The sequence below is a fragment of the Cheilinus undulatus genome, linkage group 13, assembly GCF_018320785.1.
Source record: "Cheilinus undulatus linkage group 13, ASM1832078v1, whole genome shotgun sequence".
Lineage (NCBI taxonomy): Eukaryota > Metazoa > Chordata > Actinopteri > Labriformes > Labridae > Cheilinus > Cheilinus undulatus.
This window is the reverse complement of record NC_054877.1, coordinates 2,086,274-2,147,221: the sequence shown is the minus strand read 5'-3', so window position 1 is coordinate 2,147,221 and position 60,948 is coordinate 2,086,274. Positions and strand designations below refer to the sequence as shown.

Sequence of the window (60,948 nt, the reverse complement as noted above, 5' to 3'; positions counted from 1 at the left end):
TTTTTTGTTAATGTTTTTTTATTCTAATTAACTTAGAAATGTTGCATTGAACTAAATTTGAAGAATTCTGTTTTTTCAAATGTGACTTTTATTTACCTCATAAGGAATTACATTTACAGCTACCATCTTTGTTATGAGCTTGGTAAAATGAGATTTTAATCCTCCATATTTGTTTCATTCATCTACTATCATTTCTGTTGAAGTCTTATAAACAGTCAGGTTCTATGTTGTCATCTTTTTACTGCTTTGTTATTTGTTCATCTAGTTTTGACCTTGTTTTTATTTCAGATATTTCCACCTGCATGGCTTGTGTAAAATGTGTCCATCAGGTAAAGTTTATTATGACTGTTATTTTGATTATTAAAGGACTATTCCATATCAGCCTGTAGGGTTCAGTTCTCCCTAAATTATCCAGCATGAACAAGCCTCAGGTTCAGGTTAGGGTTTGTTCCATTTCAACATTTACAAGCAAATTCCCCAAAATATCCATCTCCAAAACCTGACTTACATTCCTTGGACATTTTTTAAAGCATTCCATAAAAATCACCCCAAAATGTCTTCAGGTATTACCTGAAAGGTTTTCCATGAAATGTTATCATACAGCCTTAACATTCCAATAAACCTTCCTCCCAAATTCCATTTAAATTCCTGAAAAATTTCAAGCAAATTCCCCCTAAAATTTCTCAGCAAATTCCCACATTCCCACCATCTAAAACAATTCTATGAAAGTTCTGGAAAATTCAAAAGGACCCTCCCAACAATCATTTGCAGGATGATAGCAGAAATTCCTGTTTGGATATTTTTAGGAATTTGTTTGAAATTTTTGGGGATATGTTGGCATATTTTTTTAAATCTTTTTTGGAAGTTTGTGTAAATTTGCTTGATATTTTTTCTCTGGGTATTTATGGACATTTGTTTGGAAATTTTGAGGCCATTTCATAGAACTTTGTGACATTTTAATTTTTAGCTAATGGGGGAGGGTTCGTTGAATTTTTAAAGAATTTTTATGCAACTTTCTGGGATGTTTTTTGGATGTTTCTGTCACTTTCATGGAATTTTGGGGGACAGATTTGTTCATTTTTTTGGAATTTGCTTGAAAATTTTCAGAAATTTACACAGAATTTATAATAAGTTGAATTATGATCAAGTTTCACTGAAACATTTTGGGACTACTTGAAGAAATTTTTAGGGAAAAATTCTTTAAAATATATTGAAGATTTTTTTTGAGAGAAAATGTATGTTATTTCTTTGAAATATTCTGGAATATGTGTGGAGTTTGGATGGGAACATTTCCAAGAAATTCCTGTCCAAAGACAAGGCTGATGTTTTAACTTATAAGGTTCTACTGATCCAAAATAAGTGTGAGAAACTAAAAATGCATTCTGTCCACAGCTCCTCATTGATGAATTGAATTGTAAAACTTTAAAATCAGGTTTGTCCTTGAACCTTTTCCAGTATTCATGTTTTTACCACAGGTAGAACGGGAACATCATCACAGCTTCATCATCACACATGCAGACTTCCAAAAATCAATCCTGAGAGAGCTGCTTCAAAGTTGCTTTTGTTTATGACCAAAATAAAAAGATGAATGAAAAACAAAAGTTCATTTGATAGGGTTTCTGAATACAAATCATTCACAGCTATCTAAGCCTGCGCTCAATGACAGTTTGCGCTGTGACCCATCTTCCTGGCTGTGCGTCAGCTGCTCATTCTAATAGGCCAGCGCCCTCACCACCTGCGGTGGGCGCCCACAAAATGAAAGAAAAAAATGAACAATGTCAAATGAAAGCATGTCAATAAAAACTCAAATGTGGCTCCTACAACAATGTTGGCTCAATTGTACGCTGTATGAAACATTTTTGAAGCGTGTTATTGTTCACAGAGAAAGCCGCTGTGTGTGGCACTATTTTACAATGTGAGCTTCGGCTACAGGCTACGTGCTCTTCCACCTCAGAGTATCTGATCAGCTGTTTGTGTCTGTGGGCTTGGTTAGACCAAACAAGAAGTATGGAAGCTAAAACAAGACTAAAATGGACTTGATCATATCAAAATGACTGCTGAGCAGTTAAACAGTGACATATACACCAATGCAAGTTCAACTAGTGAAAAGAATTACTGACAAGCTTTGAATCAAATCAATCAGGTTAATCAGAGCTGATAAATCATCTAGTGTGTAGTCTGACTAAGCTTTGGATTCAGACATCAGAGTTTGAGCTACAGAGACACTGAGGAACCTGAACATAACCAAAACCTAAACCCAGGATAGAGCGGTTCAGTGAATGTGGTGTTGAAGGTGTGGAGGTGGATCAGTCTGTCAGAGGAGACTCTGTAGAAGGACAGAGAGCCAGCAGGATGGTCCAGATACACCCCTACTCTACCAGAGGATGAAGAGGAGGAGGAGATGTTTGTTACTATGTCATTGTGAAGGACACGGTAACGACCATCAGAGCAGATCAGACTCCAGGACTGATCATTATGTCCAAACACACTGTCTCCTCTCCGTCTGATTCCTCTGTAACTCACTGATACATAAACCCCTCCTCTCCACTCGACCTCCCAGTAACAGCGACCAGTCAGACCAGTCCGACACAGCAGCTGAGGACAGTCAAATCTGTCTGGATGATCAGGATATGGCTGATCCTCCTCCACACGTGTCACCGTCCTGTTGTTGTCAGACAGTTTGAGTCTTCTGTTCACTGTGTTTGTGTCCACTTCCAGCTCACAGGCGTCTGATGGAGAGAAGGAGACACAACACAGCTGACGGTTATCATCTGATCATTCCTAAACAAGGTTACTGACAGAGTCAAACTAACATTTCATATTCAGCCCTGAATCCTGTTTATCAGCCCTGAAATTCTACTTCCTGTTTCTATTTGAATGTGAACAGACCACAGTGAGCTGCAGCTCCACAATCACAGACAGACACCAAACAGTTCAAAGTTCAGACATTTCTATGGCTTTGACTTTAGATTCATGTGTTTCATTTCAGCTCCTGTGTCCACTGTGTGGTGTTATATTCCATCCACCAATACTCAGTAGCACACATGATGGTGCTGTATGTGGATAATGATCAACAGGATGAGATAGAAGTGTCTGAAATGAGATTCCTCAGGAGGGAGTCTGGGCTCAGCCTTAGAGAGGGGGAGGAGGTCAGAGTAGAGCTGCTGATCTTCACATCTAAAGGAGTCAGCTGATCAGGATCCCCCTGGCCTCCTCCCTGTGGAGGTCTTCAAGGCTCGTCCAACTGGGAGATCAGATCAGATCAACTTTACTGTCCCACAGAGTGAGAAGTGAGTCTGGGGCTCTTCACCCATGCTGCAGCCAGAAGACAACATTCAACAACACAGACATGAGACAGAAAAACCTCAGGGCAGACCCAGAACTCTCTGGAGGGATTATATATCCCATCTGGTCTGGGAACGCCTCAGGATCCCCCAGGAGGAGCTGAAAATGTGGCTAGGGAGAGGGATGAGTGGAGACTGGATCGGCCTGCTGCCACTGTGAGCCGACCCCCGATAAAGCTGCCACAAACATCAAGATTTTAAAATACCGGTACACAACGGTACCCATTTTTGGTACTTTTGAGTGTGAATAATATGCAATAATAAATGTTATATAATCTCAAAACTTCTGAATTTTCAATATCAAAACACTATTAAAAATCAGTGTTTAAAACAAGTGTCAAAAAAAAATTTATTACTCCAACATGAAAACATAAACTACAATAATTACCCAGTTTTTCTTTATATTGCATATATAATAAAAATATAAAAACCCAGCCCACTACCTCTTATTCCTCTGATTTCCCCTCTTGGAAAAATGTATGTTACGGTCCATGGAGGGCGAATATGTTTAAAACAAACGAACAATAGAGGATGGAGTCAAAATAACTCAATAAATAAATAAAATGTATAAAATTTTGCCAATGAAAGTATCACAAATTAAAGTAAACAAACTACTTCCTCTACCATGAACTATATGTACTGCACATCTTCTTTCCTCATGCAGTTCTTTTTCCAACAAACTAAGATGTCATCTTTCCCTGGTAAGAGCAGAGTCTGCTCCTCACTTATCAATCAATCATGTGACCATCCATGGTCACATGCATTACATTATATTTGTATTTACAGTGCATCTGGAAAGTATTCACAACGCTTCACTTTTTCCACATTTTGTTATGTTACAGCCTCATTCCAAAATGGAATAAATTATTTTTTTTTCTCAAAATTCTACACACAACACCCCATAATGACAACGTGAAAAAAGTTTTTTTGAAATTTTTGCAAATTTATTAAAAATCAGAAACTAAGACACCACAAAAACATAAGTATTCACAACCTTAGCCATGAAGCTCAAAATTGAGCTCAGGTGGAGACACTGATTATCCTTGGGATGTTCCTACGGCTTAATTAGAGTCCACCTGTGGTAAATTCAGTTGACTGGACACCATTTGGAAAGGCACACACCTGTCTGTATAAGGTCCCACAGGTGACAATGCATGTCAGAGCACAAACCAAATGAAGTCAAAGGAATTGTCTGTAGACCTCCGACACAGGATTGTCTCGAGGCACAAATCTGGGGAAGGGTACAGAAAAATTTCTGCTGCTTTGAAGGTCCCAATGCGCACAGTGGCCACCATTCTGTAAATGGAAGAAGTTCAGAACCACCAGGACTCTTCCTAGAGCTGGACCCCCTTCTAAACTGAGTGATCGGGGGAGAAGGGCCTTCATCATGGAGGTGACCAAGAACCCGATGGTCACTCCGTCAGGGCTCCAGCGGTCCTCTATGGAGAGAGGAGAACCATCCAGAAGGTCAACCATCTCTGCAGCAATCCACCAATCAGGCCTGCAGAGTGGCCAGACAGAAGACACTCCTTAGTAAAAGGCACATGGCAGCCCACCTGGAGTTTGCCAAAAGGCACCTGAAGGACTCTCAGACCATGAGAAACAAAATTCTCTGGTCTGACGAGACAAAGATTGAACTCTTTGGCATGAATGCAAGGCGTCATGTTTGGGGGAAACCAGGCACTGCTCATCACCTGGCCAATACCATCCCTACAGTGAAGCATGGTGGTGACAGCATCATGCTGTGGGGATGTTTTTCAGCAACAGGAACTGGGAGACTAGTCAGGATTGAGGGAAAGATAAATGTGGCAATGTACAGAGACATCCTGAGAGGCATCTGGCTGCAGCCCTCGGGCAAACCTCTACGCTGGGGCGTTTGGTTGGACACCTCTATGCTGGGGCGAAACCTCTATGCTGGGGCGAAACCTCTACGCGTATATATGACGTATATTGCCCGAGCCGGCGGACCTCTCCGCTGGGGCGTGATGTATATTGCCCAAGCTGGCAGACCTCTCTGCTGGGGCGTGACGTATATCGCCTGAGCCGGTGGACCTCTACGCTGGGGCTAACGTATATTACCCACGACGAAATTTCAGCTCTATCCGCTTGCCGACAGGCTGACCCTAAACCTAACCAGTCGGATTTTAATGCCTACACCTAACCAGTCGGATTTAAACGCCTAAACTGAACCAGTCGGGGTTTAATAGCGTACGGGGCTATGCTAATGTGTCATAAGCACAGCGTTGTAGTCATGCTAACAACAGCTAGGTCATGCTAACAACAGCTAACACGCTGCACGTCCAAGCGTAGGCTTGGGCAATGACATCACGCCCCAGCATAGAGGTTTCACCCCATCGTAGAGGTCTCCAGCTGAACACACACTGGTAAAGCATGTGAGACTTCCAAAGGAGAATGGGGCTCACACCTTAAGATTTTTGGTCAAGAAGACTAGCATATGAACTGTGGCTGGTTTCAGAAGAGACCTCTGACATGTAACTACATTGCCCCCAGCTCTAAATAGCCTCTCTAAGGCTGTACTTGTGGCAGGGATGTGCAAGTACCTCCGGGCTAAACAGCTGATCACAGGGAGGTTCAACTCGTTTAGCTTCCACCATGTGAGGGGATTGCTTTCACCATCTACCAGTGGACCATGCAAGTAGCTGTTTAATTCAGCCTCAATTCTCTCTTCATCAGAAATGCTGGTCTGCTCAGCAGCTGGTTTCCTTTCTCTGCTTCTTAGATGCACTCTGGACCTTTTCTCAAGATTCAGATGATGTTTCAGAGGTAGCACAGTCACTTGGCATGGCAGGGAGGGTTTGTGCCTCTCTGACAACTTTGGCCTTGATGACCTAGATTTCTTCTTGACCTAAATGCTGGGTGCGGAAGCATGGATCAAGAAACAATGCCATGTTGATCAGCTCCTCAACCTCTGAGTCATTGTATTTGGTGTTCATGTAGTCCAGTACTGAACTTTTAATTGCCTTGGTAAGTTCTGTGTCTTCATCTTTCCTCTGCAATAGCTCACTGCTGAATAGCTGAGGAGTAGGTTTCGAGCAAGACAATGTGAAATAATTTTCAGCAGAGAGGGTATCTGTGAAATCAAGGAGAGGACCAAGAGCTTTTCTGACTGAATCAAGAACATCAATGTCCTGCCAACTAAGCATCAGATGCCTAGTAGACCTTTCAGCAGCCAAGACTTGTGTGATAGCCTTTTCTTGTTCAAGTACTCGCTGAATCATCCTGTCTTGATCCCCATCATGTTGGAGATTCTGTCACCAGTTTATGCTGAGGAAGCCCAAGTTCCTCTTGAGCTTCTTTGAGTGCCCGCTGCTTTTTCCAGCTGTGTGAGAAGGCACTGACAACCTTCTTACAAACTCCCACAGCTTTGTCAATCCTGGCATCCCTCATGCTTCTCTCTGCAAAACAATGACAAAACAATGAAAGTTTAGTTAAAATTTATCTAAAATACACACAGTATAATATACTATGGAAAACAATATGTTTTATATATGTCTGTATCCTGAGTACATACACTGCCTGGCCAAAAAAAAAAAAAGTTGCCACCTGGATTGAACTAAGCAAATAGGTACGAGCCTCCTATTGGATAATTACTGCATGGGCGATTATCTTTCAGCTGGCAACAAGTTATTTAACCCCAGCTGATGCAATGACCAACTTCTCATTTCTTAAACAACCATGTCGAAAGACACATCCTGTGGTCATGGAAAAGATGTTCATCTGTTTAAGAAGGGTCAAATTATTGGCATGCAAAAAAGGCTTCAGTTTGCTAGGGAGCATAAAGATTGGACTCTGGAGGAATGGAAGAAGGTCATGTGGTGTGATGAGTCCAGATTTACCCTGTTCCAGAGTGATGGGGGCATCAGGGTAAGAAGAGAGGCAAGGTGAACTGATGCACCCATCATGCCTAGTGCCTCCTCTACAAATCTGTGGGGGCAGTGCTATGATCTGGGGTTGCTGCAGTCGGTCAGGTCTAGGTTCAGCAACATTATGTGCCCAAAGAATGAGGTCAGCCGATTACCTGAATATACTGAATGACCAGGTTATTCCATCAATGGATTTTTTCTTCCCTAATGGCATGGGCATATTCCAAGATGACAATGCCAGGATTCATCAGGCTAAATCTGTGAAAGAGTGGTTCAGGGAGCATGAGACATCATTTTAAAACATGGATTGGCCACCACAGAGTCCAGACCTTAACCCCGTTGAGAATCTTTGGGATGTGCTGGAGAAGGCTTTGCGCAGTGGTCAGACTCTCCCATCATCAGTACAAGATCTTGGTGAAAAAATTAATGCAACACTGGATGGAAATAAATCTTGTGACATTGCAGAAGCTTATCGAAACAATGCCACCGCAAATACATGCTGTAATCAAAGCTAAAGGCGGTCCAACAAAATATTAGAGTGTGTGACCTTTTTTTTTTTTTTTTTTTTTTTTTTTAACAGTATTTCGGTTCAAAATGAGTTATTACCAGGAAAAAAAGCTAAGTAATCTAACATTAACATTAAAGATTATGCAAATGAAATGAATGTTTGCTTAGTGTGCATGCATAAAATACCTTAAGAGAGAAAGAGTAAGCTTACCAGTAGCGATGTGTAGGGTATGGCCAAAGCAAGACAGTCTTGCGCTGCTTTGACAACATTAGCTCCACTGTCTGTTGTAAGGCACACTTGTTTATCCTCGTCCAAATCCCACTCCTGGAGAAACTGTTTCAATCCACATACGATATTTTCGCCCGTGTGGTCATCGGGAAAAAAAAAAAAACTTGTCTGTAGGCAACAGCTGTTTAAACTCCAGTCACTCGTAATATAGTGGGCTGTGAGACTAATGTATGGCTCTGCTGCTCGGCTACTCCACATGTCTGTAGTCAAGGCATAAAATTCCATTGTACTCAGATCTGCTTGTAATCGTTCACGACACTCTTCATACATCGCTGGCAGGGCTGTTTTGGAAAAATACTTCCCCAAAGGCATGTTCTATCTAGCGTCCATTTTGTGGATCATCTGCATGAATCCCTGCTTCTCGACGGTTTGGAGTGGCAACATGTCTTTTGCCAGGCAAAATGCCACTGCCTCCGTCAACTCCTTCCATCATTTACTTTGCTTATCATATGGCATGCAGTGTGAAAATGCGTCCACAACTCTCGTCTGAGTTGGAACTATCTTAGCTTTACTAGACGTGGCTGCCGCGGCTCCTCCTGCATTGTCTGGCTTTTCTCATACTCCGGTGTGTGTGTTTGAGGTGGTGAAATAAATTGGATGCGTTGCCATCCTTTGCAAGCAAAGTTTTTTGGTAAAATTTGCATATTACCGTTGTCTGCTCCATGCCTGATTTCCTGTAACCAAACCATTTCCAGATAATGGAGGTAGCTCCTCGTTTCGCAACAAAATCATCCTCCATTTCACCTCCGCCTTCTGCCATGTTTGTTATGCTTCTGCATGTGAGTTACGAGTGTATTGCAGTTGATGACATATGTGTGCGCGACGGAGACACATACGTCATCAACCATAGTTTATCGTTAATTATCATTAAATGCTGTTTTCTCATCGTGGAAAGTTTTTTTTCACTGTATATCGTAAACGATAGGATATCGTATTGCTAGTAGATATCCACATGATAAACAGGCAAATCACAATGTTTAAAGCGAGAATTCGGTATGAGAAAGAGAGAGGGAAGGAAGCAAGCGAGCAGGAAACAGTGGGAGCTGTTGGCCATGCTTGTTTTGTTGATTAAGTTTGGTGTTCACGTGCGTGCAAAGCTGCATTCGTGTCCAGCATGGAAAATTGAGTACTCTTCCACTCTCTTGCAGTCACAAGGATGCATTTAGGTACCAAAACATGGTACCATTTGATTTCACGTGAATCGGTACTCGGTAGTACCAAAAGAATTCGGTCGGTGCCAATAAAAGCACCGAATTCGGTACCCATCCCTGGTGTAGGATGCTTTTAAGTCAATTCCTCTTCCTCCGCTTGGCTCCACGGACTATAACTGCGTGCATCTGCTGCCTACATATAAGGATGTTTTTAGGAGGGAAAGGACATTAAAGTCTGCTGAACTAAATGACTACAGAACAATTGCCCTTACCTCATACATTATGAAAACTCTGGAGCGGCTGATTCTACGTCTACTGAGGCTTGAGGTCAAAGACAAACCCGATTGCCTGCAGTTTGCATACAAAGATCACATTGGAGTGGATGATGCCATCCTCTTCATGCTTCACCGTGCCCTGTCTCATCTGGAGGAACCTGGAGTTTATGTGAGGATCATGTTCTTTGATTTTTCAAACGCATTCAACTCCATCCAACCTACCATACTCAAAAACAAGCTCATGGAGATGGGAGTGGATCCTTCCTGTGTTTCTTGGATCACAGATTACCTGACAGGAAGGCCACAGTTTGTCAGGCTGGGGAACTGTGTTTCTGGGACATTAATGAGCAGTACAGGGGCTCCACAAGGGACAGTCCTGGCTCCATCCCTGTTCACACTGTATACATCAGACTTCAAATACAGCACTGAGTCCTGCCACATCCAGAAATACTCAAATGACACAGCTATCGTGGCATGTATCAGAAATGGACAAGAAGCCGAATACAGGGATCTGATAAGTGCCTTCAGTGACTGGAGTCACAAAAACTGCCTGCTACTCAACAATTCAAAGACAAAGGAAATGATCATAGATTTCCACAGATCCAAACTCCCTCTTCAACCAGTGAACACTTGTGGCGTGGACATAGAGGTGGTGACATCGAATAAATATTTAGGTGTACACCTGAATAATAAATTGGACTGGTCTAAAAACATAGACTACATCTACAAAAAGGGGCAGAGCCACCTCTTTTGCCTGAGAATACTTTGATCAATAGACATCTGCAGTAAGATGTTGCAGATGTTCTGTTTAATGCAAGTGTTCTGAGGTGGAGAGACACACAGTGAAGAAGATGGAGGCCATTCTGGGAGCCATGGATTATCCACTTCATATCACCTTAAATGACCAAAAAAAAAACAACGGCTCCTCTCTCTTTGCTGCAGGATGAAACAGATATAGAAGATCTTTTATACCATCAGCAATCAGACTTTGTAATTCTACTAAACAGATGACTACATGAGACTCCAGACAAATGAATTTTCCTTTGGGGATGAATAAAGTTATTATTGTATTGTGTTTCATTATTTCTTGTATAGTTCCAGTGTGTTTAGTAACTCTTTTTCCCTGCCTGTTTGAGTTTCCCTCCTTGTGTTGTGTACTTTGTATTAAGGTTTTCAGAGTTTGTACTTTTTGGGTATTGAGTTTGTTTTTTTTCCTCTGCGTTGGCATTGTTCCAGGTCCCCTTTGTTTCATGTTTAGTCTGACTCCCTGTGTTTGTATTTGTTTCCTTGCTCCCCTTTATTTTGTAGTTGCCTTCCTTGTGTTTGATTTCAGTTTTTCTTCCTGCCTCAGTTTCTCTCCACTGTAATTACCCTCACTAGTTTCACCTGAGTCTCGTTACCCACACTTGTCTCTCCTTGTGCATCGCTCACTGTGTATTTAGGTCTTTTGTTTCTCCCTGTACTTTGTCAGCTCATCAGATGTCATCGTCCTCCATCCTCCAATGTCATCTGTGTGTTTCTCCTCTGTGTTTCTTCAAGAGATTCTCCAGTGTGGTTAAGTTAGTTTTTGAATTCTGCAGGTTTAGTTTTTAAGTAAGTCCTTTTCTTTGTTTGATAAAATCCTTTTTTTGAGTTTTTACCTGTATTTGGGTCCTCAATTTTGAGTTTTTCTAGAACAAACCTTACACGCTAGCTGATGTTGCTTAGCCTTGCTGGGCAGCCCCCCCCTTGGGGTGGCCCACAGCCCACTCTGGGAGCCACTGCATTATTTTATATGTATAAATATTAAAGAGAAAAAATTAAAATGACTGATTGACCGATATGATGGAAATGTTAAGACCCTGTCCGTCAAAATGACACACAGCAAAAGTCTAATCCAGCCTCAGAGGGACTGAGCCGTAGTGTTTCCTCTCCTCAGAACTCTAAAACTGTTTCTGTTTGATGAATGTCAGTGATTGTGAACGTGGACGTTCATACTCTCAGACCCAGAGACTGAGATGGATTCAGACACAGCCTCAATCATTGTTGCTTCAGATCCTTACCTGATTCAGGAGTCAAATTCATCATTGTGTTCTCACAAATCAAAAACTCAGACACTCACACTTCTTTAGACCTGGTTTCAGTCTGTGCCGTCCACCATGGTCCAGCCTGGAGGAAGAAACAGAGCCAGTTTACACATCAGGGATGGGTCAGGATAGATTCAAACACTTTCATTCTTCATCTGTCTTCATTTTCCTTTAGTTTTTCTGCTTGTTATGCAGGACTATCACCAGATGGTGGCAGTAGCACATCTGAGAGCTGTTTGATAACCATCATAAAAATCACCAAAGCAGAAGAGGGCCACTTCATTTGCAGTCAGTGATTTTCCTCCAAATTCATATCCCTCTCTTATACAATAGGCCTGTACTCAAAAATCAATAATCTCTCTCTCTCCAGTTTCCTACTGTATCCATCCACTATCCTATCAAAATAAAGGCATAAAGCCCTTGTATAGCTGAAGTGCTGAGAGCCAACTTTAGTAGCTAGTAACAGTCTGTCTCTCTGTGTCTTTCTGTCTGTACCTCAGTGTCTCCAGTCTGCAGTGTGGATCCTTCTGTAGAGCAGACAGTAGTTTCTCTCCTCCTTCTCCTGGATGATTGTAGCTCAGGTCTAGCTTTGTCAGACAGGAGGAGCTCAGAGCTGAGGCCAGAGAAGAACAGCCTTCCTCTGTGACCAAACAGCCAGACAGACTACAGACACAGAGACAAACAGAGACTCATAAAAAAGGCTGGAACTGAGGCCTTACAGTCCCAGAATCCAGGCCTGCTCATGGTACTTTGAGTCTTCAACACCCGTCCTAAGATCAGATCAACTTCAGTGTTCCACAGAGTGAGACATTTGTCTTTGGCTCTTCACCCACACTGCAGCCAGAATGAAAAACACTTCAACATAAGACACTGAGTATCAATAAATAACCCCACCCTAAAATCAACAAATAAAAGAGGTGTATAAAAGGCAGGATCTTCTAAATGCTGATGAATGAAATGTGCCACAGCTATGATGGCATTATCTGTTCCTCTGTTGTTCCTGTATGCAAACTGAAAAGGATCTAAAAACCACCTGACCTCCTCTTTCACCAGATTCATCACAATTTACTCAAAACACTTCATTACAACTGAAGTAAGAGCTGCTGGGCCAAAGTCATGATTCTCTTTACAGCTTGGTTTTTAGGAACAGGAATAATAACAGAGCGCTTCCACATAGAAGGAACAGAATGTGTGTCCAGAGATTTCTGCTAGATGGGGCACCAGGCCTCTGCAGATTCTTTACTGCAGGATTTACATAAACGGCCAGAGATGCCGTCTGGTCCTGGTGCCTTATCAGGACAGATGAGTGAAAAAAGTCTCTCCACAACATGCTGGTCAACAGTCACTAGAGTTCAGTGCAGCTAAAATGTCCAAAGCTTCTTTTTGTTCCTGTGAGAAGTCTCTAGTTTCAAACCTGCAGTAAAAATCATTTCACTCATTTGCCCTTTCTCCCTCATTGAACACATTAATACTGCTCTTAGCAGGGGACATGGTCCTCATCTTTTTCATTGAGTCCCACAGGTTTCTGGACTTCCTACACCTTTCTAGTTGGGAGACTTTGACTCAGTTGTCATTGTTGTTGCACTAACCTGAGAGAGTCCAGTCTGCAGTGTGGACTCTCCAGTCCAGAAGACAGCAGCGTCACTCCTGAATCCTGCAGGTCGTTGTTACTCAGGTCCAGATCTCTGAGACTGGAGGAGCTGAGGACTGAGGACAGAGCTCCACAGCTTCTCTCTGAGAGGTTACAGACACTCAGCCTGTAAAAGACTTTAGGTTAGTCAAACAAGAACTCACAAAGGTCTTGATCAATTAGATAGAAGTTGTGGCATCCAGACCTGAGAAACTCCAACTTAGACCGTGGATCGATAAGTCTACAACAAAGTTGCTCAATTCCTAAATCCTGCAGGTCGTTGTTACTCAGGTCCAGATCTCTGAGACTGGAGGAGCTGAGGACTGAGGACAGAGCTCCACAGCTTCTCTCTGAGAGGTTACAGCCACTCAGTCTAGAACAGAAACAGAGGTAGAAATAAGTTGATGTTTCTAAATACAGACTACTTTTATCAGTGCAGTTGTGAGTTCGCCTACAGAGCTTTGTTGGAGGCTTTGACCACTGGCAGCAGCCTCAGAAGAGCCTCCTCTGAAGCAGAGTATTTCTTCAGGTCAAACACATCCAGGTCTTTTTCTGATGACAGTAAGATGAAGACCAGAGCTGACCACTCAGCAGGAGACAGATTTTTTCTGGAGAGACGTCCTGATCTCAGGGACTGTTGGATCTGCTCCACTAGAGAACGATCCTTCAGTTCATTCAGACAGTGGAACAGATTGATGCTCTTCTCTGCAGACAGATCCTCATTGATCTTTGTCTTGATGTACTGGACTGTTTCCTGACTGGTCTCTGAGTCACTTCCTGTTTGTGTCAGCAGACCTCGTAGGAGATTCTGATTGGTGGTCAGTGACAGACCCAGGAGGAAGCGGAGGAACAAGTCCAGGTGTCCATTTGGGCTCAGTAAGGCCTGGTCCACAGCACTCTGGTAGAGCTGTGTCATTGTAGATCTGGATGCTGTTTGTTCTTCTTCCATCAGATTGACTCCAGAGTTGATGAAGGTCTGATGGACATGAAGAGCAGCCAGAAACTCCTGAACACTCAGATGGATGAAGCAGAACACCGTGTCCTGGTACAGTCCTCTCTCCTCTCTGAAGACCTGTGTGAACACTCCTGAGTACACCGAGGCTGCTCTCATATCCATGCCACACTCTGTCAGGTCTGTTTCATAGAAGATCAGGTTCCCTTTCTGCAGCTGCTCAAAAGCCAGTTTTCCCAGAGACTCCATCATCTTCCTGCTGTCTGGACTCCAATGTGGATCTGTCTCAGCTCCTCCATCATACTTGATGCTCTTCACTTTGGACTGAACCACCAGGAAGTAGATGAACATCTCAGTCAGGGTCTTGGGCAGCCGTCCTCCCTCTCTGGTCTTCAGCAGATCCTCCAGAACTGTAGCAGTGATCCAGCAGAAGACCGGGATGTGGCACATGATGTGGAGGCTTCGGGATGTCTTGATGTGGGAGATGATCCTGCTGGCCTGCTCCTCATCTCTGAATCTCTTCCTGAAGTACTCCTCCTTCTGAGGGTCAGTGAACCCTCTGACCTCTGTCACCATGTCAACACACCCAGGAGGGATCTGATTGGCTGCTGCAGGTCGTGTGGTTATCCAGAGGCGAGCAGATGGAAGCAGGTTCCCCCTGATGAGGTTTGTCAGCAGCACATCCACTGAGGTGGACTTTGTGACATCAGTTAGGATTTGAGTTTTGTTGAAGTCCAGAGGAAGTCGACACTCGTCCAGACCGTCAAAGATGAACGCCACCTGGAAGTCTTCAAACCTGCAGAGTCCTGCTTCTTTGGTTTCAGTAAAGAAGTGATGAAGGAGCTCCACCAAGCTGAACTTTTTCTCTTTCAGCACATTCAGCTCTCTGAAAGTGAATGGAAATGTGAACTGGATGTCCTGGTTGGCTTTGCCTTCAGCCCAGTCCAGACTGAACTTCTGGGTTAAGACTGTTTTCCCAATGCCAGCCATGCCCTTCGTCATCACTCTTCTGATTGGTTCATCTCTTCCAGGTGGAGCTTTAAAGATGTCTTCTTGTCTGATGCTTGTTTCTGCTCTGTGTGCTTTCCTGGATGTTGTTTCCATCTGTCTGACCTCGTGTTCATAGTTGACCTCTCCAGTCCCTCCCTCGGTGATGTAGAGCTCTGTGTAGATCTGATTCAGAAGGGTTGGGTTTCCTGCTTTAGCCATCCCCTCAAACACACACTGGAACTTCTCCTTCAGGTTAGACTTGAGTTTATGTTGGCAAACTGAAGCAGAAATTCCTGAAAGAACAAGCAACAAATGATGTGAATGAGCTGATCCTGCAAAAAGCTGTAATCTAAAAGAGAGGCTGTGCAGTTCTTCTTCCTCCATCAGTTTCATCCAAAAATCTCATCAGATGTTCAGTGGGTATGTGCAGAATATTAAAGCAGAGTGTGGAAATGTAAACCTCCTCTTCATCTCTCCATCATCTTAAATCTACGTTTCCTTTTTACTTTGAAAAACTTACTGTTCCTCAGACAGTCAGCCAGCTCGTACTGCTTCATTCTCCTCAGGAAGTTCTCTGTGATCTTCACAAAAGCCTCTCTGCTGCTCCTCTGCTCTTCATCTTCACCAACCAACACCTCCTCATCCTCACTGTGACGTTCTGGGTTCTCCTGACTCAGAGCCTTCTGAAATCTCTTCAGTTCCTTCTTCACAAAGGTGATAATGTTCTCCTCCAGCAGCTGGAACACAAAGACAATCTGAATGTTTAGAGGACAGCCTGTGTTTGATCAGACAGACTGAAAAACAGTTTACCATGATATCTAGATAGATGTGCTCCACTGGAAATGATGATGTACACACCATAAATATGGAGTCCAGCTCTGTTTGATGCTGCTTGGACTGATCATTGAAGAACTCTGATGTTTCCAGCTGACCTCTGGAGAAAAAATATCAGCTTTTAGGACATTTAATGACAGAGTTTGAGAGCTCAACAAAATGGCACAGGGTAAATGTAGGAGCTTTAAATGATAATCACACATTTACTCTGGTATGAACGTAGGCTTATTGAAAGAGATCAGATCCTCAATAACTGACCCCCTAACACCTCTTACTCAAACCCCATTGGCTCAAAGGAGGTCTCCAAAGTCTTGGCAGTCTGCTGTGGTGGCCCCTCTACTCAAAGATGGAGACCCTCCTCTAGTTGTCAACCTCAGGCTACTTTACAGAACTACAACTACCCCCTGGAAGAACTTGGAGGTGCTGACCCTCATCCTGTCCTTTTCACACTTGGCTTTGAACCGGTCTAACAGAGGACCCTGGCTGAGGACACCAACAAAACCACATCATCTGCAGAAAGTAGATTCTGGGTCCTCAAACCAGAATGTGTCTGACTTAAGAAAAAGGGATCCATGATCCTGATCTGTAGGGATGAGAACCAAAATCTGGTACCAACCTGGCACCACTTTCAAAAGGTCTGGAACCTAACAGGATGAACCAGAACACAGATTTCCAAATGAAAGGCACTAAAATACCTTATGGAATTAACATACAGGGTTTTTCCTGGTTCAGACTGAGGCAGAGGTGGTACCATTCTGATCATGGACACTCTGACCTTTCTAGAAGGTTCTGGGGGCGTGCTCCCCAGGGAGAAAAAGTTGTACATTTTAAAGTTGATAACATCAATCTAGTGAACTTTGAGAGCAACATTAAGAGGTTAAATCTATAAAAATGTTTCTCTATAAATTATTTTTTGCTCTTGTAGGACTTAAACCAGTTCTAGTTTCCAACAGTTTCATGGTCTGACCTCCTGATTTAGATTTTGGATGATAGCAGTTTTAGTCCTTAAAAACTGTTATTAACATCAAAAAGCTTTTCACCCTTTTTTCTAATGGATGTTTTATTTTATGTTAATAATAAAACACTGACTGCCAACTTTTCATTTAAAAAGAAATCTACAAAAAAAAAAAAAAAAAATGGTCCTGTGGGTCATGTGACCTAGCATTGGTGTGATGACAAAGTGGGAGAGGTGTGTTCATGCCAGGCACACAGACATGACTTTCAGTTTAACTTGTAGCAACAAAAATCTCACTCTAATTTGATCTGAGATTTTACATTCATGCCCAGTCCTTTTATTTTAGATTCCTGGGACATTTTAAATTCGAGCAGAATTTTATTTCCTCTCGTTATGTGTAATCCTCCGTGTCTGGAGAGTGAGTGGCCACGCTCCACAGCTGATACGACGGTGAGAAAGTGACCTGCAGCAGCTCAGACAGACGGGGCAGGCTCCTGGCATACGCAATACAGGTGGTCGTCATGTTTCAGAGGAGCGTTGCTTCAATTCAAGTTATTTTTTAAATAAAGGCATGTATGCTGCAGCTAGACCATGTTAAAAACAAGTACAGTCATGGATGATAGTATTGGCACCCCTGGAATATTTTCCAAAAATACACCAATCCTCCCAGAAATTGTTGCAATTACAAATTGCAATTTTGGTATACACATGTTTATCTCCTCTATGTGCATTGGAGCAACACAAGAAGCAGAAGAGAAAAGCCAAAATTGACATAATTTTACACAAAACTCAAGGATGGGCCAGACAAAATGATTGTCCCCCTTCTTAAACTGTGGGTAAATCATTTTATTTCCAGCATGTGATGCTCATTTAAACTCAGCTGTGGCAGTAACAGGTGCTGCAATCTAGAAATCAAACCTGAAGCCAGTTAGAAAGTCTAAAAGTTGACTCAGCCTTTGTGTTGTGTGTCTGTGTGTGTCACACCAAGCATGGAGAAGAGAAAGAAGAGCCCAGAATTGTCTGAGGACTTAAGAAGCAAAACTGTGGAAAAACATGAACAATCTCAAGGTTTCAAGACCATCTCCAGAGATCTAGAAATTCCTTTGTCCACTGTGCGTAACATAATCAAGAAGTTTATAACCATGGAGCTGTGGCTAATCTCCCTGGACGTGGACTGAAGAGAAAAACTGACAAAAGAATGCAACACAGGATAGTTGGAATGGTGGATAAACATCCTCAGTTGACTTCCACACAGGCTGTCCTGCAGACTCAGGGTGCAACGACTTGTCCACGAGAACGTTTTGGAGTTGTTGGATTGTGTATTTGATGAGTTTGAGGGAAAGCCAGGATACCGTAAGACTCCATAGAGCTGACAGAGCAGCTCGTATCTCAGCCCCGCCGATCTAAAAATGGCTTGGACAGACAACTAAACGTAACGAACCTATTACGAAGACTATAGGAATTATGGCATAGGGCGAATTTGCCAAAATGTTGAATTATCCCTTTAAAATGATCCAGGTCCTCATGCAGGACCTCTGCTCAGTTCAGTTGTGATTACATTCTTCTGGCGGCTAAACTAAACTGTGTCCAGTGATTTTTTTCTCTCTGTACCAGAACTGTGCCTGGAACTTTTTTACAGAATTACCTAAAGGTGTTTTGTGTATCATTGATGGTAAAATTCATTTTTAATTTTCTACTTACAGCTACAGTGTGTAATATTTCACCAAGTGGCATTTCATAAAGCAAATGTGATAAAACAGGAACATAATATTCATATTTAGGCCCATCTAATGTTTTATAATCTGAATTTATACAATTATTTTAGTTTTTATAAACTTAGATTCTGCATGTGTCTACAGTACCACAGAAGGGAGCAAATAACAGATAAGCATCTTTTTAGCACCACTGGTTTCCATGGTTACCATCAGAGAAGTGAGCATTACAATCTAGAATCTGTTGTTGTTAATGATCCTAATTTTACAGACTGCACCTTTAAGCACATTTCAGAGCATGCACTTTTTACTTTTACTAGAATAAAGGAGTTGAATCAGTACGTGTACTTTTACCAGTCTTTTTCACACAAGTATCTGGACTTCTACTGAAGGACAGAATGTGAGGACTAAATAAATAACTGACGTACTGATAAACTTTACCGTGTCTGATCAAAGAGTCTGAGACTAAATGTACGTTTTAACACTGCTCATTCATTGCTGCTCCACTACATTATGTCATTAAACTGTAATTGTCATTCAAACATTTCAACAACTCTGGGTCAAAAACTGCTTACCTTCAGGTGGAACACCTGTCCAGACAAAGATCTGTTCCTGTTTATAGAAACTAGCCCTCATTGGCTCATAAAACTGTCTTATATAAGACCACATTACATAATTAATTTCTCAATCAATGAAAGAATTATTTGGTTTTCATAAGACCCTCTAAGTTCACTGCCTGTGGGCCCCTTGGACTCACCACAATGATAACATGTCAACATAACTGTCAGTTTATTTCAGCATTTCTTACCTTCCATCTGCAGATTGTCTGAAGTTTAGAAAGTCATCTTTGGACCGGTCACTCTTCATGGACACACAGCTGGGTTCAGGAGAGTCTGGACTCTGCTCCTCCATCCTGATACTGAAAAACAACAAGATATGTTTACATATAGATGATATGTTTATATAGTGATGATAAGCTGATGTTAGCTGTTGTTCAGTAGTTAAGCTGATATGAAACAGTGATGATGATGGTAATGATGATGATGATGATTGAAGAGGAATACCCTGTTTGATCAGCAGTGGATCATAAGTGACCTTTTGCCAAGCCCTCTCTAGAATAGCCACTATCCAATCCAATGCAGGATTACTAAGTAAGTAAAATTTATTTGATATAGCATCTTTCTTAGAACAAGGCACAAAGTGCTTTACAAAAAAAAATATAGAACAGCAAAAATACATACAAACAGCAAGAAGAAAAGACAGAATTAGTGCAAACATACAAAATTACAACAATTGATCAAAAGCCAGCTCAAAAAGATGCGTTTTCAGCTGCTTTTTAAGAATCTCAATTGAAGCAACAGAGCATAAGTTAAAGGGGAGAGAGTTCCAAAGGGTCGGAGCCACAACCTCAAAGGCTTGATCTCCTTTGGTTTTAAATCTGGCCAGAGGGATGACAAGAAGACCCTGATCTGTGGATCTGAGGGTTCTGCTGGGGATGTAGGGATGGAGCAGGTCAGCTATATATTCAGGTGCTTGATTGTGAAGGGCTTTATAAACAAAAACAAGGGTCTTAAAGTGAATTCTGAATTTCACTGGAAGCCAGTATAAAGAAAATAAGATGGGGGGTTATGTGGGTTGATCTGCTGGACCTGGTTAATAGTCTAGCAGCAGCATTCTGTAACAACTGTAGACTGTCAAGTGAGGATTTATTGAGGCAGGTAAAGAGGGAATTACAGTAATCTAGAGATGAAAGCATGAATTAACATTTCTAACTCGGTGTGTGAGACAAAAGATTTTAGTTTAGCTATATTGCTTAAATGAAAGAACATGAACGGGACAGTGATTTGATATGTTGATCAAAAAACATTGATTGGTCAAAAATTACTCCAAGATTTTTCAGATTTGCTTTGACTGAGGAAGAAGGGGTCCAATACAACTGAAGTACCTTGGATGCAATGCTGTCCGGGGCAATGACAATGATCTCTGTTTTTTCTGTGTTGATCTGAAGGAAATTATTATCTATCCAGTCCTTAATAGCAGATAGACAGTTGAGCAGTTCATTAACCTTATACATCATCAGGCTTAAAATAAATTCACAGCTGAATATCATCAGCATAAAGATGATAATATATTCCCTGAAATTTGCTAATTACATGACCTAATGGTAACATATACACAGAAAATAAAATGGGGCCCAGGACAGAACCTTGAGGCAAACCACAGGACAGACTACAAGATTCAGAAAGGTAGGGGGCAACTGACACTGAAAAAGACCTCTCTGAAAGGTAACTGGAGAACCAGTCAAGTGTACATCCAGTCACACCCACCCACTGTCTCAGTCTGCCAATCAGGATGCTGTGATCCACAGTGTCGAATGCAGAGCTCAGGTCTAGGAGCACTAAGATGGACCATTCCCCTGCATCAGAGGCCATCATGATGTCATTAGTGACTCTGAGTAGAGCTGACTCTGTCGAGTGCTTCTGACGAAAACCAGATTGAAATTTGTCAAAGATGTTGTGTGCACTTAAAAGGAATTGATCTGATTGGCAACCACTTTCTCTAAAATTTTAGAAATAAAAGGCAATTTAGAAATCGGGTGGTAGTTTTGAGTGACAGTGGGATCCAGGTTAGCTTTCTTAAGAAGGGGCTGTACAATGGCAGATTTAAAACACAGTGGCACATAACCAGAATCCAGAGAGCTATTCACAATGGCAACTAGACAAGGACCTATAGAGATTAAACATTTTTGAGCAGTGAGGTTGGCAGGATATCCACTGAGCAAGAAGAAGTATTCAGACCGTTCACTATGTCAGATAAGTCTTGTAGGGAGATAGGAGAGAAACTGTCAAGTGATGACGGCTGACATGGAGAATCAGTAAGCAGAGTGAGTGGAGCTGAAGAGGGGGTGATGCTGGCTCTTACATCTCTGATCTTATTTACAAAAAAGGACAAGAAATTATTGCAGTCTTTGATGGAAAATATGGGTACATCTGGAGAAGCAGGAGTTGTAATTTTGCTGATAGTGTCAAATAGGACCTTCGGGTTATTTTTACACTTAGCTCTCGAATTTGCAAAGTACAATGTTCTTGCATCTTTTATCATCATATTGTATTTGGCTATGAGGTCTTTATAGTGGAGATGATGAACATTAAATTTGGTAGCCTTCCAATGCCTCTCCACTCCCCGACAAGTATGTCGGAAACAACGAATACTATCATTCATCCAGGGAGATGTTTGTACAGAGGGGACTAGTCTTGTTCTCATTGGGGCCACTTCATCTAAAATAGAGGTGCAATGTCAGTTAAAAGATTTTACAAGATTTTCAGCATCTGTATGAGAGGACAAAACTATATTTGTGTTGAAAGCTGCAGAAAACTTTTCTGCTGAGAGCTGATTAAGGACACAAGAAAATCTTTAATTTTTAGAGACCAGTGGATCTACCTCAAAGGACAGGTTAAAAAGGACAGAAACTTGGTCAGAGACATGCAGCTCCTCTGAGCAAACAGAATCAATGTTTAAGACTAATGTTAAAAAAAAACAAGGTCCAATGTGTGACCTTTAATGTGTGTGGGGCCAGTTACATGTTGGACAAAGATTCTCTAATGTTGATAAAATCAGCTAACCTTGCACAGCAGATGGATAAACCCATTTCCTTGTTTTTCACTGGCGAATCCATCTTGTTAAGCACCCGTCTGAACCGTTTAGGCCCGGTTAGCCAGCAACAGGACCAATCAGCAAAGAGGGGCAGTACTTTCGGCAGTGTTGTTACGCAAACAAGCAACATTAAGAGCTGGTGCAGTTATGGAGGAAGAGATTAGCCTGGATGCTGCTAAAGCACCAGTTTTATCAGAACTTGATGACATGTCTTCATGAAAAGAAGAACAAAGATCAGCAGTGAGTTGTTTTCTTTTCAAAAACGACAAAAGTCGAGTACTAACATGTCTATAGTCGCCATGTTTTGCGTTAATCCTTGGTAGCAGCGCAAGCTGCTAGATAGCTGCTACGTCACATGTTTTGTTGCTCTGTTTGGCCCGTGGAGATGTGACAGACAGAATGTTCATCCAATCACACTCCAAGTTTTTTTCAAATCCTCTGCCTTTTCTTAAACGTTTCCTATTGAAGCTTTCCCAGATGGATGTGTGAAACACATCCATCTGGCGTGTCAGGTTAAAAATCAGCAGCAAAGCTGCTAGAATTGTCATCGACATGAATATTAAAATCACCCATCATAATGACTTTATCAAAACCAATAATAGAGGATGAGAAATTGTTCAAATCAGTAATGAAGCAGGGATTAAAACCAGGTGGATGGTAAATTAAAATACAGTAAAGTGGATTTGAAAGGCCTATCTTTGTAATCTGAAGTTCAAAGAAGGAAAAACAGCTGCGCTCACTCTGAGACCATAAAAACAGCTCCTAAAAATCATTGCTAGTCCTCCTCCCCGGCTGGAGGACCTTGGAGTGCAAATGAAATTACAGCTAGGACGACACAGTTCAATGAAAGCTGGTTCATCTGGTTTTTGCCAGTTTTCAGTCAAAAACATGAAATCCAAGCCTTCAGAGGAGAAATAATCATTTAAGATGAATGACTTGTTTGCAATGGACCGAGCGTTCAACAAGGACATCCTCATGGGCACGGATACCCGGCTCTCAGCAGCTGTAGCAGGTATTTTGAGGGTGCTTTGTCATGTATAGCTGGATGCCTCATACAGTTTGAATGTGATGACAGTTTTAATTTGGTGAGCTGAAGGTGATGGATGTGTGTGTGGCCAGTAGGGGGGGCTGTCAGCTAGGGCAGTGGACTGAGATGACTCCAGAGGGGCAGAGTTATGTGAGAATTAGTGTGTGTGTGTTTTGCAGCAGGTAAACAGTCAATCATGTGTAGACGTCTACAGTGAGTGCTGGATGTTGGCAGCCAGCATCTGGGAGCCATGAATATTTGGATGGATCCCATCCCTCTTAAAAATGGACCATCTTTCCAAAAACAAATTGAAATTACTTATAAAGCCAACAGTGTGCACTTTACAGGCAGATTGGAGCCCATTATGAAGGCTGAGGAGTCTGCTGAAACGGCCCATCCCGCAGCCAACAGTGTGTATGGGGCCAGAAATGAAGACTGATTTTCCACAGTCCTGGAGAAACCCAAGGAGACTTTAAAAGTCTGATTTAGTCACCTCAGACTGTTGAAGGGCCGTGTCATTTGCTCCAACATGGGCTATAACCCCTGTAACTGAAGGCAGAAGTGAAGGCAGCAAGTCTTGAAGCTTTCTAGGATGTCGTTAACCTTAGCTCCAGGAAAACATTAAAAAATCACACGTTCCTCGTTATGGAATCGCCGACTATCAGTGTCGAGGGTGAGAAAAGTGGCTGAGGGGTTGTGGGGTTTGATGTGCTCAGCGGGAGCGCAGAAGCAGGTAGTGGTGACAAACTTTTTTTCCTCATGATCACCAACAACAATCCATGGCTCCTTGTGTGATGGAGTAGAGCTCACCGGAGCTTTTGGTTTAGCCCTGAGGTGGAAGCAGGTACAGTCGCAGCAGGAGCGGCTTCAGCTGCGGTCAGAGAAGAAGAACTGGCGTCCACTGGCGTAGCAGAATAGGGAGCTGTGTCGTCCACCCCATCAGTGCTGGTGGTGGTTGATGAAGGGCCAAAGAGAATTGTGTCCATTTGTTTCTCAGCTTCCTGAATTTTGTAGAAGTTGGATATTCTCTTTTCCAAGTCGGACACTTTCCTGCTGAGATTAGAGCAGTTCATGCAGCGTGGCGAGGAAATGAGTAGAACCATGGTGAACACTTCAGAGTTTGTTTGTAAAAACACTTAAAAGAGGTTGAGATCGGTTTAAAAAGTAAAGTGTCTTTAAAAAATTAAAAGACACATTAAAAACTTTTTTAAAACGCAAGGAGCGTGCTGCTCTGTGCTGACGTGGCGTTACTCTGATGAATAACGCCAGGAGTCTATTTTCAGACGCAACTGTAACCACTGTTCATTTAAAACTATAAAATCAAACCCTCCTGGATTATTTCTATGATGATGGAGAGATGATGATGATGAAAGACAACAGTGACATGGTCATCATATCTATAGTTTTTATTTCATCATTTCTTACCTTCCATCTGCAGATTGTTTGAAGTTAATAAAGCCACCTTTAGACCAGTCACTCTTCATGGACACACAGCTGGGTTCAGGAGAGTCTGGACTCTGCTCCTCCATCCTGATACTGAAAAACAACAAGATATGTTTAATTTTTAATATGTTTATTTAGAGAGGATATGTTTATGTGACATATAACTCTTCAGTCGTTGAGTTTGCACCATCTGACATATGTAACTTATTTCACATTAAATGGCTAATTACTCAGACACATTGTATCTTTTTATGAAACAAATACTTTTAAAATAACATGAAGAATTTTATGGTAAAATACATTTTTATCAATTTTACAATCGTTGTACCACCTGACAGTGAAAGTGTACCTGCCCACCTGTGACTGAAAAATATTTTTATCTTTACTTAAAAAGGATCTACAAACCATTTCCCTCTGCCATGAGTGTCAGCTGGAGTTAAATCAGTGATAAATTATAGCATAATCTGTTTAATCACTTCATTTTAAACTATAGTCCCATGATTACAGTTGATCCACGCTGACATTTAAGAACTTGCTGAAATAAAAAGAAACATTTCAATCAAATGTATGTATTTCAATTACAAAATCATGCCAGAGTATTCTAACTTCAATTTCTCACAGTTAAAATGTCATTTTTAACAGTGTCAGTAATCTGTTTATTTATTTAGACTGTTGCTCCAACTGACATTTTTGGGATTGAGATGCTAAGATAAGCAATTGATTTTATAAGTCCAATAAACTGAAAATATTAGATTTATTTTATAAAAGACTTAGTGCTAAATATTAGAGTTGAGGACATGACTTTGATAGGCAGAATTTTATAGAAAAATACGTTTAAAGTCCACTTTCAGTACTTTTGTTGTGGTGTTATTAGTGCTTTACTTTCATTTTATGGAACTTTTTATAGTTGTGTCAAACTTTTCGGCTCTCTAACATTGTGACTGCTTGTTGAGGATAGGCTAAATAAGCATGTTTTCTGAGAACAGACTCTACATTTTTATAAATTCTGAGTTATGATCATTTTAATCATGGATGGAACTCCCACCGTCATAGACTTCAGTTTATCGTCAGCTGTGACTGCTCCTCTTACATATGACGCCCGCGTGACACAGGCGGTACCAACGTGGTCATATGTGTGTACGAGCAGGACCTCCCACAGAACTGGCTGGACCCCTGATAAACCCAGAGAATGGACCCTGATAAACCCAGAGAATGGACCCTGATAAACCCAGAGAATGGACCCTGATAAACCCAGAGAATGGACCCTGATAAACCCAGAGAATGGACCCTGATAAACCCAGAGAATGGACCCTGATAAACCCACAGAATGGACCCTGATAGACCCAGAGAATGGACCCTGATAAACCCAGAGAATGGACCCTGATAGACCCAGAGAATGGACCCTGATAAACCCAGAGAATGGACCCTGATAGACCCAGAGAATGGTCCCTGATAAACCCACAGAATGGACCCTGATAAACCCAGAGAATGGACCCTGATAGACCCAGAGAATGGACCCTGATAAACCCAGAGAATGGACCCTGATAGACCCAGAGAATGGACCCTGATAAACCCAGAGAATGGACCCTGATAAACCCAGAGAATGGACCCTGATAGACCCAGAGAATAGACCCTGATAAACAGAGAGAATGGTCCCTGATAGACCCAGAGAATGGACCCTGATAAACCCAGAGAATGGACCCTGATAAACCCAGAGAATGGTCCCTGATAGACCCAGAGAATGGACCCTGATAGACCCAGAGAATGGACCCTGATAAACCCAGAGAATGGACCCTGATAAACCCAGAGAATGGACCCTGATAAACCCACAGAATGGACCCTGATAGACCCAGAGAATGGACCCTGATAAACCCAGAGAATGGACCCTGATAGACCCAGAGAATGGACCCTGATAAACCCAGAGAATGGACCCTGATAGACCCAGAGAATGGTCCCTGATAAACCCACAGAATGGACCCTGATAAACCCAGAGAATGGACCCTGATAGACCCAGAGAATGGACCCTGATAAACCCAGAGAATGGACCCTGATAGACCCAGAGAATGGACCCTGATAAACCCAGAGAATGGACCCTGATAAACCCACAGAATGGACCCTGATAGACCCAGAGAATGGACCCTGATAAACCCAGAGAATGGACCCTGATAAACCCACAGAATGGACCCTGATAGACCCAGAGAATGGACCCTGATAAACCCAGAGAATGGACCCTGATAAACCCAGAGAATGGACCCTGATAGACCCAGAGAATAGACCCTGATAAACAGAGAGAATGGTCCCTGATAGACCCAGAGAATGGACCCTGATAAACCACAACTTGTTTCATCTTTTGCCTTTTTGTGCTGCCTTTTGCTATTTGCACCCATTTGTGTTCCTTTTTGTTAAAATTTGCCACTTTTTGCTGATTTTTGAACATTTTTTCTACTTTTTGCCAATTTGTGCAACATATTTTTGTAATTTTTCTCCTATTTTAACCCCTCTAAAGAGTTATTCATTCTTGCCCCTTTTTGTCCATTTTGCCTCCTTTAGTTCTGCTCTGAGTTTAATGTGAATGTATTTTGGTTCTGGTCTAGAAAGTTCCTGCTGGTCTTTGGTTTTTCTCCTGTCTCTTCTGTTTCTCTCCAGGCTGTGGCTCGGGGGCGTGGCTGACTGACTTTCTGGCTGAGTGCAGCGGCACACCTGATGTCACTCACCTCTCCAGAAAGACCGGTTCAGCCTCCACTACTCTGCTGGGTTCAGGAGAGTCTGGACTCTGCTCCTCCATCCTGATACTGAAAAATAACAGGAAATGTTTACATATAGATAATATGTTTATATAGTGATGATAAGTTGATGTTAGCTGTTGTTCAGTAGTTAAGCTGCTATGAAACAGTGATGATGATGATGATGATGATGATGATTGAGGAGGAATACCCTGTTTCATCAGCTGGATCATAAGTGATGCTTTGCTAAGCCCCTCCCTAGAATAGCCACTATCCAATCCAATGCAGGATTTGTCATGATCCAGGTTCTGATTTGTTATGTTTCTGAGATTCTCTAGTGTTTTCCTGTGTTTATTCTGTATAGTTCAGTTTAGTTTTTGGTCCCCCGTGTTTTCCTTGTTCTGTGATTTCCATGTTTTTAGTTTTACATTGTACTTAGGTTTTCTAGTTTGTATATTTCTGGTGTTTAGTTCTTAGGTGTTTCTTGTAGTCCTTGTGTTTCTGTGTATTTTGTGCCTTATGTTAGTTCATGCTCATGTTTAGTTACTCCTTGTATTTCATGTCTAGTTTTACTCCTCGTGTTTCATGTTTAGTAATTCTCTGCTTCATGTTAGTTTTACATTCCCTGTGTTTCATGTTTAGTTTTACTCCCTGTGTTTCTTGTGTAGTTTATTCCCTGTGCTTCTTGTTTAGTTGTTGCATGTTTTAGATTTACTCCCTGTGTTTCATGTTCAGTCTTCCTCCCTGTGTTTTAGTTTCCCTCCTTGTGTTTGGTTCTTTGTATCCTCCTGTGTTTCCTTTGTTCAGCTTCTAGTGTTTAGTTTTGTCATTCAGTCCTCGTGTGCTTCTTGTGTTAGGTTCCATGTTTCCTGTTTTACTTTGTAGTTTGCCTTCCCTTGTGTGTGATTCTAGTTTTGCATCCTGCCTCAGTTTCCCTCCACTGTGATTACCTTCACCAGTTTCACCTGTGTCTGATTGTCCACACCTGTCCTCCGTTGTTAATCACTCCCTGTGCATTTAAGCTCTGTGTCTCTCTGTGTCTGTGTCGGTTCATTGTTGATGTCTTCCCTGTTGTTACTCCTCGTGCTTCCTCGTGCTCCGAGTGGATTTTGTTTTGTTTCGTTTCATGGACTTTGATTTTGATTCCTGGTTTTTTGTTCGAGTAAGTTCTTTTGTTTCATTAAATCAGTCTTTTGTGTTATCTGCATTTGTGTCCTCCCTTTTGAGTTTTTCCTGAAACCTGACAGGATTAGTAGGAGTCTATTTTCAGACGCGTGCTCAGCTCTAATGAAATATCCATGTCCACTGTTCTTCATGTATGTCAGTCTTTTTATTTAGATCACTTCAATTTGAACACAGTCAATAATAACAATGTTCCACCTCATCCAAGCTCAGAATAATAAACATCAAATGTCCATTTCATTGAGGTTACTCAGGTTCACATGGTTCAAAAACTCCATGTTTTCATTCATGGACCTGAATGCAGTTTCCTGTCTTTATACTCACTATGAGCTAGAGCTCCATCTACTGTTCAAAGTCAGAAATACACTCAAATTATTTCAACACACTGTGGCTCCAACACTTCTCAGTGACCATGTTAGTCCTCATAAACTGATGAACTCAACTGTAACCACTGTTCATTTAAAACTATAAAATCAAACCCTCCTGGATTATTTCTATGATGATGGAGAGATGATGATGAATGAGAGACAACAGTGACGTGGTCATCATATCTATAGTTTTTATTTCATCATTTCTTACCTTCCATCTGCAGATTGTTTGAAGTTAATAAAGCCACCTTTAGACCGGTCACTCTTCATGGACACACAGCTGGGTTCAGGAGAGTCTGGGCTCTGCTCCTCCATCCTGATACTGAAAAACAACAAGATATGTTTAATTATTAATATGTGTATATAGAGATGATATGTTTATGGGTCAGTGACATATAACTCTTCATTCATTGAGGTTGCACCATCTGACACATGCAACTAATTTCAAATTAAATAGTTAAGTACTCAGACATGTTATCTTCTTATTGATGATGATGGCAGCAGAAATGAAGCTTTTCAGACGGAGGTTAAAATAAGGGTTTTTCTCTGGACGCCAGTGTGAGAAACACTGAGCTGTAAACCATGTAGGGGAGAGTGGGGTGAGTTGTGCCAGTTTTTACTCAAAGTGACTTTAAAGTGAGGCCATGACAGTAATGCCTCCAACTTAAGTATGTACATATATTTCAGGATGTGGTGCATCTCTGGGAACAATAACTTTGGATCTGAAATAAACTGTTTAAGAAATATAGCTTTCAGAAAAAAGGTGGTCTCGTGGCACAAGTTGCCCCCAGTGCGGGTTAAGTTGTGCCTTTGGGGAGAATACGTTGGGGTAAATTGTGCCAGTGATTACTGAAGATTATTGAAGTAAAACAGAACATTTTAATGTCATAAACTATAATGCTGTGTAAAAGCAAGACAAATTCAATACAAAATTACTCATTTAGGGTTTATTTAGGTATATCACCCTATTTAACTGATGGCATAAGTCATATTTTCTAGTTTTTGAGAAAACACACAAAAAAACTTAAATACACAATATTGATATTTGTGAATCATTTCAGGCAAAAAAGCTTTGGCAATAGATTCCTGTTGACATACAGTCTGTCCGTTATGCAACATATATGAATAAAGTCATTTAGGCCAATTCTGAACATCTCATTGTGACTTAGTACATTTAAAAACTGAATTAACTGCTCTTTAATAACAGTGTGAACTCAAAACTGAAATCAGTGTTAGCTAAATTAAACAAATGGCAGGTAAATCAAACACTGATGAGGCCCATCTCCTCACTCCTCCAGCTGTTTTTGGCCCTTCTTTGTTGGGTACTAGGTGTGTAGGTCTTGGTGTGTGGTTGTGTGGATTTGTTAGGGTAGGTGTGTCGGTGTGTGTCTGGGTGTGAGGGTCTGGGTGAGAGGGTGTGTGGGTTAGGGTCTAGGTCTGGGATTTATGTGTCTGGGTGTGTTGGTCTGCATGTGTGGGTCTGGATTTGTGGGTATTTGGGTCTGGTTGTGTGGGTGTCGGGGTTTGGGTGTGTCTGTGGGTCTGGGTTTATGGGTGTGCCACGGGCACAACTTAACCCAGACTCTTTGGCACAAATCACCCCAGTCTCACTATTTTGAAAAACTAGCATGATCCAGCAGTTTAGAGCTAACATCATGCTAACTGTATAGACTCACTGTGTAGCCTACTAAAGCACTAAAACATGTGAAATGTTTTCAAACTTGTCTATAATTGTTCACACACAACAATCAAAAAACCTTGATCATAGAAATTTTACTTTGAAAGGCAAAAATCAGTTTTTTGAGCTGAAATGTGCTTACCTCTCATGCCATGTGTCTGTCTTTTATGCAGGATGAGTAAAATGGATGGCTCTTCAAAAATATGTGGTCACATGACCAATTTCTTCTCTGGTTTTCTATAAACAATGGGTGGCACTACTTCCCCTCTGGCACAAATCCCCCCACTCTACCCTAATGCTACTACGTGGGTATCAGAGAGATGGTGTAGAGCCATGAAGAAAGGCTTCTTTAATGTGTAATCTTTGGTAAACGTCGAGGAATTAAAGGAAAGCGCAAAAAGGAGAGTGGATGTTCAGTACAATACAGGTAAATTTTCTAAAGTCAGATTTAGTAGCCAACAAACATAATAAATAAACAGAGTTTTGGAAAAAGAGATAACTCTTTTGTCATTTTCAACAAACTCTTGTGCACACTTTTACATGATTCAGATAGAAATCATGTAGAATAAAATGATCGAACAGAAACCATGTTTTTGCTGAAGTATAGGCTGGATGATTATGATCTCTTCAAGTCTTTCTAGATAAAAAACACGACCTTATCCACTCTCTAAAATGTTGGCAATCATGAACCTCTCTCAGGATTTGGTTTCTACTTTATCTTGGATCTTATACATAGAAAATATTATGAGGCGTTTAGACTAAGACTTTAGTCTGGTCTCCTGGTTCACATGTTGGCATATAAAGACCACCAGAAGGCCTATGCAGCCGCCCTCAAAGAAGCCCGGTCCAACTACTACTCCAACATCATCAGCAAGAGTCCTGGAAACTCCAAACAGCTTTTCTCCACTATAAACCATCCCCTCAACCCTCACGAATAAACCCACTCAGATTCCACAGCAGAACAGTGCAACAGGTTCCTCACATCCTTCAAGGATAAGATCAATTCCATCCGGTCTCAGCTCTCCAGCTCTCCTGTCCCATTTCTGCCTTCTGCTGACACTCAACCTGCCTCCTTCAGCACCTTTTCCACCGTTACACAGAGTGAAGTTGAAGGCTTCATTAAAAAGATGAAGCCTTCCACCTGCTCCCTGGATCCCTTCCCTACAGCACTCATCAAATCAAACCTGTCTGCCATAAGCCCCTTTATTACACATATAATAAACCATTCGTTACAGTCTGGCCATGTCCCCTCTTCACTCAAAACTGCAGTCATCAAACCCCTTCTAAAAAAACCCAACCTCGACCCTGGGATCCTCTCCAACTACCGGCCCATCTCACATCTTCCGTTCTTGTCCAAAGTGCTGGAAAAAGTTGTAGCCACTCAATTACAAGACCATCTGAAACTCCACTCACTGTATGAGAAATTTCAATCTGGTTTCTGCACTGCCCACAGCACAGAGACTGCATTGGTGAGTCATCAACGACCTTCTCGTGTCTGCTGACTCTGGTTCCCCCTCACTGCTCATCCTCCTTGACCTTACTGCGGCATTTGACACTGTTGACCACCACATCCTCCTAAACCGCCTCCACTCAGACAGTGGTCTCTGCCATAATACTCTTACCTGGTTCACCTCATATCTCACCAACAGAACTGAGTACGTCAGCCTGGGATGTGCCAGGTCCAAAACTGCCTCCGTCATCTGTGGTGTCCCTCAAGGCTCTGTCCTAGGACCCCTACTATTCATCCTCTACATGCTGCCACTGGGTCGTGTCATCAGCCGGCATGGAATATCATTCCATTGCTATGCTGATGACACTCAGCTATACCTGAGGACTGACCCTAACCCCTCCTCTACTCCAGCCTCTCCATCACCACCTACATCCTCCTCACCCCCTCTCCCCTCCCTCTCCAACTGCCTGGAGGAAATAAAGGCGTGGATGACTTGAAACTTCCTCCAGCTGAACAGCTCAAAAACTGAAGCCATTCTCATCGGCACCCCCCATCAGGTCCAATCTTCCTCCATAACCACCATCTCCTTATCCCCCTCTCAAACACAGTAACCAACCTCAGTGTAAAGCTCGACCCACATCTCACTTTTGGAAATCACATCAAATATCTGTACAAAACCTGCTTCCTCCATCTTAAGAACATTTCCAGGCTCTGCCCTTCCCTGACTTTTGCTGATGCTGAGAAACTCATTCATGCCTTTGTTTCCTCCAGGCTTGACTACTCTGCAATAGCCTGCTCATTGGAATACCCCAAAAAAACCTTCAAAAAATTCAATTCATCCAGAACAGTGCTGCCCGCATTCTCATGAAAATCCACAAACATGAACACATCACCCCCATTCTTCAGAACCTCCACTGGCTCCCAATAACCTCCAGAATCCACTATCAGATTGCTCTCCTCACCCACCTCTGCATCCATGGCAACGCCCCAGTCTACCTCAAAGACCTCCTCACCCCGCACACATCCTCTCGACACCTCCGGTCCCACGGCTCCAATCCTCAGGCTCTGGACTCTTTCAAAAAAGGTCTTAAGACTTTTCTGTTCACACAGGCCTTTCCAAACTGCTTTTAATGCTGTTTTTACTCTTTCTGATCTTATTGATTTGGTGTTTTTATGTCCTTTTGATTTTTAGCGTACTCTGTAGCACTTTGAGATTTTCCTTAATGAAAAGTGCATTATAAATAAAATGTGTTATTATTATTATTATTGTCTGACCTATTCGACTCCAATAATGTGGAAACAGATCACTTGAGAATGTTAATTTAGCCACTTCATTTTTAGTGAAAACAACAGTGTAAAACACACCACAATATAGAAATAAATCTTTTAAAGTTCAAAGATTTCTGGGGGAGGACGCCCCACACAAGTCTGAATAAAATCCTTCATGCCTGGCTGGTACCTGTGGGTGTGGTTTACTTTTTAGTAGTTTTTAGTTCATGGAAGGATAAAAATAAATAAAGGTGCTGAGTGAAGGACAGCTGTAAAGAAAAGATGAGGAAAGGACGGTAAAACCCCTCACAGCTGAAGAAGAAGATTCTAGAGAAGAGGAGAGCTGATGAAGAGGAGGGAGAGAAACAACAGACGTCAGGAAAAAAGGGAAGGACATGTGTGATGAGGAGAATTATTAAGAAAAGGCTGAGGATGCATTCAGATTTGAGGAATCATGAAACATGAAGTGAAAGAAAATGTAAAAAACAGGAGAATTGGGAGGTAGAGAAGAGGAAGTGAAAGAGAGGCAGTTACAGAAAAGATAGCAGAGAGTTGATGAGACTAAGATACATGTAAAACTTGATCTTTAATGGTAATATCATGGTCATAAATCTAAAAGCTCATTGTTTTTCTATTTTCCTCTTTCAGTGGAGCAAACTTCCATCCAGGAGTAAAAGAGTGGAGCAGAGAGAGAAAGGGAGAGAATGAAAGAAGATTAGAGGAGGAAGAGAGAGCAGAAAACAGAGAGAGTCAGAAAGGAACAGATCACATAGTACCTATAGATGAGGACAGTTTTTAGATTCTGTTATTCTATTTACCTTTGGAAAAAAAACAAACATACATAATTAGGTTACAGGTACAGACTCAACACTTTAAAATCATAAACACTGTTTCTAAGAGGAACTTTAAGTTCTCCTAAATAAAACATGTGCATTCAATGAATACAAATGGCTTCAAATCAGTTAAAAGTGTCTGTAAAGCAGGAAAAATCTCTCGGGGAGAATGCCCCTGGACCCTCTTGGGCTAAGCCCCTAATGTTGGCAAGGTCTAGCTCCGCCCCTGAGGAAAACTAACGTCAGACTCTAAATCCATACCTGGTCTTCCTCTGTCCCCCAGAGCTCTGTCAGACCGAGCTACCGTCCCACACACATGAAGAAGTGCTGTCGCTGATCTGGATTAGTCTGGTTTCCATTAGAACTTTTCTGAGTAGACCTGATGACTGCTCACTCACTTTGAGATGTTTCTGCATTAAAACAGAAGTAACTTCAGAGTGGGAAGTGCTGTGCACATCTGATGCTGCATTCATGGGTAGTCAGATATTAGAGATTTACTCCTAGAAATGTCCGATGTGTCCCAACTTCTCTTTGAATTCAAAGCTGTCAGCTGGGGAGGTAAGGTGTTTTTTAATTTCCTCCTCTGTGGATCTATCCATGAGCATCTGGACAGTACAGGGACTACAGTCCTCAATGGACTCGGGACCAGGATCCAGTCATGAGTCTGGATCTGTTTGGAGCATCTCTCTCTCCAGCTGTCCTATCACAATGTCACATGATCAAATCCTTTCCTTCATCCGACAAACAGTCCTGAACCTTGATGCCAAACACCTCTGATAAACGTTTTATAACATCTTTCCAGAATTTCTGAATTGTTGTACATTCCCATAAACAGTGAAGAAGGGTACCTTTCTCATCAAAACATGTATTACAGTATCTGGAATGTTAGCAGACACGTGATGAAGTTTGACCGGAGTTAAGTATGTCCTCATCAACCATTTATATTGCAGTAATATGAACCTTGTATTTATCGTCTGCTTTTGGGCCTTTAAACATGCTTCTCTCCATGTTTCCTCATTAATGTCTTCTTGGATATCAACTTTCCATGCATTCAATCTATCCATGGCCGAATGTTCAGTGTTAGACATCCATAAATTATAATACTTAGAGAGGTAATATTTAAAGAAATGTTTTTGATGAATTTGGTATTTCTCACTTAATTGCTCAAAAGTAAGCAAAATTCCATCCTGATGAAGATCTTTTATTTTCTGAATGCCTTTTATACTCCAAGACTTTAATCCTCCATCTTTTTTCCCTGGTGTAAACGGCTCATTACCCCAAATAGAAGTGAACTGAGACAATTCTGGCACACCACCAACATGTTTATGTGCTTCATGCCAAACTGAAATGGTATTTTTCAGAAGAGGATTTTTTGTCCATCTTTTTAATGTCTTAATATCTGAGGAGTATAGATAAACTTTTAAAGCCAAGTCTGGGATGGAGGTTTGCTCAATCCCGACCCAGGCTGGAGGTGAGGTTAAACAAAAATAGTGTGATGCTGATGTCAACTGTGCAGCCATGTAATACCATCTTAGATTAGGAAGTTGAAGTCCCCCCCTTTCACAAGGCAAATATAATCATTTTAGATGAAGTCAAGCGTTCCTGCTATTCCAAATGAACTGGCTAAATAATTGATTGAGTTTGTTGTAAAAGAGGTTTGGTAATGGTAAAGGAAGAGTTTGGAATTAATACAAAATTTAGGTAGAGTTATCATTTTTATGATATTTATTCGTCCTATCATTGATATAGGTAGACTAGACCACCGATTCAATGCTTCAGAGACTTCTTCCACCAGGGGGGATCCTATAGATTTTTAATCAGTTCTGACATGAACTGATTTTTTTCCAGCTCCTCTAATTATTGTTGTGAAGATGAGGAATTTCAACAAAGAATCAACAAGAAAAGCGCAGACCTCCGCCATTAGCCCTATCTCCCAATAGTACAGAATCCTTTAAAAAATTCCTGGATCCAGATGGTCATCCGGATCACTCCTAAAATCTAATCACTTCTTCCTTGTGCCATTTCTGACAATTCCTGAAAATTTCATCATAATCCGTTTGCAACTTTTTAAGTTATGCTGCTAACAAACAAACTAATGAATGAACGAACAAACCCACCCGATCACATAACCTCCTTGGTGGAGATAATAAATCAAAACTTCATGACTGTCAAGCTCTACTCGTATACCTACTCTGTTAAATGCAGTTTCTCCACTATAATAATAATTATTATTAATATTTTATAACATAGCTGTGATTCATTTTCAGACAGATGAGATTTAACCTCTCCTGTGTATTATTATTTTTTTTTTCTTGCAGGCACACCCCAGCTGATGCTGACAGCGGCCCCAGTGTACCCGTGGCCCCTCAGCAGGCTTACAGCTATGGCTCCCAGGCGCCTGCAGGATCCAGTCAGACAGCACCTCAGCCAGGATTTGGCTACAGCATGTAAAGACCCCCCCAACCTGACCTGTACCCCCTCTTTTCTCTGCACACCAGGCTGGAGCCACCATCCATCCACCTCCCACAGTCCTTCACCAGACCTTGAAAATTATTATTGTCTCTCTGCCCCCTACTGGCAGCACAGGATATTGTACAAAACACTTTTCTTTTTTTATTTTGTTTTTTCTCTGTTTTCATGAAGGACTTAGTTTATTTCTGTTGTCAAAGAAAAAGCATCACAAAGATGAATTTTCTCACATTCTGTATTGACTAGATTCATTTTTCTTGTCTATTTTATTTAATTGGGAAATGGTTTCTGTACATTGGGGGGGCTTTTTGTGGGAAGAGCTAGTCCTCTTCCTGGTTTAAAATAAAAACAAGGTCTGTTGTGAAGCATCTGATTTGCCCTCTGTAGTGAGAAGAATAAATGTAGAACCTTTGTTTTCCTTTTTGACGTGTGTGAGCAGCTTCTTCTGTCCCACTGTAAACTGCATTTCATCATTGTATATTCAGACAGAATAAAATGCTGATATGTTTCTCTATATTTCAACACCAGACTGCCGCTTCTATGACCACCCTCCTGAAACACTACGGGCTCTATTTTCAAGGCACAGCGCAGGGTGGCGCAGGGTGGAGGAGCGTGGTGCACCCTGCGCAGTGGTAATTCCATCCGGTGCACCACCGTGCGCAGCCAATTTGGTAGACCAGGCTGCACCGAGATGGGTGTGGCGGCGCACCAGGGGGAGGTGTCGACAGATTCAGCTTGGCACAGTGACAATTTCGCGCCAAAACATTGCGCGGAAGGTGCACTGAAAGCCCGCCAACTCCAGCCTGGTCTATTCTCGGCGCAGGTGAAGCGCACCCGGTGTAGTGGTCATTTGGCTGACAGACGTGCAGTGTGCACACCTCAAAAAAACCTCAAAGGCAGGTTTCCAGAGTGTCAGGCACATTTCAATGCAATAAACAATCACAGCAACCACTATTTAATGTAACCATCTGAATCAGCATATACATTTGTATCTATATAAATTGTCCCGTCACATCTGATGTCAGATCAAAGATGTTTGTCACGCGTAATTGAAACTCAACCTGATGGCAGCTGGGAGTGATAAAAACTAGCAAATTCACATCTCTCAGCCAACCACAAACAGCCACGGCATCCGATACGGAGTATATATTCAGCTTCTGTCATCTCATGAAATTCAAAAGAAAAGAAAAAAGAGAGAGACGCTCGCTGAAAAAATATAAGTCAGTCAGTGTCTTAAGGATTTACCTGTGATTGCCCATATTTCTCTGTTTTAATCTTTATTCTTAACATGATCTAAAAAGATGGAGTACATTATTGCAAGGAGGATGAGGAGGAGATACCGGGAGAGAATATATCACCAAAGGTTCTCCTATTTGGTGATGACAGAGCAGGACTGCAGGTGGATCACAAGCATGATGCCTGGATTAGCCTGCTGCTGGGTTTAATGTAATTGTCACTTGATTTTGTACTCCTATTCATGACACAGGAACAGATTACATCTGTTCCGCGAGGTGGTCCACATGGTGATGCGCATTGTGGCCTCTGCTGCGCAGCCCGGTGGCCCCTGCGCTCTCCCAGTTGCTGTAAAGGTGACAGCGGCTCTGACCTTCTTCGACACCGGGTCTTACCAGCGCACTGTGCCCACGGTGTGCCTTCTTTGCTCTGACAGCTTTTTTTTTGGCCCTTCTCCTTACATCATTGAACCGTTTTTTTTACATTGGGCAGCGGCTCTCAGAATATCTGGGCAAACTTGATTGACAATATTAGTAACTTCCTCCCAGGCAGTTTTTGCATCATCGGCCCGTGGAGGTCTGTTAGCATTTCTATATATTCTGGTACTGCGAGCTTGGACCTCCTGGACCAGCACATCAATTTCCTCCTGGGAGAAGTTTGGCCGCCTGGAGCTGCTGCTGCTGTCTTCGTCCATGGTGGTGGCGAGGTGAAATTAGCACTGCGCCTTGCCCGCAGTGCATTTGATTGGTGAAGATTACACTCGGCTGTGTTAAACCCACTCACACCTTCTCTCCTCCCTCTTTGCCACTTGCGCTGGTGGGAGGGACGGAGACGTGGGTGCGCCACGCTGCGCCGGACTGCACCATGTACGACAATTGCAAAATGCCCTGGACACACCCCGTTGTGCACTCAAGATATTTGATTGTGCATTCTCAGGATTATAATGAATAAAACAGCAGTTTTGTTTTCTACTTAAAAAAATAAAGGCTTTCTGTTTGTCACTAACAGTTTCATTTGTCTTTCTTTATGCTTGTGTGCAGAAGAGAAACTGTAAAGGAAGCAGGCTTCACATACGGCCACAAAAAAGGGAAGTGATGGGATAGTCTCCAAAAGAAGAACAAAAAAAATCCCTACTGTTTTTCACCAGTGAACTAAAATGTCTCACATTTCTCAAAAATATCTTCCCAGCCAATAGGAGTGGTTCTGCTGCTTATAGATGCAGAAAAGCAACTTTGTGCCTTTGAAATAAAGAGCGTCAGTTATCAGCTGTTAAAAACGTAAATATCACATTGACATAAGTGTTCAGACCTTTTGCTCAGTTTATACGGCCTCAAGTCTTTCTGAACATGATGCAATAAGCTTTGGAATTTAGGATTTTTGCCGTTCTCCTTTGCAGATCCTCTCAAGCTCAGTCAGGTTGGATGGGGACTATCAGTGTATCGACATTTTCAGGTCTCTCCAGAGATACTTGACTGGGTTCAAGTCAGGCCTTTGACTGGGCCACTCTGTGACATTCAGAGTGTCTTGGCTGTGTGTCATCGTCATGTTAGAACAGGTTCTCATTGATGATTTCTCTCTACTTTCCTCCATTCAGCTTTCCCTGCTGCTGAATAAACCCCACAGCATGATGCTGCCACCTCCATGCTTCACTGTTGGGATGGTTTTGGGCAGGTGAAGCACAGAGCCCAGTGTCCTCCAGCCTGAACAGCTCAATCTTCATCATGATTTAATTTTATCCAACATTTCCATGTCTCTGCATTATTTAACTTGAAGTTTGGTAACTCAACAGGTCAGGCCCTTAACTTTCTTTTATTTCTGAATTTATTTCTGTTGTGTGAATTTTCCCCGGTGGAAACTTTATTTACTTATTATTAGAGCTACTTATGAATGCTTACAGTCTCTGTTTATGCAAAGTTCACCAAAAAAACAGGATTTCCTGGATTTGGGTAATGATCAGTAAAAACGACCACCTGTACAGCCTTTTTTCCACAGAAACCTCTATTAAAACATTACAGACCGACATATTTCTGCAGTCATGTCACCCATGAAAACTTCAAGAATGCAGGCTCAAGGATTTGGGCCATAATGGGATGAGACCACTTCAGTGAATTAAGCAGCTCATCATAGAAACACCAGCACCCTCTGATGGTTGAAAAATACATAAACAGATTGGTATATAGTAACATTGTGCTGACACGGTCACTAACAACATTGAATTAGGCCATCCTTTAACTCCTAAATGATCTAGTTTAATTTTTCTTTGGCAGAATGATAACAGAAGATGAAACAACATGGTTTTAATCACTGAATATGCTTTTGTTGAACTGCACTGAAATCCAGAAAAATAATGAATATTTGTTTTATGACAAAGCCACATCTCTCTGTATTTCATCATCCTTTTAACGTCTGCAGTTCTTTATCTGCTGTTAAACAGAGTAAATCAAAACTGTCACTCACTCTGTGGTTTTCTGGAGCATCAAAATACATTTCATTTGTTTACCAGAAGATTAGGGAGACATTTTCACAACACAGGAAACAACGAAGCATTGTTGAATCATTTAATTAAGAGGAAAACTTCTTTGTATTCTTCCTTGTTGTTACTGGAACATTTTAAGCAGGTCAGAGCTGTAAGACCTGTAAACAAGGAAAACAATCACCTTCTTTGGAATACACTAAACTCCGATTTTCTTCTTTCTAGACTTTCTTTTCATTGCCTTAATGAACATCTGAGAAAGTATTCACAGGGCTCCTCCTCACTAGGAAGTGTAGAAGAATCATCCCCTTAAGATAAAAAGAGACACACTTCCTGAGCTCTCTGCTCTGAGAGCTCACTGGGACACACAGATCGGTGATATTTGTGACATTTTGTAAACTTTAAATGTAATCCTTAAAAAACTTTGGGTCAACGAACATTTAAGCAGAACTAATGCTCTCGTTGTCCTTCTGTCAATGAGAGAACAGCCCAAAATTCTAACACCAGATAGTGGACCCTGATAGACCCAGAGTAGAGAACCCTGAAAAACTCAGAGAACAAACCCTGATAAACCCAAGGAATGGACCCTGATAAACCCAGAGAATGGACCCTGATAGACCCAGAGAATGGACCCCTGATAGACCCAGAGTAGAGAACCCTGAAAAACTCAGAGAACAAACCCTGATAAACCCAGAGAACGGACCCTGATAAACCCAAGGAATGGACACCTGATAAATCCAGAGACCGAACCCTGATAAATTCAGCGAATGTACCCTGATAAGCCCAGAGAATGGACCCTGATAAACCCAGAGAATGGACCCTGATAAACCCAGAGAACAAACCCTGATAAACTCAGAGACCAGAACCCTGATAAACCCAGAGAAAGGACCCTGATAAATCCAGAGAATGGACCCTGATAAACCCAGAGAATGGACCCTGATAAACCCAGAGAATGGACCCCTGATAAACCCAGAGACCAGAACCCTGATAAACCCAGAGAACGGACCCTGATAAAACCAGAGAACAGAACCCTGATGAACCCACAGAATGGACCCTGATAAATCCAGAGAATGGACCCTGATAAACCCAGAGAACAGAACCCTGATAAACCCACATAATGGACCCTGATAAACCCAGAGAATGGACCCTGATAAACTCAGGGACCAGAACCCTGATAAACCCAGAGCATGGACCCCTGATAAACCCAGAGACCAGAACCCTGATAAACCCAGAGAATGGACCCCTGATAAATCCAGAGAAAGGACCCTGATAAACCCAGAGAATGGACCCCTGATAAATCCAGAGAATGGACCCTGATAAACCCAGAGAACAGAACCCTGATAAACCCAGAGAACGGACCCTGATAAACCCAAGGAATGGACACCTGATAAATCCAGAGACCGAACCCTGATAAATTCAGCGAATGTACCCTGATAAGCCCAGAGAATGGACCCTGATAAACCCAGAGAATGGACCCTGATAAACCCAGAGAACAAACCCTGATAAACTCAGAGACCAGAACCCTGATAAACCCAGAGAATGGACCCCTGATAAATCCAGAGAAAGGACCCTGATAAACCCAGAGAATGGACCCCTGATAAATCCAGAGAATGGACCCTGATAAACCCAGAGAACAGAACCCTGATAAACCCAGAGAATGGACCCTGATAAACCCAGAGAATGGACCCTGATAAACCCAGAGAATGGACCCTGATAAACCCAGAGAATGGACCCTGATAAACCCAGAGAATGGACCCTTATAAACCCAGAGAATGGACCCTGATAAACCCAGAGAACAAACCCTGATAAACTCAGAGACCAGAACCCTGATAAACCCAGAGAATGGACCCTGATAAACCCAGAGAAAGGACCCTGATAAATCCAGAGAATGGACCCTGATAAACCCAGAGAATGGACCCCTGATAAACCCAGAGACCAGAACCCTGATAAACCCAGAGAACGGACCCTGATAAAACCAGAGAACAGAACCCTGATGAACCCACAGAATGGACCCTGATAAATCCAGAGAATGGACCCTGATAAACCCAGAGAACAGAACCCTGATAAACCCACATAATGGACCCTGATAAACCCAGAGAATGGACCCTGATAAACTCAGGGACCAGAACCCTGATAAACCCAGAGCATGGACCCCTGATAAACCCAGAGACCAGAACCCTGATAAACCCAGAGAATGGACCCCTGATAAATCCAGAGAAAGGACCCTGATAAACCCAGAGAATGGACCCTGATAAACACAGAGAATGGACCCTGATAAATCCAGAGAATGTCTCCTGATAAACCCAGAGAATGGACCCTGATAAACCCAGAAAATGGACCCTGGTAAACCCAGAGAATGGACCCCTGATAAACCCAGAGATTGGACCCTGATAAATCCAGAGAATGTCTCCTGATAAACCCAGAGAATGGACCCTGATAAACCCAGAAAATGGACCCTGGTAAACCCAGAGAATGGACCCCTGATAAACCCAGAGATTGGACCCTGATAAACCCAGAGAATGGACCCCTGATAAACCCAGAGAATGGACCCCTGATAAATCCAGAGAATGGACCCCTGATAGACCCAGATAATGGACCCCTGATAAACCCAGAGATTGGACCCCTGATAGACCCAGATAATGGACCCCTGATAAACCCGGAAGATGGACCCTGATAAATCCAGAGACTGAACCCTGATAAATCCAGAGAATGGACCCTGATAAACCCAGAGAATGGACCTCTGATAAAATCAAGAGACTGAACCCTGAGAAATCTGGAGAATGGACCCTGATAAGCCCAGAGAATGGACCCTGATAAACCCAGAAAATGGACCCTGGTAAACCCAGAGAATGGACCCCTGATAGACCCAGAGAATGGACCCCTGTTAAACCCAGAGAATGGACCCCTGATAAATCCAGAGACTGAACCCTGATAAATCCAGAGAATGGACCCTGATAGACCCAGAGAATGGACCCCTGATAGACCCAGAGAATGGACCCTGATAAACCCAGAGATATACTGTTTTTTTACAGCATAATAAGACAGTTTGCTGGAAACAAAGAATTAAAAAAATGTCAGTGGTAAAAGTACTGGTGATTTAATGGACTATATTAATATTAGGAGGAAAATAAATGAATATGAATAAATAAGCCTGGACTGTTTGAGGTATTTATCCATGTAGGGGAGATTGGGTTGATTTGTGCCAGAGGGGAAGTAGTGCCACCCATTGTTTATAGAAAACCAGAGAAGAAATTGGTCATGTGACCACATATTTTTGAAGAGCCATCCATTTTACTCATCCTGCATAAAAGACAGACACATGGCATGAGAGGTAAGCACATTTCAGCTCAAAAAACTGTTTTTTGCCTTTCAAAGTAAAATTTCTAAGATCAAGGTTTTTTGATTGTTGTGTGTGAACAATTATAGACAAGTTTGAAAACATTTCACATGTTTTAGTGCTTTAGTAGGCTACACAGTGAGTCTATACAGTTAGCATGATGTTAACTCTAAACTGCTGGATCATGCTAGTTTTTCAAAATAGTGGGGCTGGGGTGATTTGTGCCAAAGAGTCTGGGTTAAGTTGTGCCTGTGGCACACCCATGAACCCAGACCCACAGACACACCCAAACCCTGACACCCACACAACCAGACCCAAATACCCACAAACCCAGACCCACACATGCAGACCAACACACCCAGAGACACAAATCCCAGACCAGCAGGCCTAGACCCTATCCCACACACCCTCTCACCCAGACCCACACACACCGACACACCTACCCTAACAAATCCACACAACCACACACCAAGACCTACACACAGAGAACCCAGTAAAGAAGGGCCAAGAACAGCTGGAGGAGTGAGGAGATGGGCCTCATCAGTGTTTGATTTACCTGCCATTTGTTTAATTTAGCTAACACTGATTTTAGTTTTGGGTTTGCACTGTTATTAAAGAGCAGTTTATTCAGTGTTTAAGTGGCCTAAGTTACAATGAGATGTTCATACATCGGCCTATATCACTTTATTGAATGATTCACAAATATCATATATTGTGTATTTAAGTTTTTGTGTTCTCCCAAAAACTAGAAAATGGGTCTTATGCCATTAGTTTAATAGGGTAATGATATCTAAATAAAACTTAATTGAGTAATTTTGTATTGAATTTGTCTTGCTTTTATACAGCGTTACAGTTTATGACATTAAAATGTTCTGTTTTACTTCAATAATCTTCAATAATCACTGGCACAATTTACCCCAACGTATTCTCCCCAAAGGCACAACTTACCCTGCACTGGGGACAAGTTGTGCCACGAGACCACCTTTTTTCTGAAAGCTATATTTCTTAAACAGTTTATTTCAGATACAAAGTTATTGTTCCCAGAGATGCACCACATCCTGAAATATATGTACTTACTTAAGTTGCAGGCATTACTGTCATGGCCTCACTTTTAAGTCACTTTGAGTAAAAACTGGCACAACTCACCCCACTCTCCCCTACACAGAATTAACATTTTCTCTCTCATCATTTATCTATTTATTAAACTCAATAATAAATAAACCTTTCCACCAAACAATACAATCATGGATTGAAAATGTCATTCCTGCTGTGTACATAGATTATTCTGCTGGCCTCCATGGGCCCCCTGTTAGATAAAGAGGTTTTTTCCTGGTATTGATGGTCTGATCAAAGAATGCTAGTTTTAGTGTCTGAGTCAGTGTGAATGGAGTCTAGCTCTCTCTCTGGATCACTTAGGGGCTCAAAAACGCCCAGGCATGGTACGGATGGTGCGGCCAAACTGGTGATGGAAATGCAAATCAGCACAGCTTGGTTTGGCTTGGCGCAGCCAAAAGCCATTGTGGAAAAACTCCATTAGTGAGAGTGACTGCGCCCCAAATCCTCTGTCTCAGCTTGAACTAATCTTTAGGAAAACTAAAGTCAGACTTTAAATCCATACCTGGTCTTCCTCTGTCCCCCAGAGCTCCGTCAGACCGAGCTACCGTCCCACACACATGAAGAAGTGTTGTTGTTGATCCGGATTAGTCTGGTTTCTGTTAGACCTGAACTTTTCTGAGTAGACCTGATGACTGCTCACTCACTTTGAGACGTTTCTACATGAAAATGAAAGTTAACTTCAGAGTGGGGGAGGACTGCACTCATCTGGTGCTGCATTCACTGGTAGTCGGGCATTAGAGAGTCACTGTCCCAACATTTCTTTGAATTCAAAGCTGTCACCTGGTAAGATTAGAGTCTTTTTTTTTCTCCTCGGTAGATCAATCCTTGAGCATCCAGACAGTACAGAGACTACAGTCCTCAATGGACTCAGGAGGACAAGGATCCAGTCACGGGTCTGGATCTGTTTGGAGCATCTCTCTCTCTTTAGCTGTCTTATCACAATGTCACATGATCAAATTATCACCTTCATCAGACAAACAGTCCTGATGAAAGTTAGTTAATTTATTAATTATTAGTTGTAGAGCATTTATCAGGACCTATTATCTGGTTCACTCTCTTTTCCCCAGAAATCTGTCCTGTCCTGAGCCTTCAGCAGGTCTTCCTTTTTCTAATAAAATCCTGAGTGAGTTTATGAGTTGGTATTTAAAGGTCTATATGTGGAGTGAGTTCATGAAAAAGATGTAAAATGTATAGTTTCAAAACTCCTCTCTGTCCTTCTTTCAGGATGTTCATGCTTTCCAAATCAAACTAAACTTTATTTCTGCCTACTGCTGATATTTCTCTGTCTGAAGACAGTCTATACCAGTGGTTCTCAATCTTTTAGCCATATTGTCTTAAAATACTTTAGCAAGAGCCACAATCCAAAGCCAGAGATGTAGGAAGATCCACAGATTAGCTGATCCACTGTAATTAAATGGGATGCAATAGCCCACATAAAAATTATATATATATATATATATATATATATAGGGTATACAGTGCCTAACAAATGTATTAGACCACCTGTCATATCTGTCTCAGAGACCATCCAGCATCATGAAGTGCTTTAATGCGGACTCTTTCATTTTCAGTCAGCTCTCCACGTTTTACCATTTTGAACAGGAATGAGGAATTTCAAACTGAATTCACCCAAATTTGAGCCGCCTCACTGGGCTTCTCTGAGAAGTCAGAAATGAATCAAGCATAACATTCAACCACTAAAACCCATTTTTCTGTTCAAGAATGCAAGTAAATAACTATAATTTGACATATTAATCAAGAAATATTAATGTGCTTTACTGTTTTTTCAGTTTTTTGGAAATCAGTGAATTTGAAAATGCATGGATAACAATAATAATTCTATTTTAGCATTAAAAAAATCATGTGGGTTACAGAGCTTCTACATATTGGTGTATTAACCATTGCAGAAACATAAAAAATGATTTTGGTAATTACCAATGCTGTTAATTTAGGGCAGCTGTGGCATAAACCTTACTTTGGTTAGGGTTAGGCTGGTCTCATACATTTGTTAAGCACTATATATGTAATTTTAGAGGAATGGATATGTTACTGAAAATGAGCACATATATTTTGTTTATGTAAGTTAAACCTGGTCTAATGACGTGTTACTGAGACACTTTTCAAAGAGCTGATGAATTATGGTTGGTTATTTGGATATTTATATCTCACATTGGGACATTTACTGTAGTTATGTGGCTTTATTAACATTTATTTATTTATTTTATTTTTAAATTGTTTATTGTCTTTCTTTTTGCATTTGTCATTGTATTTTAGTGTCCTGTGTGAAGCACTTTGAATCGCCTTGTTGCTTGAAACGTGCTACACAAAAAAACTTGCCTTGCCTAAAATAGATGTTATATATTTTTTTCCATTCATTATTTTTGTTTTTACCTAAAGGGGGAGGGGCCTCATATTGGTCTTTGCCCTGGGCCTCAAAATGACTAAAAGCGGCCCTGCCTCACACCTGCAGCTCTCTCAGACACATTGTTCAACCCCGCCTCATTCTGTAGCTTTGGTTTCCTGTTTCTGCTCTTTTGACAGTTTTTATTATCAGTATCATTAAAGATCAATAAAACAGCCATGTTTGGACACGTTTTAGTAGATATTACATCATCTCAACATGTGATCCGTGTGTGTGAGGGTCACTGATAACAGACGACGCCTATCGCAATGATTATCATGAAATATGAGTGTGTGAGAGCACGGACAGGAAGTGACTGAAGAAACTTGTTAAAACAAGAAGGAGCTTCAGTTTGAAGACAAGACAGCACTGAAGAGACACAGCACCAGCAGACCTCCTCTACTCTCTCTTATGCACATTCCTCCGTCGCCCGCACCTGACGATAATAATACACGGATCAAAAGGAAATAAAAGTTTTTATTTAGACTCGGCGATAAAGAGCAACAAGCGACTGGAGAGCCATGAGCTGACTATCTCTGCTCTGTACATTAAATAGAAAGTAACGTAATGGTGTGGTGCATTCCTTCTTTAATTGTCATCACTGATTTTACTGTAACCAGGGGCGGAGCTAGGAGTCGCCAACATCAGGGGCTTAGCCCAAGACTAGGGGAGTCTGGGGACATTCTCCTGCTGAGATTTTTCCTGCTCTACAGACGCTATTTTCATTCATTTACTCCATTTGTATTCATGAATGCACATTTTTTATTTGGGAGAACTTAAAGTAGCTCTTAAAACAATTCTGATCATGTTAAAGTGTTGAGTAGCCCATATACCTTATCTAATAATAAACACAGAAGTGTTGAGTTTACACCTGTAACCCTATTACGTATGTTTTTAAAATTCCCAAAGGCAAATAGCAGAAGAGAATTTCAAATGGGATTGATCATCTATACTCTGATCAATTCCTTTCTGACTCTCTCTGTTTTCTGCTCTCTCTTCCTCCTCTAATCTTCTTTCATTCTCTCCCTTTCTCTCTCTGCTCCACTCTTTTACTCCTGGATGGAAGTTTGCTCCACTGAAAGAGGAAAATAGAAAAACAAGCAGTTTTACATTTATCACCATTATACTGTGGAATAAAAATATTCTAACATCAGATTAAAGATCAGGGCCTCTATTCATCTCAACATCACCATGCTACATAATAGGCTTTGATCCACAATGTTGGAATGGCATTGATTTATCTGAAATTAGAGCCCCAAAGTTAAATGGAGATCCTTTAGGAAGTTATTTACATCACATATCACATTTATTTCCCCAACTATGTGTCAGCTGTGGATTTTATAAAAGGAGAAATGTAGAAAATATGACAGTAGATGAAACGGCCATGTTTGTTCTTCTTTACAACAGAGCCCATTCATGTTGATCCACCTTTATTCCACCTATCAGCACCCATGCATTGAAATTCAGCAGCTCCCATTTTAGAGCTGATCACCACAGCTGGAGTCTCCTGCAGATAAGATGCTATTTTCAAGGTAAGAATGTTCAGAAGATGATCGTATGTGTGACTGCTGACAGAATAAGAAAAACCTTGATGATGGATTATTCAGGAACTTTAATCCTCCTCTTTAAAGTTTGTCTTTTAACCACAGTTCTGGAAGCAGTTTCCTACATGACTTTACAGCAGGGGTCATCAAGAACATTTGAACAAGGGCCAGATTTAGTCTGGACAGAGTCTCTGGGGGCCGGACTCCCAAATATAGAAAAAGTAAATCAATATTTTGTTCTGATTAACAGATTATTTTATTAGTATCTGTATTTTCTTTAAAAACAGAGGACATTTTCAGGCATTACCAGTGAGATCTATCCCTATCTATAATACCGTAGACCAGAAGGAGACAGGCCGGCCCACTGGCTGGGCTCCTGAAAATCCCAGAGACCGGGTCCTCAACAATTATGATTTAGCACCAACATGAACTCATGTTTCACACCTTTCACTACTTCACTGCTTCATTCTGACATTTCTGCAATATTTTGTGCCACTTTTAACCCATTTTTGATACTTTTTGCCCTTTTTTGCCTCTTTAACCATTTATTTCCATTAGTAACCACTATTTATACTGAAATGGATTAGATGCCAGTTGAAATAGTAATACACCAACATCTATTAGGTCCACAGGAGGAGGTGAGTAAAACTAGAACGACTTTATATGGAAAAACAAGTAAACATTTATTAACACAACATTTTCCCAGTGTGCACTTTTAAAGTGGGTTTTTCTTCTTAAAGGGTAATACACATGAAATAAAATACAATAAAGCTTTCAGAGCTCTTACTTTTTTAAACCACCAAATAAACACAAAATGAATTGTCCAAATCTATTTTTTCTTATGTACCCAGGTACTATTTTTTAGTTGTAGAAGTAAAGTTCCTTTAAACAGTTCAAAGTTCAGTCAAGTTAAAAAAGTAAGTTGAAATGTTTCTCTGTTTAGTGAATGAGTTTGTGTGTTTGGGGCCCATATATCTGTTTGTTGATCTCTTATCTGTGATCCAAAGTGGAGAAGCCAATGAAGACTCTGAGTCAGGATCCTCCACCTCCTTCCCTGCAGCCGCCGTGGTGGTTGGAGAACCGCTCGCCACTGGAATTCTTCTTTGGTGTCTCAGAAATCCACCATAATAAAAAACAACCTGCATACCGTGAACAAAACTAAAATTAATGTCCACATTTTCCTCTTAAAGTCTGCACATGAGTTGTGAAATCTAGCTCTAGTTTTCTCACATTAATGACTATTTTCACTCAGAAAATAAACCTGTATGGGCTTGTAAATATTACATTCACTAAACTTCACAAGCAACAGCATTTCACTTTTTATCAAGATATAAAACACTGAGTTCTTTTAGCAAAGAAAACACAGTTCAACAATTGTTTTGTTTTTGTTTTTTTTAACACGAAAAAACGGCTCCGTCTGCTCTCTCTGCCCCTCCCAACCTGTTTCTCCTCATCAGAGAGACCAGCATACTTCCTCTGACTAAAGGAGCCTGGCGACACCCAGTGGACATTTTTACAAACTACATCAACAACAACATTGAACTTTTAACACTAACTGCTTCATTTATGGGGGTTACACACTCTTTAACTCTGTTAGACCACTTTTCTATCCTGTCTTATCCCTCCTTTATCCATTTTTCCACTCTTTGTCTATTTTTGCCACTTTTAACCCATTTTTGATATATTTGTTTCCCCTTTTTTCCTTTTATACTAATGTTTTGCATTTTAACCTCTTTTCACCACTTTTCCTGCAAGTTTTCATCCCTTTGTGCCACTCCACAACCCATTTGGATGCTTATCACCCATTTTTTCCACTCTCTAACTCCTTTTCACTACTTTATCTGGACATTTTTTCCAGTTTTAACACATTTTTAATATTTACTAATAATGGCAGACAAGTGAATTTCTGTAACAGATCAAATGTGAAGTCATTCTGAAACTATTTCAATATTTATTGTTTTTGGGGTGAATTTAACAGCTGCAGACATTTAAAGCCAAAAGACACTCTTAAAACCATAACATTTTCTTTTCCTGCTTTTCTGAGGTTAATGATCTTCTGGGGGCCAGGCAAGAAGCTTAGGGGGGCCTGATTTGGCCCCCGGGCCAGAGGTTGATTCTCAGTTCTTTCCAGCTTTACCACTGACAGCTGGAGCTGTGTCCCTGACAGGGCTGATAGTTTTTAGTGAGCTTGTTCCAGTCTTACAATGCTCAGTGTTCAACAATCCGCTCATATGGGTTGGACCCTTTCGTGGTCACGTGCGCTCTGACCAAAGCCGTTTCCAGCATGGTCAGAGGTAGGTTCATTTATTCACTCTCCGCTGAAAAGTGTTTCTTAAAGTTGTTCATCAGGATTTATATGCAGCCAAACTGCTGTGCTCTGTTTTATATAATGTTGGACCTCTTTAGCATCAGTGTTGGAGAGTTTAGAGTCATTAAATTCAGTTATTGATCAGTTTGGAGCCAATATTAACAGCTAACCTAGCGTGATGCAGAAGCTTCTTTGCTAGGTGGAACAGCCGTGCATTTCCTCTTTTATCAGGAGAGATTCTTTGATGCAGACCCACACCATGCACAGCTCATGGATTTATCTATTTCTGTCTGTTAATGCAGGTATGGAGACATTTCTGTCTGTTAATGCAGGTATGGAGATATTTCTGTCTGTTAATGCAGGTATGGAGATATTTCTGACTGTTAATGCAGGTATGGAGATATTTCTGTCTGTTAATGCAGGTATGGAGACATTTCTGACTGCTAATGCAGGTATGGAGATATTTCTGACTGTTAATGCAGGTATGGAAATATTTCTGTCTGTTAATGCAGGTATGGAGATATTTCTGACTGTTAATGCAGGTATGGAGATATTTCTGTCTGTTAATGCAGGTATGGAGATATTTCTGTCTGTTAATGCAGGTATGGAGATATTTCTGTCTGTTAATGCAGGTATGGAGATATTTCTGTCTGTTAATGCAGGTATGGAGATATTTCTGACTGTTAATGCAGGTATGGAGATATTTCTGTCTGTTAATGCAGGTATGGAGATATTTCTATCTGTTAATGCAGGTATGGAGATATTTCTATCTGTTAATGCAGGTATGGAGATATTTCTGACTGTTAATGCAGGTATGGAGATATTTCTGTCTGTTAATGCAGGTATGGAGATATTTCTGACTGTTAATGCAGGTATGGAGATATTTCTGACTGTTAATGCAGGTATGGAGATATTTCTGTCTGTTAATGCAGGTATGGAGATATTTCTGACTGTTAATGCAGGTATGGAGATATTTCTGTCTGTTAATGCAGTGGCTGGAATTAAAGAGCCAGAACCCACGTGCCGTCTTCTGATTGGTCATTCATAACCCAGAACACATCACAGACGACACACACGGGTTACATTTGGACCACACATCTCAAGACCGGCAGGCTGACCCACTTCTCAGACCTGGAGAAAATGTCCCAAACCATAGTAATCCAGGATGCTTTTCACCCGGAGCGGTCCTGTGTCTGTCTGGACAAAGTGGCTGCTGAGGTCAGTCGGCGTTTTGGTGAGTTAGACGTCATGAAGATGTTGCTGCTTTTGTGTCAAACCCTTTTCTGACAGTGACTTTTGGAGACTTGTCAGCAAAGAAAAGTCTCCTCTCCTCACTGCATGTGCACTAAGAGTGAGTGCTGACTTTGGATCCACTTCTCTTTTTCACAAATGAAAATAATCAAATCAAAGTTCAGGAGCCGCCTAACTGACAGACGTCTCACTGACTGTCTCAGACTGGCTGTTTGTAGCTCTGAGCCAGACTAGAAGGCACTAACAGACAGGATTCAGGCACAGCCATCTCATTAACTGGTCTAACTGGACTGGGACAGTTTAGCCTCCAGTAGCACTGTGAACTGATGCTGCTTTAGATGGGATATGTTCTTACCAAGTTTTATAGCTGTACAAATATCACAGGCCCCTGAGAATTCTACTTCCTGTTTCATCCAGTGAAGCTAGTGGACTTCCAAGAGGCTATTTTGTAGGTTTGATGATGACCTATATGCACACCAAATTTCATAAGCCTGGGTTGAACTAGTGGGGGGGGGGCTGAATTGGGGTCGCCATTGAGTCAATAGGCCACGCCTACCAACAAACATCCCATCAATTATGTCAGCATGCTAATGAGAGTCCCACCAAGTGTTATTGCTTTACACGGATCACAAGCCCCTGAAATTTCTACTTCCTGTTTAACGGTGAACAAAAAATCACCATGGCCACACCTTTTTATACAAAATTTTTCCCTTTGCATATGTGTGACGTCAACTCCTTGGGAACCACCTGAGCAAATTTAAGCATGATTTGGCCAACCATGTAGGTACTGGAATGTAAAAATGACTTTCTCTTGCCATAGGGGGCGCTATAAGATTTTTCAAAATTTTAAAACATGAACCTTTTCTTGCCTGGACTGTTATCAAGCATGTGAAATTTTTGTATGATAGAACAATGCGTGCAAGAGTTATGACTATTAACACATTTTGGGAGAGTTAAAAAAAAAAAAAACTGTTGTATTGTGAAATTGCGATGAAGCTGGTGGACTTCCTGTTGGGATTTTGGCATGGGTCCAAGAGGTTTTTTGTAAGTGGGATCACGATGCAGGTGCAGACCAAAGATCATTACCTAAGTTCAAAGGTGTATTTTTGGTGAATTTTTAAAGTGAGAAAAGTGGATAAAGTGCAATATTCAATATTGTGATGTCATCAGGGGGCGGAGTTATTGATTTCTGATATTGGTGCATGATTTGATACAGCCTCCATGGGCAATCATGTATGAGAAGTTTGGTGATGATTGGTGTAGGCGCTCAAAAGTTATGGACAATCATTGATGTTTTCACACCTTTTTTTTGGAGAAAAATGGTGAAAAAAGTACTCGTCAAAGTTTGGCGTCTTATAATGGCCCAGCCCCTGGTCAAAAACTCACCACTTGTATAACGTAAGATCTCCCTCTTGTCCAGTTTCAGGAGAAACTACTCTGGGGTCAATCGGATGAATCCTCTAGGAGAAGTTTGTTCAAACGCGAGTACTGCAAATTCGCCAAAGATGGGCAAAAATGGCCTTTTTTACTGATTATATCACTTCCTGTGCATTTTCATGCATGTACGACAAACTTGTGGGTGACGCCCCTAGAGGCCGTTTTTGGAGGGGGAAGTCTGGCAACACCAGAACACAAATTTTTCGCGGTTCCTGACGAGATGAGCCAAAATCCAGGACTTTTTAGGGGGTTTAAGGGCCCCAAAATATAATAGGGTCCTCGCGCCGAGGTCGGTGCTCGGGCCCTAATTACAGGAGCCAGAGCTGTGTATTTCAAGATATTTTCAAATGTTTCAGATTCAAATTCTGATTTCAGGTCTTTCCTAATACCTCACTGAAAAACTGTTTTGAATAAAACATCTTTTCAAGCTCAGAAGTAAACAAAAAAGTTGAAGAGACTCATTTAACCACTGAAATTACAACAAAAAATGAATTTATCTGAGCCCACAGCAGGCTGCTGAATCATGTAGTCAGGAAAACCGTTTAATACATGTTAGTGTTACGCACACTGAATGATGGCAATGTGGTTCCATAAGAAAAGGTGGTCTTTATTTACAGCCTTGGTAACTGCAAACATAACAGAAGGACAGTCTTGTTTGAGAACCAGCGTCTAATGCTTCCTTACAGACTGTCTAATGCAATACAACTAAGCTTACTTCCTGCTAAGTCTAAGTTTACAGTTACATGTAACTCAGATAACAATATACCTTGACTAAATATATCCAAACTGAACAAAGTGCAAATAAGGACATGAAATGTACAGCTATTCTTGACAAAATACATTTCTGATAGCCAGTAATGCATATGACATCTTACAAACATTGTACCTATTAACAACCTTAACAGCTATGTCAGTTAACAAATGCTAAACACCGCTAGCGAGCTTCACATGCTAACATTAGCTTCGGATGCTAGCGCTAGTTTACATCCTTGTTTTATGACAAAAAGAACGGTTCTAACATGTAGACTTACTTCTCAAATATAGATAAACTTAATATAAATGTGCATAGCCTTTGTGCACTTCTCTCTCACCTGCAAACATAACAGAAGGACAGTCTTGTTTGAGAACCAGCGTCTAATGCTTCCTAACAGACTGTCTAATGCAATACAACTAAGCTTACTTCCTGCTAAGCCAGGAGAGCAGCGTCAGTTGACAACAAAACAGCGCGACTACTGACACCTACTGGCAAAAACGGATATCGCTCTGAAGGTACATTAGACTCAAGCAGGTGAGTTTATCCTGTTTAAAGTGACAAAAAGCATCTAAATAAATGTAATTTAACCAGAAAATTATAGATGGGGGGACCAATATGATAACAGAAACTGATGAGCAACAATTCTGGGCTTTATCCTACTGTTACAAATAACCAGGGCGCCACACCCTCCCCTGCTTAAAATAAAAGAAAATAAAATGTTAAACTTTTTTTTTTCTTGTTATCTTAGTATGCATATCTGTGTTGAGCCATAATGATATCTTTGCTGATAAAACTACCGTGGTTACACACAAACGGCAATTCCTTCCCTGAAAGCATTGTCTACACTGTTAATTAAAATACCTTTAAAATCACAGTGGGAGCCGATACTACTTGGTTGGAAGAAAATATCCAAACTTGTGAAAGATAACCATTTTTTTTGTATGTGATTTAAAGATCTGTAAACAAGGTAACCTAACTGGTATGAATTCCCTTCAGTAACTTGACTCCTTAATCGGCCAACACTTCCCTTTAGTCAGTTACCAACTTCTACATTGTTTACATTTCTAAGACACCATTATTTTTCAGCTTCATAATGTTAGTCTGTAATATCAGTCAACACAATGCAGTCCATCTGTTTGTTTCTTTTTTTTTTTCTTTTTTTTAAATCTGTCCAAAATGAGTTATTCTAGTCTCTTACACATTGTCTCTGGTCCTGTGAAGATCCAAGGTCTCCACAATCTGTCTAAACAGGGTGCTGGTGTACCCACCTCAAAACAGTCCATACCAGCTCGTTTCACCATAGGTTTTCCCAAGGCATCGTACGTCAGCAGCCTTGGAGGTCTTCTTTGTCTCCGAGGATGAGTGTACACAGCCAGATGAGATGGTTGTTCTGGTCCTGAGTCCCTGTCTCCCCATTCTCCATCCCCATCAGGTGTTTGTTCCGCTGGCTCTCCCTGTACATCATGATGCTCTTGTGTCACCTGCAGCTCCAAGTCCTCACCTCCTCCAGCATTCTGTAGATCTGGCTCACCGTTTTGTACATCCTGCTCACCATCTTGCTGGTTGAAATTCTCCACCGCAGGAGCACGGTGTCTGAGGTCATAGTTGTGCTGCTGTGGAACCCTCCACACAAGTTCACCATCCTCCTCACTCTCAGTGTCTGTGTCTTGATGTTGTGAGTGTTGCTGGACTTTTTCTCTTCTTTGTCTCAGGCCACTTTTCCATTTGTCTTGTTTCCTTATGGGCTGCTCCACAGGTAGGCAGTCACAGGAGCAATAGATTTCTGTGCACTGTGCGGGTTTTGCCTCCTCTCTCTGATTTGATCACATACACTGGAACATCAGGACTCTTTGACACACCACCACATACACTGTATCCTCCCAGTACGATCGCAGCTTACCGGGGCCACCTCTTTCAGAGAGGTTGCGGAGCAAAACTCTGTTGCCAGGATTCAGTTGAACTCCATGGATCTTTTGGTCATAGTGTCGTTTCCCTCTCTGAGCCTCTTTCTGAGCTGTGGTTGATGCAATCTCATAAGCCTCTTTCATCCTTGACTGCCACTTGTCCACATACTCCTCATAACTTCCTTGTTTTTCCTGTGATGGCAAGTTAAACAAGATGTCAATAGGGAGTCTGGGCGTTCGACCAAACAACAGGTAGTAAGGAGAAAACCCTGTAGCTTCACTCCTAGTGCAGTTGTAAGCATGCACTACCTTTGCTAGTGAGCTTTTCCAGTCTGCCTTTTCAGTGTCAGTCAGGGTTCTGAGCATGGAAAGGAGTGTCCTATTCATACGCTCCACCTGTCCGTTGCCTTGTGGCCAGTACGGTGTAGTGTGAGAGCCACGCATACCACAGATATTTTGCAGCTGTGAAAACAACTGATTTTCAAACTCTCTTCCCATGTCGTGATGGATCCTTGCTGGAAAACCAAAGTTAAGGGAGAAGTGGTTGAAGATCTTGTCGACCACCGTTTTTGCTGACTTGTTCTTTGTTGCATATGCTTGTGCAAAGCGTGTAAAGTGGTCCACTACCACTAGAATATACTCATAGCCATGCTTGCATGTCTCAAGATGTAAAAAGTCAATAGACACCAACTCGAAGGGGTAAGTAGTGGTGATAGGGGTCAGTGGAGCTCTTGTTGCTTTATTGGGTCGTTTCCTTTTCAGACATTCACAGACATGCATCACAAAATGCTCCACATCACTCTGCATCCGGGGCCAATAGAACCTGTCTCTTATTAAACCCACAGTTCTTTCTGTACCCAAATGCCCCATTTCTTTGTGTAGTTCTTTAAACACAGTCTCATGGTGCTCTTTGGGAAGAAGTAGCTGGTCTCTACCATTAGCTTTCCTGTAAAGGACTCCATCATCATTTAAGTGCATTTTATTCCACTGCCTCAACAGGATTCTGACATCAGGTGATTCTGCTTTCAAAGCGCAACCTTTTGGCAGATAGTTGTTGGCTCTGAAGTACAGAAATCTGCCTATAACTGCGTCTCTTTCCTGACTCTGTCTGATTTCTTCTTGCGTGAAAGACTTTCCAGCTGACAGTAGTGTGGTGTCCTGCACTAAACTGATGGCGTTCTGACTAGCAACCGTGGTCTCAATGAAGAAGCTGTCTCCCTGCAACACTACACTTTCCACAGCAGCTCTGATGACATCCTGTTTAACTTCTGCTGTGCACTGGGCCATGTACTGGTTGATATCAAGAGGCAACCGGGAGAGACCATCAGCATCTGCATTTCTCTTGCCAGGTCTGTATCTGATGGTGAAGTTAAAGTCAGCCAATTCACCCACCCACCTATGGCCTGTGGCATTCAGTTTTGCTGTCGTAAGGACATATGTTAGGGGGTTATTGTCCGTATATACAACAAAATGTGGGGCGTAATAAAGATAATCTCTGAAGCGTTCACAAATAGCCCACTTTAAAGCAAGGAATTCAAGCTTTCCTGAATGCATGTGGTAGTTTTTTTCTGGAGGTGTAAGTGTTCGTGACCCATATGCAATCACTTTGATCATACCTGCTTGTTTCTGGTATAACACAGCCCCCAGGCCCTCTTGCGACGCATCACAGTGGAGAATGAATGGCTCCTCAAAATCAGGATAGGCTAAAATAGGTGGTTCTGTTAAACAGTCAATCAGCCTATTCAAAGCTTCCTGATGATTCTTGTTCCAAGAGAGAGTGTGCTGGGTGGTGGTCTGGCTCTTTGTTTTGCACTAACCTTGCTCGCCTTGGCTCTTGTCACAGGTGGTGAAGCTCTGTCTGGATGGAGGGTCAGCAGCTCGTGTGGCTTTGCAATCTTAGAGAAGTTTGGAATGTAGGTTCGGTAGTAGGAGAGAAAGCCGAGAACTCTGCTCAACTCACCCACTGTTGAAGGCGGTTTGTTCCCGAGCGCCTGGACAGGAGCTATCTCAGCTGGGTCCATTGTATATCCCTCCTCTGATACCATCCGCCCCAGGAAACGGACTTGGCGTTTGAAGACATCACATTTGTGTGGACTGAGTTTGACACCATGTTTCTGATATCTCTGCAAGACAGCTCTGATGTGTTCAACATGGCTGGTAAAAGAAGGGGAGTGAACAAGGTTGTCGTCAAGGTAAGGCTGACAGATTACATCACGAAGGCCCCTCAGGCAGTCCTCCATACTTCTCTGGAACTCTGCTGGTGCTGAGGTAAGACCAAAGGGGATGCGGTTCCACTGATATAAGCCCCAAGGTGTTATGAAGGCTGTCAGAGGGCGACTTTCAGGGTCCAGGAACCCTTGGTGATATGCTTTCCCCTGGTCAAGGACTGAAAACCAAGAGCTGCCAGATAGTGAGTCTAGCATATCCTGGATCCTGGGAATCGGATGCCTGTCTGGGACGGACTTTCTGTTGAGCTCTCGGTAATCACAGCACAGTCTCAGCTCTCCTGACTTCTTTCTGACACACACAATCGGAGAGGAATAGTGGGACCTTGACTCTGAAATCCACCCACGATTCAGCAGATCTTGAAGATATTCTTTCACTTCCTGATGGAGAGGTTTTGGCACCGATATGTAGGTTTTTCGAACAGGTGTGGTGTCATGCAGTGTGATGTGCATGTTTAACGTGGGGATACATCCAACATCCTTATCATCATAAGCAAAAGCATGACATTCCTCTCTTAACAGCTGTTTAACAGTCTGCTGTTGGTCTTCACTAAGATGGTCTAGTTTGACAGGGGGATCCCACTGTGACGGCTTGTGACTGTGCTGCGGCTTGTTAGTTACTTCATTTACTTGGATATGTTGCTGTGAAGTGTTCTGCTCAGCTGTTGTGGTGTCAGCAGACTCTAATGAGACAGGATACACTGCTTTTATTTCTTCCAGGTGTCCTAGAATGGTACGTGGAGTTAAGGTGACATCAAGCCTACTGGTGTTGGCTATTGAGACAGGTATGTAAACTGACCTTTCCTCACTCACCGTAACTAGTCCTTCTTGGATGACCAGACCCTCTGGCAGCTGTGATGAAACATCAGGGACAAACAACAGGCTTTGTCCTGCAAACCTGGCTCCAACATGTGCACGAACATAAGAGGTGGTTATCTTTTCAGCAGCCAGGTGGATCCTCTCTTCCCTGTTTGCACTGTCCCCACGCTTTGCCTTGGGTCTGACATCTGTAGTAGCTTTAACATGGACTTTGCTGTTTGCACTGACACTGAGAAAACTTGGCTTATTTTCTGAATGTTTTGTGATTTCGGCTTCCGCTTCCCCACTTAGCCACTATTTCCTCTATCACATTGTATCCAATAATGGGCTGTTCAGCAACATTTGGATCACTGGATACAAGCATCGGAACATGGAGAGTCTTTTCTGCCTGTGTGTCACCGTCCAAATAAAACTCTGTCTCTATCCAACCATCATATGGTATCTCACTTCCATTTGCAGCTATGGCTACCAGTGATTCTGCTCCCAAAAGCTCAGAGAGTGGCCTGACAGTGCTGTGTGGAAGATGCTGTTTCCGCCACTCATTGTTGATGAGACTTGCCTGAGCTCCAGTATCCCACAGAGCCTCAACTGGAACCTTGTCTAGGTGGCACTGAACAAGACATCTTCTTCCTATAAGGCTGATGAGCTTTGATTGGTGTCGTGAGGGTATGTACCCGGTAGATGTTTCACTTGGGGTCTGCAGCTGTCTTGCTGTGAGGTGGCAGAAAAACTTCCAACATGAACATTTTGTGGCTCTTGTGAAACTGAAGATTTCCCGGAAACATTGTTTTCTTGGGACCTGGGGAGTGGTTGGGCTACTGAGGGTCCCTGCTCAGGAGCCCCTTCTCGTTTCCCATCATGGCCCTGCGCTGCCTGCAGCCACGAGACAGATGGCCGTCCTGCCCACAGCGATAGCAGTGTTTACATGTGTCACTGACCTGAGCTTGTTTACACGCTGGGCATCCTCTGGTCCATCTTGCAGTGGGTGTTGGCTGAGGGTCAGTTTTGGACCTGGTTTTTGTAGCCTCTAGTGTCTCATTAAACATCCTTTTCACTTCAAGAACATCAGCTTTAAGACCTCAATTAGCTTGATAGTCTCTGTATCTGGTTCTTTACTTTGATTTTGCTTTTTCTTTGTAGAGGCTCTTCCGCTCTCTGATGTCTGTGTTTCGTGTTTTTTGTCTGTTTCACTGTTTGGATGTAACTGGCTGTGATCAACATGTATCTCAGTGTGAATCTCATTCACCCGAGGTGGCTTAGCCGTAGTGTTCCTTCTTAGCTTGCTTTGTCTCTCTGACTCAAGACTAGCAGCCTCATTTATCTTTTCTATCAGAACTTCATCTGTGACTTGAGGATTGTTAAGGTAAGGTTTCAGCTGAAATTTCACTGCCTCACTAAGCAAACCAGTCTCAAGTGAACGGAGGAATTTGCGCTGAATGAGATCTGGGCTAAACTGCTCTC

At 41.9% G+C, this 60,948-nt stretch overlaps 1 protein-coding gene across 7 annotated transcripts; it reads right to left on the bottom strand.

Annotated features, from left to right (window-relative positions):
- Positions 1-1,548: 1,548 nt before the first annotated feature.
- On the bottom strand, positions 1,549-45,469 carry LOC121520092 (NLR family CARD domain-containing protein 3-like). 7 transcript variants are annotated; one of them, XM_041803351.1, is made up of 13 exons: positions 45,347-45,469; positions 29,198-29,308; positions 27,428-27,505; positions 24,696-24,806; positions 19,398-19,508; positions 15,947-16,022; positions 15,609-15,825; positions 13,602-15,381; positions 13,352-13,519; positions 13,106-13,273; positions 12,012-12,179; positions 11,552-11,598; positions 1,549-2,729 (listed from the first exon to the last, which is right to left on the bottom strand). In XM_041803351.1, the coding sequence occupies exons 2-13, from the start codon at positions 29,299-29,301 to the stop codon at positions 2,215-2,217; spliced, it is 3,543 nt and encodes a 1,180-aa protein (XP_041659285.1). In that variant the 5' UTR covers positions 29,302-29,308; positions 45,347-45,469; the 3' UTR covers positions 1,549-2,214. The 7 variants fall into 7 exon arrangements, with proteins under 7 accessions (XP_041659285.1, XP_041659284.1, XP_041659288.1 ...); XM_041803350.1 differs by lacking the exon at positions 45,347-45,469 and adding an exon at positions 34,478-34,614; XM_041803354.1 differs by lacking the exons at positions 13,352-13,519; positions 45,347-45,469 and adding an exon at positions 34,478-34,614.
- Positions 45,470-60,948: the final 15,479 nt, after the last annotated feature.

Coding starts and splice junctions, on each gene's coding strand:
- LOC121520092 (XM_041803351.1), bottom strand. CDS start 29,301: ATGGAGGAGCAGAGCCCAGACTCTCCTGAACCCAGCTGTGTGTCCATG. Junction 16,023..19,397: donor AGACAATCTGCAGATGGAAG/GTAAGAAATGCT, acceptor TTTTTTCTCCAG/AGGTCAGCTGGAAACATCAG. Junction 13,520..13,601: donor AAAGCCTCCAACAAAGCTCT/GTAGGCGAACTC, acceptor TTTCTGTTCTAG/ACTGAGTGGCTGTAACCTCT.